The 50982-nt window shown below is 41.8% G+C and overlaps 4 protein-coding genes and 2 long non-coding RNA genes across 9 annotated transcripts; 2 read left to right on the top strand and 4 right to left on the bottom strand.

Moving 5' to 3' along the window:
• Window positions 1-9476: 9476 nt before the first annotated feature.
• LOC130540040 (uncharacterized) lies at window positions 9477-12165 on the bottom strand. Of its 2 annotated transcripts, XR_008954292.1 has the most exons (5): window positions 11829-12165; window positions 11033-11219; window positions 10622-10687; window positions 10078-10142; window positions 9477-9888 (listed from the first exon to the last, which is right to left on the bottom strand). It is a non-coding gene; the product is annotated as an uncharacterized LOC130540040 (long non-coding RNA). The 2 variants fall into 2 exon arrangements; XR_008954297.1 differs by lacking the exons at window positions 9477-9888; window positions 10078-10142; window positions 11033-11219 and adding an exon at window positions 10409-10543 and having other exon boundaries at window positions 10622-10691.
• Window positions 12166-15741: 3576 nt separating this feature from the next.
• gmppaa (GDP-mannose pyrophosphorylase Aa) lies at window positions 15742-22353 on the bottom strand. 2 transcript variants are annotated; one of them, XM_057040754.1, is made up of 13 exons: window positions 22194-22353; window positions 21558-21655; window positions 21176-21279; window positions 20837-21029; window positions 20659-20718; window positions 20452-20582; window positions 20287-20301; window positions 18440-18574; window positions 18054-18151; window positions 17942-17988; window positions 17764-17856; window positions 17154-17322; window positions 15742-16997 (listed from the first exon to the last, which is right to left on the bottom strand). In XM_057040754.1, the coding sequence occupies exons 1-13, from the start codon at window positions 22231-22233 to the stop codon at window positions 16897-16899; spliced, it is 1284 nt and encodes a 427-aa protein (XP_056896734.1). In that variant the 5' UTR covers window positions 22234-22353; the 3' UTR covers window positions 15742-16896. The 2 variants fall into 2 exon arrangements, with proteins under 2 accessions (XP_056896734.1, XP_056896744.1); XM_057040764.1 differs by lacking the exon at window positions 20287-20301.
• Window positions 22354-23469: 1116 nt separating this feature from the next.
• pnkd (PNKD metallo-beta-lactamase domain containing) lies at window positions 23470-28248 on the bottom strand. Its single transcript, XM_057044606.1, has 9 exons — window positions 28069-28248; window positions 27624-27739; window positions 27260-27372; window positions 27089-27147; window positions 26801-26893; window positions 26294-26457; window positions 25974-26060; window positions 25694-25809; window positions 23470-24809 (listed from the first exon to the last, which is right to left on the bottom strand). The coding sequence occupies exons 1-9, from the start codon at window positions 28221-28223 to the stop codon at window positions 24636-24638; spliced, it is 1077 nt and encodes a 358-aa protein (XP_056900586.1). The 5' UTR covers window positions 28224-28248; the 3' UTR covers window positions 23470-24635.
• Window positions 28249-28683: 435 nt separating this feature from the next.
• LOC130527046 (protein lifeguard 3-like) lies at window positions 28684-32067 on the top strand. 2 transcript variants are annotated; one of them, XM_057035119.1, is made up of 12 exons: window positions 28694-28832; window positions 29136-29455; window positions 29530-29597; window positions 29711-29775; window positions 29857-29910; window positions 29997-30047; window positions 30130-30169; window positions 30239-30276; window positions 30354-30441; window positions 30678-30773; window positions 30885-30938; window positions 31374-32067. In XM_057035119.1, exons 2-12 carry the CDS (start codon window positions 29185-29187, stop codon window positions 31521-31523), a joined length of 975 nt encoding a protein of 324 aa, XP_056891099.1. In that variant the 5' UTR covers window positions 28694-28832; window positions 29136-29184; the 3' UTR covers window positions 31524-32067. The 2 variants fall into 2 exon arrangements, with proteins under 2 accessions (XP_056891110.1, XP_056891099.1); XM_057035130.1 differs by lacking the exon at window positions 30239-30276 and having other exon boundaries at window positions 28684-28832.
• dars1 (aspartyl-tRNA synthetase 1) lies at window positions 31858-50346 on the bottom strand. Its single transcript, XM_057035090.1, has 18 exons — window positions 50186-50346; window positions 48203-48302; window positions 46422-46451; window positions 46074-46131; window positions 45032-45124; window positions 43957-44059; window positions 41051-41153; window positions 40550-40630; window positions 38894-38953; window positions 37135-37246; window positions 35861-35995; window positions 34788-34935; window positions 33768-33914; window positions 33500-33542; window positions 33137-33217; window positions 32744-32855; window positions 32524-32595; window positions 31858-32420 (listed from the first exon to the last, which is right to left on the bottom strand). The coding sequence occupies exons 1-18, from the start codon at window positions 50206-50208 to the stop codon at window positions 32329-32331; spliced, it is 1593 nt and encodes a 530-aa protein (XP_056891070.1). The 5' UTR covers window positions 50209-50346; the 3' UTR covers window positions 31858-32328.
• LOC130527051 (uncharacterized) lies at window positions 41115-46549 on the top strand. The gene is made up of 2 exons (XR_008950922.1): window positions 41115-41249; window positions 45382-46549. It is a non-coding gene; the product is annotated as an uncharacterized LOC130527051 (long non-coding RNA).
• Window positions 50347-50982: the final 636 nt, after the last annotated feature.

Below are 50982 nucleotides of genomic sequence, written 5' to 3'. Positions count from 1 at the left end.
TTGTATCACGTAACAGACAGGAGAAAACTGTTACTTTGAAACAAATGTAAAGATTTTGCGACTGTGCTCTTCAAAGGGAAAGTTAATCTATAGACAGTCGGTGAGCAAACTGGATTAAAAATGTGCTGCTTTGTTTTCATTCCTTCCGTACAAAATCATATTCTTTTTTGTCGTATTTTCTTCTACTTTTTGTGTTTAGAAACTGAATGAATGCAGAAGACGTCTGTTGTTAGCATATATGCTTCATACATGCAGGTATAGCCTTGTACGCTGCACGTTGTGTTTCTAGTTTTCTTCTAAAATCCCAAATGACTCAACCTTTATCATTCTCAGATGAAAAGTGAACCTAAATTGTCACAAGCTGAAGTGCCGGATCCTGTGTAAGAGAAAAATACTGCAAAGCCTTTATACTGATGTCCACTCTGATGGTACAATTTGTCTATTTCCAGTGACACGCAGGATGAAAAGGCACCATTCAGCTGAAAACCTGTTGTCTGGGGCCTCTCTGCAGACAGCCAAATCAATATGATCCCACATAGTCAGATCCCTGCCCAAACACAGACTAAATAGATGATTAATATGACTCCGGGTTTGGATAAAGGTCAATTTGGTCAAAGTATGCATCAGTTTGAAGCAATTACCACCAGTGATCTGAACCAACCTGCGGATCTGTGGTTGCTATGGAGACCCCCCCCGAAGTAGGAAATGATACATACCCTCCATGGCAGTATTTTAAAGGCATTCATTACTCTTCTGGGGGATTTCAAAAATAGTAAACAATTGCAGGATGTCACAGTAGCAATAAACTTTCAGAAAACACACTTCTGCAAGCTCCTTGCCTTAATAATTATCTGCTCAGTGATCAGGGCAACAGAATGCTGCCTCATTTGTTTTGGGGTTTTGGGCCATACAAGACAAACCCATTTGCTTCAACATTGGAACATGTTTTTAGTTTGAGCAGTGATGGTAAGGTTGCTAAAAAGCCCGTTGGTGGATTTCTTTCTTCACCAACACTGTAGTTCATGTCAAACATGATAACCACAGATCTTTTTTGGCGGGGAAGCATCTGCGCTGACAGCGGTGTCACAGTCTTAATTAAACTCCAAAGTTATCAGTAAAATCTTTACAACTTGATACTGAGTGACGCGTTGCCATGGATGTGAAGAGATAGGTGAAGTTATTTACATCTCTGGGGCAGAATTAATCTGTCCTGAAGCTCTAAGATCTCTAATCACACCTAATAATCCACCCAACTCCAGTAAAGATCAGGCTCTCCGACAGTTTGCAGACAGTCACTTTTTTAAATCTGTTGTCAAAATTCCAGAGAGATTCAAAGAAAAATATAGCAAATAAGCTCAAGTTATCTTTTATGTTGAGGGGGAAGCAAATTAAAATGCTGCTGAAAAAGTTTCGATCCACATACATTTGCAGAATACGAGGCTGCAACAACATGGCAGAGCTGAGAAGTAGTGAATCTTAAAACTTCACCTCCACTGTAGCAACACTGCTCTCGCTGCTTTCTGATGTTTATCTGTATTCAGTGGCTTAAAAGCCACAGTTGACTCTCCATGCTGCATGATTATCTGAGTACATTCACAGAAGACTTTTGTTGAAGAAACAGTTCTGCACAGCCCTGTTGAAAATGAAGCAACACACACTTATAGTTAACAACTGTCCAATGCCCAAGAAATGAATTACAGAAACTCTGAAACCAGGTAAAATAAGAAAAGAAAAAAAAACAGGGGGAACTCTTTGATTCTGCAATACAGAGTGGTTTATATGCATATTTCTTGGTTTAGTCATACCGGCCATACAACTGTGAGACCCTGAAGGCCAAAACCTCTTCTGAAAGGATTAAGTTCAAAGGCAGGAGACAAAATTACTCATAGACTAAGAGTCCTCAGCCGTGCAGGCCTTCTCACAGTAACGAGACTCCGCTGTGTCCCACAGGCGGTAAGCACGACACTCAAACTGTGTGATAGCTCTGCTCTGCAGTTCCCCTGTTCTAAACTTTCCCGTCTCTCATATATACGCTCATACACCTGTATGTGCATGTGAGGAGCTTTCAGATGAAGCAGGGAAGATTGCTAGAAGAAAGAGTTTTGCTATTCTACCTTTTTTTAAATGTGGTGAGGGAAATAATATTCCAAAGGCGCACCACAACAGCCTATAAAGAAGCCTGAGACGATATGAAATGTATTGTTTTGATGACCAGACCCAGGCCCTATCTCCCCCGTTTCTAGTGCTGCTCTGACAGCACGCACAAAGTTTTGTGACGAGACCTTTAATTTAATTTCTCTGCCACAGCAGCAATCAATTTGACAGGATTCAATACGCTGTTTTATCTTAAAAGCATGGCAACAAAAACAATTTGTACTGTAATCATTTTCTCTCCAAACAATGACAGAATAACACGGCCTTAATGGCACCAAGCACTGAAAGTGTAGCGACTGAAAAGCATCACATAAGACAAGGTGTTATTTCTTTACCAGCCCCTGAGTGGAACCAGTATGCTGCTCACAGCTGTTCTATTGCTGTCAAAGTGAGCATTTAACTGAACAAAAATACACAACACTGACAAGTGTACGGAGTCAATTTTTAAAAACATCCCAATATTAGGAACTCGATAGCTGCGGCTGTCTGAGGTCCTTAGTCAGTAGGTTTTCTGCAAGTTTCTGAAGTTAGCATTTCTGAAGTTAGCATTTCTGAAGTTAGTTAAAAACCTAACCTGAGCATATTTAATACTGACCTGTTATTTAATACTTAGTTGTAATGTATACTTACGACTGTATTTCAGACCTTATTTCTCCGCTGGTATGAACAAGCTTGTTCACCAACATAACTTTTTTTTTTTGCAAAGAATGTTGGTCAACCAACACAGCAAATCTCTGCAAAGAGGCTTTATGCTGCTTCATTTTCCCATTTGGTTGTGTAACGACGTCAGTAATGTGAGGCCATCAGCAGTGATGAGCAAACAATGCAACACTCGTTAGAGGGAAAAACAAAATGGAGAGAAAAGTCATCATCTGTAATTGTCTTAGTGTTTGCATATTATTGCTGCAACACATAAATACGAGAATCAGAGGCTGACAAAAGATGTTCATTAAACAACGATAATGATTTTCTTTTTTTTTATGCTTATTCGATTTGATTTCCTCCATAATGCTCCAAAATGGCACTGAAAAGCAGAAACAGGCAGGGTTTACCTCTTATCACCCCAAAGAGACCCAAACTATGTTATTTCTGTATAATTAGTTTCACACAATCAAAACACCAGCTAATTAATATTTTCATGTCTGTCTTGAGTAATGAAACGATGGAGTTTGTAGATTCATTTGCCTTCCTGCAGGATTCAGCCACCATTATTATAAATACTGAGCATAAGGACAGTTGGAACACATGTCTGGAGTCAGTAGGCTGTTAGTTATGCAGGTTCGTCCCAGTCTCACACGGATTCGTGCATGCTGGCAACACAGTACTGGACAACACAGCACTGTACCAGCCATCTCTTAGATCACATTTTAACAGGAATCATTTTTGCCCTTGAAAGTCTAGGCTAGATGAGGTTACCTTCCTTCTTTAGCTTAGGCTGCAAACTCTTGTCTTGAAATCTGCAAATTCCCAAGTTTTGCTGTTGAATTCCCATTAATGTTTGACTTTTCAATTTTTTTTGTGAATTTTATTTGAAAAATGTATTTAAGTAAGTCTGTTTTACATCCCTGGCTCTATTTTGTTAGCATCTAGCTTTAATTATCAATGTGAAAACATACTTCATTGTTCTTCTTTTGTTCTTTAGTTTTTATCTCATAAAGTAGATAAAGATGGTTATTTTCCCATAAAATTTAATTGCAGAAATTTGTTTCCAATGTGTGGCAAACATCACAAATACAACCGGAATTATAAGATCATATTGCAGGGCTGCATTGCGTTTTTTTCAGTAGAGCACAAATGGGGCAAACCTGTGTGACGCTAGCAAGCTATCCGATGTCATAGCTAAACGAATGACCACAGACTGCAGGTCTATCAACATAGCACAGGACCAGAGCCTGAAGGCATTATCCCGATCACATCGTGCAATCCATCACATACTGTACAAGCCGCCTTCGAGGGGAACTGTCATTACAAAAACTCATGAACTGTATCACACTGGAAATGCAATGTTAGCGAGGCAGGAGTCTAAATTATAACTTATAACAGAGCTGAGGAAGGCTTGCTGACGTCAGTATACATGAAATATACGTGCAGATGGTACCAAATTAATGATAAATCAAAGCATTTTCAAGTGATTAACTGGGAGATAAATGGATTTAACAATGAAATCAAATTAATCTTTTAAAAGGCTCTAACTGCTGTTGTTACATGTAATTATTCATCTATTATCTAATTTATTATTTACGTTACCCAACAAATATTTCTTCTGCTATAATGAAGTAAGCTGCTAGCTAGAGGGGAAGTAACCAGTCAGCAGAGGTTTCTAGGAACATGTTTACATATGTCTTCATTTCAGGGACAAATAGCATTAATAAACAGTTATTTAGTTACTAAAACTTCATTTGTGCTTATCCATTGATCAATTTGATCCCATTTGTAAAAAAGCTTGTTTGTTGTTCAGCTTTATAGTCACAGAAAAGAGAAAAAAATACTTTAAAAAGATGCTCATTAACAGTTATTATTGTTATGATGGTCTCACTGCGCAGCCATAGTTTTCAGATAAGATGCAAGACAAACTCCTAACATACCCACAACCAGACACACACACCTTTGTATTTCTGGCTTACATAGACATAATGGTTTCTCCAGCTCTCTACACTAACACTGACTCTAACCCTAACCCGAATCCAACACTAACCTCAGCCTTAAAACCTTGTGAGTGCCCAGCAAAATGGCCTCACTTTGCTTGCAAAATGAGTATTGTATGTTGCAAGTACAAGACCGAACACACACACACACACACACACACACACACACACACCACACACACACACACACACACACACACACACACACACACACTGTGTGTATATATATATATATATATATATATATATATAACTGATAGAGTCATACCGGCTCGGACGTCGCCCGGGTCAACAAGGTCCACGTCAGGGGTCGGGGAACCAGGGCAAAATTATGTCAAATTGGCTACTGGAACAAGGCATTCATGGAGCTGGGCATGAAGTCATGAAGTCCTGGAGGAACTCAACTACCTCCCTGCCAAGGCTAACACACAAAGTACCAGACGAATCTCTACTGGAGGACATGAACACGGCACTGTCAACCATCTCTACCACTACCATCACTGAGACCAATCAGCTGATGTATGCAGCGGCAACGGTAATCCTACAGATGCTTGTCTATAAGATGAAGAGCATGAATAGCCATAGGGAGCAAATGGCCCCATGGAGGAGAAGGCTGGAGGCAAAAATCATGGCAACACGGAGAGAAGTCAGCCTCCTAACAGAGCTGAGTAGAGGCGTGAATCCTAGGACAGAGCGGCCCAAGAATTACAACAAACTGTCCATACCTGAGGCACTGGAGACTGCTAAGCAAAGGCTCACAGCCCTGGCTACCTGACTAAAGAGGTACACAAGAGAAGTAGAGGAAAGGAGAATAAACAGGGTGTTCTCCACCAACCCGGCAAAGGTCTACTCTCAATGGCAGGGCAACAAGATGACAACAGACCCCCCCCCAGGGCTGAGACTGAACAATACTGGAAGAGTATCTGGGAGAAAGAGGCAACGCACAACACTACTGCCCAATGGCTGCAAGACCTACAGACTGAACACAGCCAACTCCCAGAACAAGACCCAGTAGTCATCACCTTAGCAGACATCCAAACAAGAGTGTCCAAAATGAAGAGCTGGACAGCACCAGGGCCCGATAAGATCCACGCCTACTGGCTTAAGAAGCTGACTGCACTCCATGAACGCCTGGCAGCACAGATGAACCAGCTGCTAACAACAGGGGACCACCCAGAGTGGCTAACCCAAGGCCGGACAGTCCTCATAATGAAGGACCCCCAGAAAGGGCAGAATACCGTCCAACTACCGGCCCATAACCTGCCTCAGCACCACATGGAAGCTCCTATCAGGCATCATAGCGGCTAAGATCAGCAGGCACATGGATCAACACATGAGCAGAGCACAGAAATGCATAGGGAACAACACCAGAGGTGCCAAGCACCAGCTACTGGTCGACAGGGCAATTGCCCAGAACTGTAGGTCGCGACACACCAACCTGTGCACCGCCTGGATTGATTACAAGAAAGCCTATGACTCAATGCTGCACACATGGATACTAGAGTGCCTGAAGCTGTATAACATCAACAGGACACTAAGAGAGTTCATCCAGAACTCCATGAAGCTGTGGAAGACGACTCTGGAGGCCAACTCAAAGCCAATTGCGCGGGTGAGCATCAGCTGTGGCATATTTCAAGGAGATGCCCTGTCCCCCCTGCTGTTCTGCATAGGCCTAAACCCCCTTAGCCAGATAGCAACATAAGGAAGAAGGAACACGAGAAGCTGGAGAAGTACCAAGGGCTGAAGGAGGAGATGGAGAGAATGTGAGGAATGAAGGCAACAGTGGTCCTAGTAGTGATTGGGACACTAGGGGCAGTAACACCCAAGCTGAGTAGATGGCTCCAACAGATACCAGGAACCACACCAGAGATCTCTGTCCAGAAGAGCGCAGTCCTAGGAACAGCTAAGAACCTGCGCAGAACCCTCAGACTCCCAGGCCTCTGGTAGAGGACCCGAGTCTGAAGGAAGGAGGCACCGCCCAGGAGGGCAAGGAAGAGATTTTATATATATATAATGAAAGGCTTTAAACAGTGATCAAAGCTAGAGAAACTGCTGCTTCAAGTTAAAATTTAGAAATTTTAAAAATACAGCTGCAGAGTAAATGTGTGTTACTTTCCTTTAAGCTGCAGCATCGTTTCACTGCTAAATATTTGATCTTCTTCATGATCTCTTTTACAACAACCTGTCCTCCTGACTGCTGTAGGCGTGATGTGATTGCTTTATTTTCTGTAGCAGAAGAGTCAAATAAGCACTAAACATCTTTTTCCATGGGAACTTTAACAGAGCCTGAAGCACAAGAGCAAATTCCCAGTTTTACAAAGATAGTAGATAACCAGCTTTTGTGGTACTTGTGCCATTCCCTACAATGAAAGTGAGTCTCTGTTGAACTCTCTCCATAGTCCTTCCCCCAGGAAAGGTTCAGGTCTTTATTGCATAACAGCATTGTTGTTGTTGGCATTGAAATGAATGCAGGTAGCTGAGAGGACTAAATACTGCATCCAGATATAAAGATGTGGCAGAATCCTGAGGGGAATGGTTGTTTAAACACAGTCTCTTTAGTATTTTCTTTAAATTTTCACATTCTTTTCACCCATCTAAACAATCAAAAATTGCTCTTTTTACTAAATAATTGTCTAGCGATGGAAAAGTGCAACTAATGAATCCTCCTCAGAGAGTTGTTTCCAATGGCGCTGAGATTTATTTAGTCTTCTGGGGCTGCTTTGTGCATTTCTTTATCTGGGAGATCTCTCAGTTTTAGGGATTAATAGCATGATGATTAATATGATGCACACTTAGAGATGCATTATTCATTATTTTTTAATTCGGCATTTGCAATTAGAGTCCAATCAAGCTCTGATAACTCCTTCATTACCCCCTCCTCCTGCGTGAAAAGGTTTTTTGCTGTCTTCATCTTACTTCATGCTTGAAGTCCTGCTCTTGGGCCCATTAACATGTCTGTTTATGGAGTGTGTGCATGTACGTGTGCATGTGTCTTTCTGTGTGTGTGCGTGTGCGTGCGTGCGTGTTCCTGTACAAGTGACACAGTGGGGACCAGGACATGCATTTCAGAAACAAAGTCAAGGTGAAGATTTGGATCTAAGGTTCAGATCAGGGTTGGGGTTAGGGTTAGGAGCTGGAGAATACATTACATCCTAATAGAGATAGAGCTATGGGGATGTGTGTGAGGGAGAGGGGCAGGAAATGTGAACAGCGAGCCACTTTTTATAAAAAAGCAACATAGTGTACAAAAACACAGTACTATACAAACACAATTACATGTTATGGTTCTAATATTAATGCTTATTTGTTTAACCAGTACTCCGTTTATAAAAGAACAGTGCTCAGTGGAGGAGTGGGATTGTGTGCCTGCATCAGTTATGCAGTTAGGGTGTTGGCTGTTGATTTAATACTCACCTAATTCATTATTCAGTGGGATTATTTTCTACAATGGATGTATTTCCTGCCTCAATAACACCAGTAATGGCTCCCAGATGACTCAAGAGTGCCACGCAGTTACCGTCTTCACATATTCATATATATATGTGTGTGTGTGTGTGTGTGTGTGTGTGTGTGTATATATATATGTATGTGTGTGAGTGTGAGTGTGTGTGTCATACATGTGAGACCTTATACATTTCAACAATAAAACTAAATAATTCTGGATTGACTTTAACTGTTTCTGACAGTGTTATTATAGAACCAGAGGCTCTTTTTTAGATTTAGCTTGAGATATTGGGACCTGATTTCGATGTTTTCTTCTTCCATCTTCATTGGGTATTTTAAGCGGCGGAGTAATTTGATTTTACATTTGGCCTACATAGTCCACATAACCCTCAAACGCCCTAAATCTAATCACAACAAATCAAATTTATGGCTTTCAAGGCTGTGTCTGAGAGTGAAAACAATGTCACGTAACAGAAGATGCCTTGAATATTAACAGTTCTTTATTATATCAAACAATAAAAGTTGTGCTATAAGCATTTTTTTCACCACATAAATAGCCCACACAGCGCTGGAACTACCGGTACTGAATATGGTCATGTTTATGTACAAAAGTGTTTATGAGAGTAACCTTGAGGTATCATAATCCTTCAGAAATGTTCTTGACTGTATCTTCTATTACACAAATTCCTGTGGTGTTTCATCCTGAACACAGTCCAGGCATTAATTGATGCCAATATCTTGGTAGGAAACATGATGTATCTATCTTTTTTTCATCAAGACAAGATGAGAGAAGCAATTATGATTGTTTTCAGCATCTTTGACTGTTGCCACCGCGACAACCACAGCAAAGAAGCAACAGGTGAGGAGTCGCAGACGTGACTGCTGGTAGCGCGTCTCCATCAACATTCAGATTCCAACAGAGCGACTTGATTTCATGAATTACTGAACATCAAAACTCACTTTTTAGAAAGCTGTAATTGCCACTGCAGCCTGTTTTCTATAGAAGGACTTGGGATAATGATGATGCTCATCTGCCCAGACACCAAAAACAAAAGCCTTTAAATCACATTGAAAATACAAGCACACCGTAAATTTGCAACATATTTTTGCCTTTTTTTCTGGAACGCGGGTTGTTTTTAAACATGTGCTCCACTTAACTAGAGTGGCTCCTGTTAGAAAAATGGGGAGTAGCCCTCGGCGGCCGCCCGGATTGTGGTTGAGAAAACCTGAAATGCATCCAAGACAATTTTGCAATGCTCCAGACAAAATGTCCTTTTCGGTCCCGCAGGCATACGTTATCCGCATGTGACAGCAGCGGTTATGTAAGTTTGCTCGCCGGCAGCAGGGGGAGACAAAAGATGAACCCCGCGGGTCCTGATCAAACTTTTTCTTTCCGAAACTTTGCTGCGCTAACTTGCAACAATTAATAGCAGTGTCAGTTTATCCATAAATAATGTCACACGCTGACAGAACCCATTTCATTTAAACAAATGTGCCAGTGTCTTATTAGTGACTGCAGATAATTCTGAGTGTTTTATTAATAATGTTTTCTAGAATACAGATTCTGTAGGTCCATCCTCATCAGAATGCCACTTATCAGCAGGCCTCAGCGGGGGAATTTAAATTAAAGGCCAAAACTCTGTTTCTGTAATCACAGCAGGATTACAGAAATTAAAAAAAACAACAAACTGCGACAAATATAATGTGGATGGGCGCACGTGGACGGATGCACGTGTGCACCAGTGCAATAGGAAAAGACTGCAGGGTGGTTGGGTGTGGGTAGAAGGAAGAAAGGCTGGAGAAAAAAAAAAGAGAAAGATAAATCAGAATTTACCTGACACAAAGGATCCATTAATACAGCTCTGGCCATTTCTCACGCAGTCTGACAGCATCACAGGCCTGGATGATGAAAGTAGTGGGGGAGAGTTACCTGCAGGTCTTCAAATGTTTTCCCTTTTTGTGTCTCAAGCACTGATTCCCATTTGCGTCACAGTAGGTATATGAGTCTTATTACCTGTTCGATCATAATCAAAACAGTTATGGGTCTATTATCTAGTGTTTGGACGCAGTTGTGGGTCAAATCAATGCAAACTTTGTGGTAACACTATCCTGTGTTGGACATCCCAGGTACAGTCATCTCAGGCACGGCAGTGTCCCGATTTTGTCTCCAGCTGCGAGATGGCAAACTTCCAATCTACAGGAAATGTTGACAGCAGCTGGAAATCTGACGCATTTTGACTGTGCGGTCCTCTCACAGGTGGAGGGAGAAGGCAGCATTCAGATGTGGCGCCGTCACGCAGCTACAAAGTCAATCAAACGCTGCAGCTTTTTTTAATCACAGTGAAGTGGCAGGTCACAGAGACATTCCAGACACGTACCTGACCTTCAGGAATGTCCACAGTGCCCTCTACTGGAGACAGGGAGACCCACAAGCACGCCTCAACCTGGCTGAAGACAAAAAAGACTCCAGCTCAGAACAGTTTTCATCATTAATAAATGAACAAAAGTATATTGCTGCCTGTAGTGTCACACGCCACTGGTGCAGGGTGGGCTGAAGGGGTGAATGTTGTGGAGAACTGTGAATATTTCAAGAGGAAAAAATGATTCATTCAATAGGGGATATTCCATCAAAAGGAAAATGTCTCAGCAGCCAATTCTGCTTGCTTATAGTGTCTGCAAAGATGCTAATGGGAAAGAATTGTTGGCAGGTATTGAATGTTTGAAGGTTGTTGAATGCTAAGCCTCAACTGCTTTAATGTGGTTAAAATCCACGTGTGGGTTTAATATACTCGCATGTGCTTTATCAAAGGTTTGGGCAGAATCTGTGATCGTTCCAGTTAAGTAACCAGCTGACTGATCAGAATGGAAGGTGATGTTTGCAGGAACATGTGATGAGACGTGATAAGTCCATTTTGATGCAGGAGGTGTCTGACACAGCATATAGCAGAATCTCACAGCTCCAGTTCGTGCTTTCATCTTAGATGTACAGGAAATGCTAAATTACAATTTTATGGTAATGATGCAGTCACACCGTGCTTCTTCATTATGGGTGTGAGAGCCCCGCCGTCCTCCATGCAACCACAGTCCTGCTGTGCCAGGCTGATGAATATGGCCGAGGAGTCATTTGGACCATCTAACCTGCTGCATAAATCAAGGAGCTCTTATGCCCCACATTTCCCAGGCTTCCCTCATCTCCTTGGCCATTTTGTTCTCCAGCAAATCATTACTGGTTACTCAAGAAAATGATCATATTCCCATATCAGCCTCATCAAATGGACATTCCCCCCACCTACAGAGTTCAGTAGAAGTCTTCTAGAACGTTTGTTATACACTTTCATGTTTGTTTGCTTTTCACACAAATTAAATGAAATTTAGACTCGATGAGAAAATTTGCAGTCAAAACGCACGATATTAACATATTTTGTTGTGCTACCATGTTAGCTACTGCTAGCCGCATGTATTCATGTTCAGCGCAGTACGAATGTTTTTTGTTACTCAGTTTCACTAAATTGTATCTTCAAACACACTGAAATGATTAGAAACGAACAACTGGGTTATTTACGAGGTCTCACGCTGTATATTTACCATTGTTCTGTTGACGTTTCTTGTTTCTGAACAAACAAACGAAGCCGGCTGGAACCTGCGACGTCACTGACCGACCATTCCCCTAATTATCAATTAAACATCCTAATAGCACGACACATTTTAACTTTACCTTCATCGACAGCAACAAAACTACATTTACATATTAGTAGAAAGGAAAGCGATAATGTATAGGAGATATCCTAGATGTCTTTGACTTTAATTGCATTGATATTGATTGCTAACAAATCAGTGACGCTTTCAAAATTGTTGAAATTATTTACCTAGATTTAAGCACCTTTTACCCTAATATTTGTGTTTTTGCTGCAAAAAAATCCTGTTACAAAACAAATTTTTAGTTTAAAAGTTTTTAGTTTTTTCCCTAAACCATTCATTCAGAAAATATACATCTTGCCAAACATCCAAGAAACAATGCTAGAGAAAATTTCCCTAAACTCACAAAAAAAAACTAATTGCATTTTCATTTTAAACCATCTTGCATTCGATGTATTAATTTATTCCGTGATTAACTAATTACTGGAGTATTTTTGGACCCCTAATCAAGATATGAATTGATCTTGAGGGGATTAAATACAGTGCGTTTAAAGTTCCATGCGATTTTTGGACTTATAGTACAATGAAAGAACATGTCCACAGCCTCTTTTTTGTTTATTTGTCTGGTAAGAAAAAATACAATGCCCAAGGACAGAGACAGGTTTTGTCTGACTGAGACTGAGACAACTGTAGCTGCTGGGGACAGCATAGATTTTAATATTACTGCCTCAGTCCCACTGTATTGCAGATGAATTCTGAATAAACTGACAGGTTCCTTTACAGTGTCTTTGTGATTAATGTTGTGCCGTTTTCAAATCTTTGACGCAGCTTCAAACACAAAGGGCTGATGTAATCAAGGGCCAGATCCAATGTTGAAACAGAAACCTTCCCACAATCCTGTGCGGACAGCACAAATCGGATCAGAACGGATCAGTCCATCTTCATTCCTGATGCGTTCCTGCAGTAAAGGAGGCGTAATAACGCAGATTTGGAGGCGATTATGTCTTCATCAGCCGCCAGATCTTTGTGATGTTCTTCTGGTTGCTGCAGTAACTGCAGCCTTGCGTCACTCGTGCTCCTGGGGTCACTGTGAGGTTCTGCTTGCTTTACGGGAAGCTCAGACTTTGTTGGCCGTGCTGCTGCGTCAGTTCCAGTTCACTCAAAGTCTTCTGTGTGTGATGGACGGGAAGTCTCTGTCGACTCGTTGAGATCCCCAAGGGGCCGATGGAGCCGGCGACACTCTGCACATGAACTGTAAAGTGTAACAGACACACTGCCCAGTTTCTAATAACAACTATGAAATGTCCTCTGTGATTAATTAGTGAAATGTGCAGTTTTTCCACTGGTTGACAGTCCCTGTGTTCTTTTTAACAACATTTTTTTCCCCGTTAAAGCAGAGAGAAACACCAGGAAACATCCATAACCTTTTTATTTCTCTCATTTTATTTTTTACCTTGGCTTCAATTAATGGTAAGCCCAGAGACACGTGCGCTAGAATGAAGCCTGACATCAATCCTGTTTGTTTAATTTCAGTCGAAGATAACCAGCGGCGGCTTTGATTTGTTTTGCTTTCCAATAAAGTCACGTCCATTTATAATCAAGATCACCAGCCGGCAAATTTGCACAAATTGAATTTTCACGTTGCATCAGGGTGAAGTTCAGACTTTGTCACAATCAGGGCAGAAAGTGGAGAGGGGAAGGATAAAATGCAAATCTCTCACACAAAACCGGTGAAACTCTGATATGGTGCTTTGAATAAATATCCCATTATTACAATAAACAATTAACTCGTTGACTAAACTCAGATCATTTGCCTGTTTTTCTGGGAACTTACACACTCCAGTGGGTCGTTCTCGCCAACTTGTTTTGTTGCTCGGCTCCAGTTCAGAGGTGATGTTACATGGACAACAACTTCTTGAGTGCTTTCAGACTTGAAGTCCCTCCGGACGGTCAGACACATGAACATGCTGCTGGTTTGGCTCTTCTGAGGAAAACAGTGAAACATCGGGTGCCACCGTTTAAAGAAGGGTCATTGTTTTTTAATGATGAAGGCATCAAAGAGGAGCCACCAGTGTTTTCTGTTGGCGACTGTGTCACAGAGGCAGCAGAATAAGATGGAATTTTAAAATCAAATAGACGCTTTGATCTAATCAGAAGATTTCCCCTCCCTTTTTTAAAATAAATAAATAAATAAATAAATAATTGGAGATTGAGGCTACTATAGATGTGCTGTGATGATCTTCCTGAATCTGACGCCTCCTGACAGCATATAAAGTAGTTTAAAGGAGCTCCTGCAGCCGCAATGCAGAAAGAACATTCATCCACAAGCAACATGCATTATACATTTTTTTTTTTTTTTTTTTCTTGTTTTAATTTTTTTTTTCGATTGCTTGATCCTGCAAAGCAAATTACACCAATTGTTTTTGCAATTGTGGTATTTTAACACATCGAATCACATTTAGTAACATACAAAACAAATAAATAAAACCTGCAGGAAATCTCTGGGTTTCAGCTATAGTTCTTGTTAAATCCTGGGAGTTGGAGCCGGAGGAGAGCAGCAGGTTCATGAACGTTCAAAGGTGGAACTAAAGCCTTGGCTCAGAGGCTCAACTGCGCTGAACCTTCATGACAGTCTCCAAGCACCGACACAGAGTCCACACTCAAAATCAGATGGAAGGTGCCACCATGTCAACCACTGTGTGTTTAATGATGCTGGGTGGGCTTTTCTACAGTGTCAGTCATAACTGTTGAGCTAATAAGTGCTATCTTTGTAGCTTACAAAACATTGAGTTTGGGCTCAGCAGAGGTTTTAGAAGCATTATTACTATATTTTGAGTCTAAAAATGTGCCATGATTTATTAAAACACTACAAGTGCAATAAAAACCTTCAGATTCATGCTTTAAGACACATTTGCCAGTGTGCTGGTGCTTTATCAAAGTCAGAGAAAGAAAAAAAAAACTTGACGGTACACTTCGGGAAGAATTCAGCTGAGTGAACAAAAACAGCACTTTTAACGCCTCACGGGGGAAGTTGGAGAGGCAGCTGATGCTATTTAATGTTTCAAAGCACAGTTTAGTAAAACATTAGCATTCACTAGCACTGCAGTGTGCTCCAATTTTCTTTTATCTGACGGATTTGAGCAGCGTGAGATGTCAGCTCCTGGTGTCAGGCTCAATGACCTCATTAGTCTGCCTGAACCTGAGTGACTGGACATCAAAATTGGACAATAGATAAGTGTGAACACACGAGGCCTCGCTAGTTAAACCTGTTAACAGCAGAACGCTGGAGAGATCCTAAACACTGGTGGAGAAACAGTTGTCCTCACGCTTCATGTCCAAAAAGCTGTCCTGACCACATTTGCCACAGAAAGTCTGTGTAAGCCCTGCAAACATTTGAACTGCTTCACATCGTGGGGACATGAGCACATTATTCTGAACTGGGATCAGTCTCTGCAAACATTTCTGCCCAGGCTTTTAATCCAGGCAATGTTAGCTTCCCAGTTAGACAGGCTGATCCACTGTGTGGTTTTAACTGCACGTGCGGCGCTGGTGAAAGACACAATCAATCTCTGATATTGACTAGATCTCCCTGAGGCGTCCTGCAGGACGGAGGGTGTGGAACACTTTCCAACAATAAAGCCTTTGTAATGTCAGAAGAGACGCAGCCAGTCTGAAAGTTTTAATGGTACGCTGGCTACAACCACTGCAGCCTTTTTCCTGCACAGAAGCTTAGCAGCCGGTTTAGCTTAAAAAAGAAAAAGAAAAAAGAAGGGTGCTAAGATCGGAGGCAGAGCCTGAAGGTCTCTCACACACATGCTCAGTACATTTCCCATCATGCTGCAGTGTGATTAACAACAAACGGTGTGATCAAAAACTCTTTTAATTCAAATTATGCTCATGACTATTATCCCAACCTAGAACAAAAAAAAACAACTCAGAAGTGTTGCAAATAAATATTTTTTTTAAAACAACAGAAAGCCAACACAGTAGCTAAAACTTTAAGTCGACGCACTCTTTTGATTTATTATTCTTTCTTCCAGCGACACACAAAGTGCTATTCTTCCTCCTCCAGCCCGCTAACTATACTACCCACAGAGAAGCAGAGGGGAGGGAACGACCAATCTTTTAGCGTGTGGTGTTTGCTAAATATTGGCATTTAGACAAGCTCCAACCCCACTGTGAGCACTTTCCTGAAAATATTTGCAAGTCTCGCCACTCTGCTGCGAGAGTCTATTTAATCTGGTGTATTTTAGCACCGACCTCCACGTGAATACTGTGGACTTGAGTATTCCCCTCAGAATCTGCGCCTTTTATTTGAGGGCCCTTTTGATTATAATGGAAAAATGACTGCAGTGATGAGCGTTCAAGGGCTTTAAAAATAAATGTTAATGTGATGTTTTCATTAAGGTGGAACTGTTCTTTCTGTGATTACAATGCACAAAGTATCTGCTGTTGCTCCTCACATTCCCTGCCCCCCCCACCACCTAAGTACACAATTTAATAACCCAACATTACTTGATTACGACGCGAGTCTCTTCGGGAGAGGGTTAATTTCTGAGGCCAGCTCTGGAGCTTAATCAGAGCACTCTGCAAATAATCTTGAGCTGGCGTCTGGTGATTTTTACTTCTCCTCCACCACAAAGTTTCAGCTCTAACAAAGGTGTCCTTGACAAACAGGTCGTCCTATTATTATTTCATACTATATTACATCCAGCCAATTATCAGACAGTGCTCTCCGCATTAATTTTACAGCTCAGTAACGTTAATACAAAACAATATAAACCTCTGGCACTTCTCAAGGTGAATCAACGTGTTATTAGCATCTCCCCGATGTTGCCGTCACCTGGTGATGGATGGAGGCTTGAGGGCAAACATAAAAATAAAAATCTCTCATTTAAATCACTCCATGAATGTCCCGTATCTTCACTTCTGACACCTTATATACAGTAACTCAGAGCCGGTGCTGGTGGCTCTCTTCGTTTGGCGATTGGTACGTGGACGGCGGCGCGGCGGCGAACTAGAGTATGATTTGGTTTTTGAAGCCTCGGTTGAGGTCTTTGTGTGGAAGGACGATTGAGTTGAGAATTACCACCTCGGACGGGATGTTGACGTTGCAACCTGGGGGAACACAAAAAAACACATGGCTGTGTTTGGCAGGTGATGTGCTGTACATTTCAATTACTTTAATCTGCCCGTTCCCTCCCTGACCCTTCACCAATCAATAAATCCTCATCAAAACAAGCAAAAATGAATGAGCGGTTGGCTCTCATATACCGAGGATGGTGATCGAGGGTGTGAGTTTTCCGTCTCTGAAGAGGGTCTCGCTGTTGATTTTTGCGTACGGGTCATTGGGGTTCGGGTCACTCGGGGTTCCCTCCACTCTGGCCCACTTTCCGATGGTGCTGTCCCAACCCACGATGCTGTTCAAAACACAGGAATGATCCTGGAAAAACATTGGCAGGGCAGATAAAGAGGCAGTAAACATAGTTATGGATTTATATACAGGTCTGATATGAAGTTTGGACAAATCAGATTAAAACGGGTCGGGTTTATTCAGAAGCGACGCTCGTCAAACAAATTGTCTTTGTAGGCCAAATGAAAATGAAAATCAATAAGTCATCCCAACCCAAACCCTGTTTGGAGACATCCAGTGGCCACAGAAGAAGTGTGATGAAATTATTTTGGCCTCCGAATCATTAAAAATAACATTTTCTGGGAGGCAATGAGATTCCTGGCCCAACAGAACCGATTCAAGATAACATCCATTGAGGTCTGATGAAGTGCGTGATAACACTACTAATGAATCCTTCATGTCACTGGCAGCAAATGACTGAACAGATACACTGAGACATGAGCTGGTCTGCCTGTTCCTGTCTGGTCTCACCTGTAGAGTAGCACCGTGGAGGATAATGGACTCTCGCACTCTGACCCCAGCACCAATGGTCACACCAGTCCCGATGGACACATTGGGACCCAACTGAAATAAGGCAGAGCAAATAGATACTTTCATTTTCCAGTAGAGGGAAGTCTATCATCTGTATCCATGAATCAATGATGCGTACCACAGCCGTGGGATCGATGTTGGCCGTAGGATGAATGTAGACGTTACCTAAAAATAAAAGAGTTTAGCATCTGGTAAAAAGAGCAAAGCTCCTTAAGCAAAACGACACTAACCACATATTTTTGGGCCTCCCTCCTCATTTGTGGCCAGTCTCTCTGCGTGACTTGTGTGGTACTGGTTGAGATACAGCCGACTGGCATAAATGGCAGAGCTGAGAAGAAGATAAAGTCGCACATTCACGTACGGATGAATGTCGGGTGGAGATTTACGTGGCTTCAACGCCACAGCTCATGTGTTCGGTGGGAAAACGAATTCTGGGTGGCTGTACATCGCAGGACTTTGTAATTTCACAGTTTGTTCCCCATGTCAGACCGGCATCAAATCCTGGTTTATATTTGTTTTTGGTTCCCAGGCTCTGGGTCACCCGTGTGCCGAAAAAACCCCCCCCAAATTTCCCATCCTGTGGGGTTTGACAGCATTTACGATGATGTGCACTCACCCCGCTGATTTAATCTGGCTCCAGAAGCTGAGGGTTTTATAGACATAGAGTTTCCCCTGTCCTGCCAGGGCAGTGAAAACGTCCTGCTCCAGCCTGATGGCCTCCGCTCGGTGCCAACCGTTGCTCGGCTCCTCCCTGCAAAAGACAAATCAGACGTTTATGACAAAGAATTATGAACCCAGACCGGGGTTCTCTCTTACTAAATTAAAATCTTGTGCAGAAAGTTTTAAAGAAAGCCAACAGAAGGTTAAACAGAACATAATTAAAGTTATTGCTGTCACTACCTCCACCCATATTTTAAAGAAGCTGTCAAAAAAAAAAATATATCAGGAAAATTCCCAGAAGAAGGTGCCTGAAAGTGCCTGAAGTGAATAGATGGATGGTTCCTGTGTACAGCGCTGAGTCTAAAGGGGCTTGAGGTTAGTAACAGACTCTTTTGAACGATTGGAGCCTTCACCTTGATGACCTGATAACCTGAAATATAGGTCTGCAGATGTTGTGTGATAGTTGGAACGTTTCTAAAATAATCACTATGAACCTTCCAAACTTGGTGGCATCAGCCCCTGAAACGCCTGTATAAAAGCCAAAAAAGGAAATGAAAAGGAATTATCACATGTATGCCTGATAATACTGGGAAAGTGATGTGAGTGAGGTCAATTAAAATTCATGGTTGATACTAACCAACTTTGACCAAAGCTGATTACCTACTTGTGATTGAAAACTTATGTGGAAGAGCCTACGTACTCCATACTAATCAGGGTTTCTGGCACGGTACATTGTGAGAGCCCTGAGATGAAACAGAGCGTTAAATATTGATTAAAAGAATATATTAAAGCACTGCGCCCATAATCAGAGCTTTACCAAAAGGAAGGTTGCAGTTTGAGGCGAGGGAGTCCCGCAGGGATTGTGCAAGAACCCCTCCCGCTGCCGGCTTTGATGAGCTCCACAATTCCGCTGATTCAGTAGCTTGCTAGATTTAAGCGCATCTGATGTTAGCAGGTGAATTGTTTGACCTTTCACAACAGTTTTCGAGTACCCCCTGGGTGCAGCCGTTGGATCCGTGAGTGAGACCGCAGCGATTGTTTGGAAGCACAAACAGCGAACTATTACAGAATTCTAAAAAAGTGAGCGCGGTGCGGAGTAGCATCCTAACCGACACGGGGAGGTCAGTGAAGCTCTGCTTCAGAGACCACTGTGAACTCCAGGAACTATCCGACACTCACACAGACAAGAGAACAACTGAACTACCTTTCTAGAACACTGAACCCATCCTCACACTCTTCAGTTTTCACTTATTGACGTAAGCGTACCGATAGTCCCAAGCAAATTTCTGACTGTTTCCTTCTCATTTTTGTATTTTACTCATGTACGTGTTCGTGGGGGTCCATTACCTGGTACCTAAAATGTGTCACACCGTGTAAAACAGAAAAGGAGTGGAAAAAGGATCCTTTAAAACTGAGCCAGAACTCTTATCCGCTGAGTTAAAAAGCTTCTGGAGCGGGGGTTCTCTACCTGTGCACAGGTTTACAGTCTTTCTACAACTACATGTTTGCAAGCAATTGCACAAGGTGTATCTACTCATCCAACATCCCAATCAGTAAACAAGCTTTGTCTCAAGGTTAATTAAGAATGTTTGCCATTTCTTTCACCAGCAAAGGCTCACGGATTGCTCCAGCATCTTTTTAAAAGCCAAATTTAAAAAAAAAAAAAAGCATCAGTAGAGAAAGAAATTGTGCTGTTTGCAGAACCTGTGGATGCACAATGTGGCAAAAACTGACAGGCAACACATCACACCATACACTGAGTGCTCTAGAACTACACCGTGCAGCTCAAATGCACTAACTTACCCATCGAATGGATAACTGATGATTGTGTAAGGAAACAGAAATCATGGAGTAGAGGGGGGGGGGGGGGAACAAATGAAGACAGCCAAATCAAATTAAAACATGGTATTTACATGCATTTCCAAGCACAGATCCCAACCCACAAAACAAAAAAAAGCTGTAACTCACAGCAACATGTCCTGCTGGTTCTTCTGGAAAACAGCGCCGATGTGCTGAAAGATGTCCGGGGTGAAGAGGTAGATGCCGCAGTTGATGATGTCACTCACAAACGTGCTCGGCTTTTCCACATAATGCAGGACCTTAAAAAAGACAGGAAGTTAAACGGATCATGAGTTTGAGTGAAAACAAGCAGTTTTTCCATCGGCCTTTCAATACCTCGTGTGTTTCCTCGTTTTCAACGATACAGCCATAATTCATGGATTGTTTTCTGTTGGACTGAAAAGACAAAATAGTTAACTGTAAGCTGGGCTACCAACACTCTGGCATAAAACAAAACCTATTTTGCTACGTTTGAGGATCCAGTAGACCACAAGAATAAATAATAAACTCTCACTGTTGTCCCAAGGATGACAAAACTGTTTGGTTCTCCGTGGTCTTTCTGGAATCTGAGCATATCTGTGAGCGGGAATGCTGAGCAGACATCAGCATTCATAATGAAGAATGCCTCGGGACCCCCAGCCACAATCTGGTCCCTGAAGTGATAAATGCCCCCTGCGGTGCCCAGAGCCGAATACTCCTGCAGGTATCTGCAGAAGAACGCACACAACTAAGGTTTGGGAATCAAAAGTGAGGATCAAAACGCCAGAATATATTGATGGAGGTGTCATTTAAATAAATCATGATTACAATATCAACATTAAATGGTGCTTAGGTGGAAAACACTACAGTTTACCTGATGGAAATTTTAAACTCTTGCTGCACATTTAGGAGGAATTTGTTCAGTTCTTCATTTGGTTGGTAAAAGCCAACGAGCAAAATCTCCTTCATATTTGGTACCTTGTAAAACAAAGGTTTAGATTCATCTGTGTAAGTTTTTTATTTAATATTATTTAATTAACGGAAGAACCAGATTCAGACAATTTTACAAGGCAGGCAAAGCAAGGCCAAAACTAACAGAAAACCCAGGGGAACAAGGAACTCGTTCTAGGAATAAAATGACCATCTTACAAGTCACATAATCAAAGTCTTGTAAAGCAAATAAATTATAAAGCATTTTTATGATCGGGCTAGATTAGTTGCTCGTGCAGTGCAGAAATACAGATGCAGTAAATCACCTTGACACACGCTTCGATGTGGTGCTGCAGCATTGGCACCCCGGCTACAGGAAACAAGGGTTTGGGAACTTCGAACGAGAGCGGCCTGAATCTTGTTCCTGCACAACAATATGAGGATTAGGAGTATTACTTATATTCCCTAAAATGTATGCTCTTGACTTTAGTAAAAGCAGCAGGTGATTTTTTCCCCCAACAGAACCCATCTAAGCAAGCAAAACCCACAGTAAAGCTTCCTTGTTTTTAGTTTAATCTGATCATATGGATGGTTTTAATAGTCACCACACGACCCACGAATTGTCCCATGAAACGTTTATTTGGTTTTAAATTGTAATCTCATTCAATTGAAAGCACTTGTTTCAATGAAAGGAGAAAATAATCCAGTGACTGCAAATTAGTCTAAAACTATTACAGGACTCCACGATCTAGTTATCGCTTAAATAATGTCATTTAGTTCGCAAGAATATAAGCCTGCACATTCTAAAAGCGGCGCATCGCCTGTGTCGGCGCGGCTTCGTTAGGGCCACGTCAGTAGATGACCAGGCTCAGCTGTTCTCCTGCTAGCTTTAGCAGCCTAGCTTCGGTCTGACCAAACACAGCCTGGTGAGAAAACACAAAAAAGAAGCGTGCATTTCTTACCCTTCTGTGGGCCTCCGATTAAAATAACTGCCTTCAACATCTTGAGTAAGTTGCGAGTTGTCTACAATCTGGAAACAGTTTTCAGAATGCTGTTTACTCAACTCTTCCACAAACACTTCCGTGATTCACGTCCTGTTGACGTCATCGTCACACGCATAGCGTCATGACGTAGAACGATGAGTCCCTGCTGGACTCAAGGAATTATCTCGTTATTTAATATTTCTGGAAGTCTGCTTCCACTACAGACCATGTGCTATACATTCCATATACTCTATCTGCTATTCAAGTCCATAAATAGTGCTACTTATTTAAATTAGCACTTTTTTGGAACATTTGTATATAAGCACAGAACACTTGAAGAATTACAACAAAGTATCATTTCTTTCTCTTATTTTGGGGGTTATATTTGCATAAAAAACCTATTCTGGGCGACTATCTAGTTATTATTCATATTTACTGTAGCGGCACAGGGCAAAGCCTGAGTATGCTTTTACCTGCTTTTTCTGAGTATATTTTTTCCATTTATGGCTAAATTTTACAATAATTACATATTTAATAGTGCAAGGCTGCAGCTTAAAGGAGAATCACATTAGCTGCACAATAAGTGAGAAAATCTTTTAAACCAGCCAACTGTAATAAAAACTCATTTTATTAACTGTACTACGACGGGTCATGATGTCGACAGCAAATAAAGGAGTGGTGCACCTTTGATAAAACAGAATGGGACTATTATTCGCATTAACCTAGTGGATATGGCGAGGAAGTTAGTCTAGAGTTGCTCATTTCTACAATAAATGAACGTTTGACCCGCCATTTATTTGAAATTGTGTTTGAAGGTACATTTAAACGATTTAGTGACAGGTATTTAACTCACAAACCGGTGATAATCCAACAGGTTGCTTGTGCGCTGCTTTCTTATTTTCTTCTCAGTAAGTAGGTTATGCTCATATCTCTATGCAGCAATGGGGAAAAATAACCCAGCCATTTTAAACATTCAACAAGACAACAAATAAAACACAGTTCTAATGAAGCTCTTTACTTTTATTTTCACCTCATTAAAACATAACCTGAAGTAAAACCGTCTCCCACGTGAAACTCATGCAAATCAAATGCGAGACTGCATCAAATGAGGCAGGTTTTAGTGAGAGAATCCCCAGGAGAGGAGGTGTTGTGGTTGGAAGGGATCTGAAGAGCGCTCCCTTGTTTTCTAAAGAGATAAACTGTTCATCCTCAGCGCCACCTTCTCAAAGACATGACAAAAACAAGCCAGAGGACGTTTCACATGTGCACAGGCAGAAAAATGTTTATTATAGTATAGAATATATAGTACATAAATCCTTTCATCTCCTGGTATAAATAGCCCTGCAATGCATTAAAAAAAATCTGTTGGTGCACTTTTCTTATAAACACTCTCGGGTTTGTACCACAGCATCTCTATTTCCACAAGAGAAGGAAAAGTGAGTGATGATTCTTTAAACCGTATCTCCGTCTCTGTCCAATCTGTATGGCTGCTCAGTATGGCTATTCAACAACTGCCTTTGCATTCATCCATCACCTTGTTTCATATCTTTTGATGATTTTCTTTGGTTCTTCATTGATCAAATCAAAGTGCACATTGATTCCTATGCACAGTAAATGTATTGATGCCTTTAGCGGGTCAAAATGGGCAATTCTGCAAATGAATACAGAAATAATTCCATTTCTAATACAATGGGAGAACCCCGATGCAGATCCATTCATTACAGTTCACAGTAAGGGGGATTTGAGATATTGGAATTCGATTCTAGAGGAAAGAAATTAACCCATCCCATCCATCTTCCGCCGCTTATCCGGGGTTGGGTCGTGAGGGCAGCAGCCTAAGCAGAGAGGCCCAGACTTCCCTCTCCCCAGCTACTTCTTCCAGCTTGTCCGGGATGATCTCCAGGCGTTCCCAGACCAGTCAAGAGACATAGTCTCTCCAACGTGTCCTGGGTCTCCCCGGGGGGCCTCCTACTGGAGGGAAATGCCCTGAACACCTCACCTCAAAATGAACCAAACAATCAAAAAATAATACTTATATCAAAAATGTGTGGGTTTTTTTGGAAAGAAAAACAACACACTAAACAACCTGCATAACAATCCATTGGTTTTAAAGGCATGTGCCTTGAAAATGTACCTTTCAAAATAAAAGGGCTCCATAATGTTCAGAGTCGCAGTTTTCAATACAAGAATCTAAAGTACCGGTAGCACTACAAAAATCTACAATAAAGGTTATCTACTCTCTGTCACAGAAATTGGTTTTTCATAGCAAAGTTAGCACAGCACGTTGCAGAGGAGAGCGGGGCTCAAATATCCAGCAACACCTAATGCCACTGTGCAGAAACAGATGTAGGAGGTTCCCAGCTCTTCACATTGCGCTGATATTGCACCACAGTCCTCTAGAGCCGTCTCTTTCCAGCTGCACTATCTCCTTTTATAGTTGTCTTTCCGTTTCCGGACCTCTTCCAACACCCTCGCCCTGAACTGGGTCCAATCCTCGTCCTGGAACTGCTGGAGGCCCAGGGCCAGATGGAGCTCTGCAGAGTGGATGCGCAGGAAAGGATTGTACTGCTTCTCTTCCCCAATGGTGGAAGGACTCTGAAAACAGACCCACTGTCAAAACCACGGCTGAACTGAAATAAAGATGCGCACATCTTTCACTGGGCCTGTTTGGAGGTCTGGATAACAAACGATTCTTGTCAACTTCTGCAGCGTTTGTGCATCCCTGCGCTTATCAAACTTCATCTCAACGTCATCACTCACAGCTCTCAGAGGGAACCATTCATTCCCTCCACTAAGCCAATTTAAATAGTTGATGGATGTTCAGGTGGATGCATGTTGTTGTGTATGAATGTCCCACATCCAAACATGGAAACAGAATGAGAGACTGCTGACAACTGATGTGGCGCTGTAGACAAATCCATGTTACTATGAAATGAATGATGACATCCATTTATCTATTTCTGTTTCAGAATTCTGCTATTGTGTACGCTTGATCATTGTCATGGCTCAGCTAAGCACTGAAATTAAAAAGCTATTTCTTATTACAATGGTATCTAAACCACCAGAACTGATGTGATTTACAGATAATGTGCTCAAGGAAAATATGTTAACAATCCCTCCGTTCTGGTTCTGAGGTTTTATAGGAAAAACTTTTTGCATTATAAATAATTTCATATGATTACTTACAAAACTTTAATTACTGTACAGTAAACGATGCATAGGGCTCACTTTTATCACCAGTGGCCCCATTGGCTCAAACATAAAAACAGGATTGTTGCTGCTCACTTGGTTTAGTTCATTATTGAATGGACCTTATTCAGGACAGGTTCAGGAAAACCATGACACACACAAAACAGAAAATAAATAAACAAAAAAGGACACACTAATCACTGCCCACCCGCACTGTAGGCAGGTTCTGGACAACTGCTACCCAGCTTGACATTGTGAACAAAAGAAGCGGAACAAAGTGTCATTCTCACTGTGCACAACTTCTGGCCTCGCTGCAGCAGCACCCACTGATACTTGTTTTCCCTGACAGTGTTGTGGGGCTCGACCTCAGCAGCAAAGAGAAGGTTGTCCTCTGCATACTCGTGACCTGAGGGACAGCCAGCCAACAGACAGAAAACAATTACACCCATACCCATAGCAGCATTGGAAACATCCCCATTCACTCCTGAAAAACACCTTTATGTGTGTTCTTGCATAACTGTGGCTACAACACTACACACCAAATTACAAAGACCGAGCAGAGTTTCCTACCAGGCCACATGAGAGTGTCCTCGCTGAGGGAGGAGACTGTGTCTAGCGACGACAGCATGGTCGTGGCACTGCCTTCAAACATCCTCCCTGACAACAAAAGGAGCTTAGCATTACTGAAGCAAGTCTGACATGTCAAAACATTTCAGAAAGTACTGTAGGTACCCTCTGTAGAAAAACAACTCCGTATTTCAGAGTGTGAAAGCCATTTACTGCTGAAATAAAAGGCAAAGTTCATGACGGCACAGATCGGATGCACAAAGGAGCAACAGTTCAGAGCAACATCACTCCTATATGAATGTTTTTATTGTTTCGTAACCTACCACATCCTGAAAGGAACACCAGGTCACCAGAGAAGAGGCTGGAGGGGGATCCTATCGTGCTCCCATCCAGGAGGTAGATCATGTGACCCACCGTGTGTCCAGGAGTGAACAGAGACTTAAAGTGCATGCGGCCAAATATTATCGAGTCCCCGTGGGAGAGAGGGCTGGGAACAGAGAGGATATAAACTGTCAGAAGGACAAAGTGTGAGTTATTGAGTGTGTCGCATGGTACAATCATACATAAAGACCCTTTCAAATGAACTTGTCAGAATTATTAGTTTTATGGCATCAAACACACAGTGAGGGACAGGATTCAGTAGTTAAAGTGCATTTCTCTTTTGTAAAACACAGGTTTTGTCAAGCTGTGCTTCCTGCCAAGTGATCTAGGTGCACCACAAAATAAATTTGCGTTCAACTCTGCAGATGTGGTCTCACTGTGAGGGGCCGACAGCGGTGAGCAGAAAGTCTCCTCACTCTGCTCTTTGTACTGTGTGGGGCAGCACTTACTGTGTGAGGCCAGGAATGTTATCAGTTGCACTTCCATAAACTCTGCACGAGCTGTGAAGCCTTTTCAGCTCTTTATTTCCACCACTGTGATCCCTTCGGAAAACCACAATGACAGAAAAATGGTATTTGTTTTTGGTCTTTATCATGCAGGATTTTCAGTCCTTTTTACATATACAGTACAGAAGAACATTTTGTTTAATCAGACTTTTGTTGTCTATTACAAATTCTGGAATGGGAACCAAATAAAGCCTCATATTAAAATATAAATGTTTAAGGAGTACAACTTACCAGTGCTTGTGTGTACATAGTATAGCTTCTAAAACCACCCCCTCCTCCGTAATCACTGCCTAAATAACAAAAAGTGAAGATATCACATGAGCTGCAAGACAACCCAATTCAAAGCCATTGGCATTAGGTAGCTTTTTCGATTTTTGAAAGATCTAATTAAGAGACATTCACCTGAACTCTCTCAGGGTCTGCAGGGTCTACAACAACAGCTACACTTGAGGCTGTATCAATTACTAGATAGCTGTAGTTGTCAGACAGCACTGAGATGGGAATTATTTTAATACCTGGGAAGAGACAAACAAAACCATATAAAGTAGATGAAGATAATAGTGCCATTGTTATGTAATGATAAATATTTAAATTTTCTGGTTTGACAATACAATACCATCTACTGTCACTTTGATAGCAGTGATAATGCAGTTATGATTTAAGAAAAAACTAGTAGAAGCAGCAAATATCCAAAAACTAAAATGGTTTCAGCAGTAAGTCCAAAAAATTCACTAAGTAAATAAAAAAATAAATAAAAGCTGCAGACCATTCAACTTCAAGGGTTGAGCTGTGGAATGTCCAGCAGGGTAAAGTTCTCTGGCCTTTTTCATTTGTCTTTTGTAGTACATATAGCCCAGTCTCGTTTTGGTGTAGAGTGCATACCTAGAACACAGTTGAGACATTTAATCATCATTATAACTCATTATTAATAACACGAGCATCGTGTTTAGGTCTTGTTTACTACCGCCTATAATGGTTGTCACAATGCAAACTAGTAGCTCATAATTATGCTACATTTAATACAATGCATATTAGTGGTTTAATGTTAAAAAGAAAAACGTGTTTATCCTACTTGAAGGATAAAAGGAATAACTTTTCCACCTTGCATTTGAAACGTACAATTTCGGTAGGACTGTTGTGATAGCCTGCAGCAAGCTCTGCTAACAACAGTCACAACAAAGGTTTTGTTTAAAGAAAAGCCAAAAACTTACGCGATTCGAAACAATGGCTTCTCACTGCGTGCCATTATTTTACTCAATAATCTGCCGAACACTTGCCCCGAACGTCTGTACCGAACACATAAATATACGATGGATAAGAAGGATGCAGAGGCAGCTAATGTCACCATCCAGTCAGGAAGCGCCATAGCCGCTGGACGTAATGACGTCAGAGGACTTCGACATCCGGACGTCCCTTGAAAACGGAAGTGAAAAGAAAAAAGCTTCCTGGAAAAATCAATTTAATAAAAGTTCATTTACTACACAAGCGAAGCAGGTGCCTCTTATAGGGGACAACAAATAATTAATTAATTAATTAATTAACTAATTTATTTCGTTTGTTTCAACTACCGTCTTATCCCGTTCAATCCCTGACACTTGCTATCCTGAACAACAGTTGGCATTAATTGTAAAACAAGAATAATTTTTAAACTTTATCTCTAATTTTATAATTTTCTTAAACCATACAGCAATGCCCGACTTCATGAATAGGGTACTTACTAGTTTTGTAGCAAAAGTGAGAAGTATTTACCTATAATTATCATTAAATAAAATGTACATTGCAATACAATCCAATGCCTAATTGGATGAGAAGACTATTGAAATATGGCCTCTAAGCTCTCAGAGACAGGAGTGTAAGTTTCAGGCAGCATATCCCATTACAGAGATGATATCCTCCAGTGGCGCAGGTCTGCAGCCCCCTGAGAGGAGAACTGGAGGACACAGCGCTCTTATGTTGGGACAACACCACAAGGCAGGTAAAATTGATTTAGTTAGCATTAGTTGTCATTGTAATTCTCCTTGGTTTATTCACATGAGACTGCTCCTGTCTAATTTCTCTATTTTTTGTATGTCTCATCTACTGGCTTTCCTTTCATATTAATATTAAAAGCAGATTTAAGTAAGTGAAAGTAGATTTTTCCTATTTGTTACTAAATTATTTGTTTAGTAGTAAAAAAAAAATAGAAGGAGAAGAAAAAGAGCTTTAAGTCACACCAAACTGCAGTGAAAATACTAACTATAATAAAAAAAAAAGATAAATACAGGTATGTACTTTTCAGGTATGAACTATTGATGCAGTTTTCCTAGTGAAGGCGGTCAAGCAAGAACATGACCTCTAAAACCGATAGTCCTCCACCTTATGAGGATGCTCTGCACCCTCCAAAGTATGGAAGCTACCCTCTCCAGCCACAGCAAGGCTCCCATATTCCACCGCCATCTTACAGCCCGAGCCCTGGAGTGTGCCCCAGCCTGCCTGGCTACTGGGGCCAGGAGGGGGTCTACCCACCAGCTGGGATGTGGGCAGCTCCTGGCTTCCCTCCATCTGGGGTGCCCATAACAGTACCGGCTCTGTCTGCCGGGGCGCCGGCATCAAACATAGGTCGGCTTGGATCATCTACTCCTGCGTTGTTTTGTTGACATTATTTATTAAGTATTTCATCTGATTCCTTGCAGGAGAAATGGATGATTTTCTAAGGACTCAGTGGGAGAGCACATCCATCCGACACGGCTTCATTAGAAAGGTAAAGACCTAACCTCTTCATTTTTCCTGCCAGAATGGTTTGCAAGGGTTTTTTTTGTTCCTGTTGTGTTATTTAAACACCATATTTGGGTTTTCTCCCGCACGTTTGGGCAGGTATACCTCATTCTGACAGCACAGCTTGCAGTCACCATTTCAGTTGTTGCCGTCTTCACATTTGTGTGAGTGGCCTGGTGAAGCATTCCAACTGTTCTCGTGTCTGTTTTCACCCGAGTGATCCTCTCCTGTCTGCATGTGTGCAGAGACCCAGTGAGGCTGTTTGTCATCAGATATCCTGGCATCTACTGGGCATCTTTGTAAGTTAATCAGATCCACAGAATTGTCATTACTGGTTATAAAACAATGATTTACAGGTATAATCGCAGTGTTCTTGTCTCTGTAGTGTGGTGTACTTCATTGTTTACTGCATACTTATCTGCTGCAAAGAGCCACGGTAGGCAAACCGAGAGCAAAGGTTAAAACATTGTTTTGATATTATTAATTGATGTTCGCACATTCCACTTTTTTGTGTTCAGGAGGCGTTTTCCATGGAATCTTGTGCTTCTGGGCGTATTTGTAAGTGGGAAGGAAATATGTAATGTGTAAAATACAGAAAAGATGTGAAAAACATGCTTCATCTCCCAGACTCTTGCCCTGTCCTACATGTGCGGGACGATATCGAGGTTTGTTCTTGAACACGCCTGGTCGTTTTACATTAGTTGCCCGTGTGATTTGTCATCACTTGTGTTTCCTTTTGCAGTTATTACGACACGAAGGCGGTGTTCCTGGCCATGGGGATAACGGCTTTAGTGTGCGTCGCTGTCACCGTCTTCTGCTTCCAAACCAAAGTGAGGGAATGAAACGGCTGCTCTGTCTGTAGCTTGTCAGGGGACGTCTGTTGTCAGTGGAAAAGAACCTCTTTGTCTCGTGTTGCAGGGCGGTACACAGTTGAAATATTCATGGCACTTGTGATCAGCAGCAAATGCAACGTTTTTGGTGCCTCGACGGATGGAGGTCATGTTTTAGGGCCTCTCCGAATCTTAACTTCATTTTGATCCTGCGAATGACCTTTTCCCCGACACAGGTGGACTTCACCTCCTGTGGGGGCTTTCTGTGTATTGCCGCCGTGGTGCTGATGGTCATCGGGGTTGTCACTGCCATCGTCCTCTCCTTCCAATATGTAAGGACTTGCTGACCTGAGACTTTATCCTCCCCACTTGTTTCTCGGTGGGGGGTGGTGTATCTGTGTCACTGGGTTGTCATTAAAGGGCCTTTCTTATGTCACTGACAGGTGCCCTGGCTACATATGCTCTATGCTGCAATCGGAGCCGTCGTCTATACTCTGGTGAGGCCACACAGGCATGACTACGAGGGCAGATTTTGAACACCAGGCAGTCAAACGCGAGTCATTAATGATCGTTTGCAGTGGAAACATGAAGTTTCGCCCACCCTAATCCTGTGTTGACAGCTTGCTCTTTGCAAAGCTCGGGAGCTTTAAATGAAAGTCGTGGAGCCGTGCAAAACAAAGGATCACGGACAGCTGCGTAAAGAACTCGTTAATCCTCTGAAGATCCTGAACAGGGTCGAAACACGATGTTCATTTCAATTAAAACATTGATCTTTCGTGGCATGCTTCAACTTTTGGAGTACGCCGACCCGTTGCCATGGATTTTTAAACACTTCAATTTGAGTTACGCCCTGATGTTTCCTTTTTATTCAAAATGGGGAGAAGAAAATAAACTTTTTTGCTTAACAGAGATCTGTTCTCTCCCCTTGTTAGTTTTTAGTCTACAACACCCAGCTTCTTATTGGAAACCGGGAACTGGCCATCAGTCCTGAGGAGTACGTCTACGGGGCGCTCTCCCTCTACATCGACATCGTTCACATCTTCCTCTTCATCCTTCAAGTCAGCGGAGCTGCAACAGATTGAACTGCGGTCTGAACACACAGCGTTCCATTACACAAAGAACACAGCACTTTTGAATGTGCACTGAGGACCAGATGTAATCTATTAAATCAACTATAACTTTATATATGACTTTTATATCAGCATAACATTCGCACTTGGATTTCTTTTGCAGCGGGGCAGTGATCCGCGCTCATCCCGACTCTATTGTGAGAACACTACAGCATTTTATTTCTGTATAGTTTATAGTTACTCAACATATTTTTTCAACTACCTTTTTTTCTTTAGTGAGATGTGCAAATCCAATTTCAGTGTGACTTCAGTCAACACACAAACAAATTAACAAATAGAAACGCTGTTAACAATTGTGTACGTTTAATTTTCTCTGTCATACAAAATACACAGAGTTACATCAGAAGAAGATAACCGTTAGTCCCCAGGCTCTGCTGGTGGTAAGTGGGACTCAGATCTGTATTAAGGTATTATTGTTAAAATAATACCATCTTCTTAAAAAGACCACAGTCAAACACTGGCTTGTTCATTAAAAACTAGTTTGTTGTGCACAGTTCCTACAGCAATATCTGTCAACCACTGAGGAACTCCTCCTTTTTATAGCTCTGGTAATTGTTATTGTGTTTACTAGGATAATTAAGTAGATCAGTGAGTAAAGGACACCCTACCCATTACAACAGCTGCATTCTGAGGTCATGGTTGCTAATTCGCTGTGGCACTCTTATGCTCTTGAGCATGGATTAATATTGTTCCCATCACCAAAATCCATTCCATAACCAATTCCCGGATTAGCCGTTTAGTTTTCATAGTTGAAGGTTCAAGGAGTCAGTCGCTTGGGATCACGTGGGAACATGGAGGTCTGGCGGACATTGTGAAGGCCCAGGTACAGCATGCAGACTCTCTCCAGGCCTGGGTGGGACAACAATATTTTTAGAAAAACCTGACGCTTCACTCAAGTACAGACTATTGAGCAAATGAGTTTTTTATGCTCGACATAATAGAAATTGCTCACCAATGCCTCCACCGCCATGAGGGGGCGCTCCAAACCTGAAAGAGTCGATGTACGACTTGATCTTCTCGAGATCTGTGGGTTCAGAAAAATAATACATTACATTTAGAAAACCTTTTAAGAGTACAATTAGCTTCTCGTGGTTGTAATTCACAACAAATACCGGCAGAGGGAGACAACACAAATAAAAATCATCCATTGTGCCAAATCAGACCCCTCTTACCGATCTGGTGATGCATGGCCCTTTCAGTCAGCAGCTGGGGGTCGTGAACTCGCTGAGCTCCAGAGAGGATCTCCTCTCCCCTCATGAACATGTCATAAGAGTTGGAGTATTTCTGGTAGAAAAAGGGCATGTTACAAACCACAAAACCTCAAATTTAGAAACAAAGCTTTGAACAGATCCTCACAAACTTGTGATAGTAGCAATAGGGACGTATAAATAATGCGCCGGTTATTGATGCATTATTAATGGAAGTTACATTCAGTATAATTCTTGATGAGCACTCTGCTGCAGTCTTTTCTGTTCCCTATAGAAGTTCATCCTCATGGCCACAACCAGAACTATTAGCAAAGCTCTTTCTTATGTTACATCTATGTGTGATTGAAAAGAATTTACCATGTTGTTTGGATCAGGCATTGTGTAGAAAGGTCGAACAGCCAGCGGATATTTATCCAGAACATAGAAGTCGGTATCGTACTGCAAAAACAAAGACAAAAATGTCAGAGACATCCAGACAGTCAATAATCTCAGCAGTAATGAAAATAGTTTTTTATTTGAGTTGTTTCGCTATTTTCCACAAGTACACATCTAGATGCTTCTGTGTAAATAAAGACGGCAAAACAGAAAAAAAGCATCTTAGACTGTGACCTTGATGGAGTAGACAGTGCATCGTGTATTGTTTATGAAGACTTTAAATCTTTATATGTGACTTCTTTATAACCCCGACATGCTCGCTAAACAAATATGACAGAACTCTACCTTCTCCTTGACCAGGCGGCCGAGCAGCTTTTCATTTGGTGTACTGTTGGAGTAGAACAAAGAAGTTTGTGTTTGTTTTAGTTACCGTAAATCATCTCATTTTATTCTCATGGTTCCTAAAACAGATCAGTAATGCTCTTTAAATACTTTTCAGAAAGAAAAGGAAAAAAAAAAAAAAAATCACACAAATTCAAGTTTCACTTCCTGTATTTCCTAAATGAAAGCTCTGACAGCATGAGTGGGATTTGAAACATGGCCTGATCCCGACCTGAGATCCTCTTCGTCACCCATTTCCACTCCGGCCTCGCGCAGCATAGCAACGCCCTCGGTGTACTCCAGCCTCAGCGTGGGCTCCAGAAATTTGAAAGGCTCGCTGGGGAACTGCTTGTTGACAGTCTGGATCTCTGTCTGGAAGCTGATGCAGACAAACACACAGTAAGAAAGTCTCAGGGTCCAGGTTAAAAGGTCAACCCTGCAATTCCTATACTCAGTTAATTTGTGAGGAATACTTTGGTTTGTTAACGCTTTCCTATGGATTCAAGCAACATTTAATTTAAAAAGTTGACCTTATGGCCAATAAACCAACTGTGAACAGTCCAAAGGCGCATTAATGAAGGCAGTTTCTACTGTAGTTAAAGAAATCCCAAACAAAGCCTCAAAACCACAGAGTCTCAGAATTTGCTGAGACAAAAGGAGCGCAGTGTATGCAAATGATTTACGTTAAGAAAAAAAGTTCAAAATGTCATGAGGATCAAATCTCTTGGTGCTGGAAGTAAAGAGGAACAAAGTCACAATCTGAAACCTACCAACAAAAGTTCCACTTAAAGACATGCAAGCAACCGCTGCCTCCCACACAGCCCTGAACACATGATACTACCTTGGGAAAAAACAGCCTTGTTTTCTTAACACCCTGTACCCTCTGCCTCCATGAATATAGCAGCAAACTGTTGATACCTTAAAGAGTTGAAAACAGAGGCTGAATCTTAATACACATATGCTAAAAGTTGGCCCTTTAAAATTGATAATATAAGCATTCTCATCCAGGATTTACCCTCCACCAGGACCAGGCTTTAACAGCATCTCGTGTGAAATGACTCAACTTGGGCCTTTTTAACAGAAGTTGCACCACTAGGAGGCAATAAAGACACATCTTTGCCAGCAGCTGATGTCAGTATTTTTTAAGAATTATACTGTCAAAATCAAACTTTTGCATTTTGAAAGACCACAATAAGGTGAAAGACTGGCCGTGTATTCTGAGTCAGATCCACTGTCTAATCCATCATCTTACTTGTCTCTCAGCCCCTTGAAGATCTGCACCATGGTGTCGGTGATGGAGTCGATCACCTCGTGGTAGTGGTAGTTGAAGGCCATCTCAATATCCAGACCCACAAACTCAGTCAAGTGGCGGTGGGTGTTGGAGTCTTCTGCCCTGAAAACTAAATGATGCAGGTTCCATATTAAAAGGAGCAGAAAATGCACAAAAACAAAAGGACGGAACACAATCTTTAGAGAAATTACCATCAATATGCACGCAACCGTGTTCCTACATCGTTTTGTTAAAACTGAGAAAAGCTGTTAGCCGAGTATTGATTCTCTGACACGCCAAATCAGAGGTGGTTGTATGAAGACCTAACAATATAATAAAGGTTCATATCACTTGGCTAAGAATCAATTGTGGCCAAACTGATGAATTATTGCTCCGTTCTTCAAACCGACAGCTTAAGTATGCGCCACAAATGCACACAAATAGGTGATTGAGGATGTGTAGAGCTGAATTTAGTGGAAATTAGGCCCCGCAACTACACAATAACAGTTATTTTTGCTTTGCAGCCACATACAGATTTACTCTGCTGTTGGACTCCAAAACTGACATCTGCTCCTCTGAGCTGCCTTGTTCTGACGTTTGGTTGTTTCCCGGTGGAACTCTGACAGGTTTCGAATGGTTGCACTCCATCTGTGGGCAAATTTGCTTCAGGCACTGGGATTTTGTCTCCACAGCTAAACCTTCCCTTTGGCTGAAATGGCCCAAGTGTGAGAGTAAACACCGCAGTGCTTCGGCAATGGTCTGGACAGGGAAAGCACTTACTCGGGTCTCATTTGTACCGATGGTGGCAGTGTTTGATCACTTAGATGAGCTGCAGGTTTTCTTAAATCGTTCACGATGCCATAAAGCCTATAAAAAGTCCCACTGTGCTCCAACAGACTACACTCTATGGCTTTTCTGAAAATAGGGTCTCCTTAATCTAACTGCAACTGGGGCCTGTTTAAAACCGGTCGCCTCATTAATCAGCGTGTTTAAACTTTACCACACTCTTGACAGTCATTTCTATTACACCAAGCTGAATATGTGGAGGAACTCACCTGGTCCCACACAGAAGACCTTCTCAAAGTCAGCACAAATGCACATCTGCTTGTACAGCTGTGGAGACTGGGCCAGGTAGGCGCTGGTTTTGAAGTAAGACACAGTGAAGACATTCGCTCCACCTTCACTGGCAGCTGTGATTGGACACAAACAACTGTCAGACAAATGTAGTTCTCTCCGATGTTGAATGCCTAAAATGACCATTATTTGCACCATAAATTATCTGTTCATTTTGGAGGGAACAACAAATCACTCGTGACATTTAGCAGCTTGACTGCTGATGCTGTGTTTTTTCCTGGTATGATGTTCCTAATCTAACTGACACAACAAGCGTTACATAAGACATCTGTAGTTCCTCATTTAATAGACGTCATGGGACATGTCTCACTTGGTGTCACAGTAAAGTGGTTCACACTGTATACAGTGCGTGTACTACTATGGGTGTTATCAAACAGGAAGCTGTGGTTTCTGCATAAAGACCAAGAATTGATTCGCGATTGCCGCCAAAATAAAAGCGCGGCACTTTTGAATTCTTTGTGGTGAGCTGGGGCCCGTGTGATTGGCTGGATTAAAGGTGGAAGGAAAAGGAGATGGGAAGGGACATTTGTGTTTAAGACAACAAAGCCTGTCATCATGGCAACCTGAACTCGGGTAGTATGATGCAAATGCCTTAAAATAGAGGGTTTCACGATTCAGAATTATGTCTGGTCCATCTTTTATTTAAATCTTGTCAGCAGGTGTTTATCTCACACAAAACACACTAATCCAAAATGCACCAGATCAAAATAATCTCCATCATGAGCCACCTTTGCATCGTTAAAATAGCAGATTAAGAGCAGCTTGCTTTGTTGACTACAGTGACAAATCTTTCACTTCAAATCCACAACCACGTCTTTCTTCTTGTGTGAGATAAGGTATTTCCTGTCAGGGATTAAAGGGCCAGGATCCAACACTGCTGCTGCGAGATAAAATTGATTTTCCAGGATTGTTTCTACAAGTCCACGGGTTCGTTTGTCGCGGTAAGTCGTGTTTAGCTGCTAAAGAAGTTAGCAAATGAAAACATTCCAGTGGCCTTAGAGGAGGACAAGCATCAATACTTCAACTGAACTACCTCTTAATTTGAACTGTAGTCTAGCGAAAAACCTGACCAAGCATGTAACTGTGAGGTGACAAAGGGAGATCTAATAGCATTACTGATACATGAATTGGAAAATGATTCCTCGTGTGTTCATGGAAGGACAGCTTCGGTGTCGCTGTGTGTTTACATCTGCACCTGATATGATTTTAGGTGTCTGGATTTCCACAAAGCCCTTGTTGGTGAGGGTGTCCCTGAAGAGCTGGCACACGCCCGACTGCAATCGGAAGACAGCCTGGCTGGTGGTCGTCTTCAAGAGGACACAAACGCACGCACAAAAATGGCACAATTACCACATTTGGCCTCCTCTATAGAATTTGTTACACAACAAAAATGAGGTGATAAAGCAAAAGGCAGATTCCTGTCCTGAGAGAGTGTGTGCATTCAAAATCAACAACAGCCCAGATCATGTAAAGAACCCACTCATTAGAAATGCATGGAGGGAGAAAAAACTGGTCAAATGAATGTAGATATTAGTGTAAAGTCCCAAACTCCCCATGAGTGTAACAGTCGGGTTGTTTCAGGGAGTGTCTTCCTCTTTAGCTTTGACGTGACTCATCTGAAATCACCGCCGGATTTCTACAACTGAGCCTCAGTGTTGTCCAACCCAGGTTATTATACGTCACAAAGACAGATTTTACTAAAAGCAGGTTTCAGTTCTCTCTTTCACCCTCATCTTGAGGTTTGGTTCTGGAATGATTGGACCTTGTCTGGGAAACACCACCACTGGCGCGTTGGAACACGTCAAGCAAAGCAAAACTTGTGCAGAAATCATTGCAAACCAGTGAGAGGCTGATCTGAGCCTCACACCAACCAAAGAAACCAGTTAAGACTGTGAGTAGGTGGTAACAGTCAGCGCAGAGCTACGCCCCGCTTCCTCTAATGATGGAGGCTCAGGGTGGGGCCTCCAGACAGGCGGGTGCAAGTCTGAGGGAAACGTTAAGAAGAGAAGAAGCTGTTGTGGTGCATCCAAGTTTCAAACCGGGTTTTTGAATGAGTTCCTCCCTCAGCTTCAGTATGCTTTTTAGTAACTTATTGGGTTCTGTAAACAACACCCAACTGAAATGGATATGAAATAGATTGAACTACCACTAACTATATCAAGTACATGTCAAGCTATTCTGCACAGACCTTTTGTCTGTCTGTGTGTGTGTGTTTGGGAGGGGGGTTGAGGAATTGTACTTCTTATTACATGGAACAAACAGTAGTCATTGTTGGACATCTCTCTAGTGTGGTAGATCGGGTCTGTGGATGTTACAGGTGCAGGTTCCACAAGTGCCAAATTATTATATGTGACATTTTATGGTTTCCTTTAGGAGCACCTGTGTGCTAGTGTGGGAACCATTTTATGGCTTCACTGGTCTCTAAAGTGCAGAGCTGATGACAGACCCCTGTACATGAGCTCAAAGGGCACTGCCTCACAAGAACAGGTGTTCTGAGGTTTGTGAGTGGGGTCTGTGCGTGTTGCTGTTGGTACTTTCCTGCCTGCTACCTCACACAAACACACAGGAGACATACATCAAAACAATGTGACGCTCTGCGGTTCGGTCTCGACTGCTGCCTGTGTCGCAGAAGAGAAGGGGCTGGCACTGCATTTAAAAAGCTAATGCATAAAAGCTGTCGCTGTCAAAATGCTGAGGTTTTAGGTAAATGCGCTACACTGCTGATATAAATATGTCACTGGTTCCTTTCAGACATCTGAAAGGGTCTTTTTTTAATAGTTCCAGACAGTTACAAAAGCCTCAGGTGACAAATATTTTATTCAGGCAACGTCTCAGAATCCTACACCAGAAGGAACGGAATCGAGCCGTTAATATAGACCAACATCCAACTGTTGGTGAACTTTCGGTTACATCAGACGCTCTGCAGAATGTGTTGAACTATGTGAGCAACCTACCCTGAGATCGATCACCCTGTTGTCCAGCCTGGTGTCCTGGTTGACAGTAGCTCTGCCTTCCTGAGGACAAACAAAAACACATCAGCCCCAAACCCTCCACTTGTGAAATATTCATCAGCCTAACCACTTTGCACACATGTCCACAGAGAATTTGCACTTTTTAAAATGACTTTTTCAAGTCCGCTATCAGCATGGATAATTCTCCTTACAGGTAGGAAAAACATTTCTACTTCTACAAAGGATACCCGCTTCATCATCCCCCATGACCAACTAAGGTGTCCCTACATGAGGAGTCAACCTCTGTCTGTGCAATTTACCTCAGTGTTCTGTATAAAAAGTGGAATGTGGACTGTCCTGTGATGCCAACTTTATATGTGTGTGTGAGACCCACAACTGGGAGCAGCTCACAGCAAGTGTATACAAATTAATTCACTTTGGAAGGTCTTATCCCACACGCCTTTGTAGCAGCTGCTACCTGCTATTATGCAGGTAATGGGGGGGGGGTCCAACAATGAGAAAAATGTTGCATTGAAAAAGGAACTGTTGGTTCCAAGGTCACACGTGTCGGGCTTCCTCAGAGGACTCACTGGGCTTTGAGCTAATGGTCTGCGTATCAACATCCTGCTCCAAACAGCCCCACACACAGGTACAAAAGGTTAGACAGGCAGACAGTGAGATAGATGGGGCTGTTAAGGCCTGTTTCTCTCAGGAGAGCAGGTACCTCTACAAGTGTGTGTGACTGACATGTTAAATCCCCACAGAAAACAGCGAGGATGCCGCTGCAGCTGCACAGCCTGATTTTCTGGACAAACATCTGCCAACAGATATTATTTTCCGATGAAATCTATACCTTTGCTTGTAAATGTTTAAACGATAACAAATAAAAAAGAGCTTGTAAGAGGAGTAATTCGTTTGCCACGTTCGTAAAGTAGGCCGATGCAACAGGTTAACTGCTTAGCCATTACTAGAATCCTCCATGATTAATAACTGTTAATGATCAGCTAAATGGTGAGTGGGGGGGAGGGAATAATGATTTCCTAAATGAGCCCGATTCAACCTTGATGCACAAATCTTCTTAATTGGAATTCAGGGAGCTCCATAAACCCTGGCTGCCGGCCCTTACAAGCAGCACGTCGGAAATGCGGCTTGCATGGAAATGGTGGAGTCAAATGAGGTGACGTTCCTCCCTGAATGCCTGACGAGTCACTGAGCTCTTGTGCTTGTTTGTATCAGCCCGGTCTCATTATCTGATCCGAGTGTGTCGAAAAACACTAGTGTTTGTTGTCCTTGTTGACAATGTCATTACCAGAGCAAACAACAACGGCGGTTCATGGCAGGACTCGCTAGAACTGAAAAAATCCAACAAGCTGATGAATTGAAGAATAATTATCCATCAGGTTGTCACCGCGTATTTGAACTCATTTAGGCGTGTCACAAGTCTTCACTGTCATCAGCTCATTTTCAGCCATAACAAAACCCCCATTAATCATGTACCTACTGGAACTAATGTGGGTTTAATGTGATCTTTGGAGCTGTGTGGAACTGAAAACAATGAGATTAGTCTTGGATGTCAGTCAATAATAGGAGTAACCCAAAATGTGGGTGAGGATCATTAAAAAATAAAATAAAAAAAGGTTGCCACCCATAACCTCTCACCTCTTCCCCCTCCGTCTCAGGCCTGACGGCATCGTCCAACTGCAGGGGGAGACGAGGCTCTGCCTGACTGACAACAAAAATCTGAAAGGAAAAACAAAACAGGGCATTAACATTCAGATGGTGGAAACGCACTAATAGCTGTCTTAGATCTTCGGGCACGTTGACCACATGCAGATTTGAGATGTGCAAAGAAAGAACGCTGCATGTTCATTAACATTGTCAAACATCACACCATCAACACAGTTATGGCTCTCCCAGTAGCTAATGATCATGTGCTGATAAGGGCAGAGCCAAACTCTGTGTGGGTATTTACATATTTTCCTGGCATTTCTGGTGTGTCCTCACCTGCTTCACTGATATGAATCAGATTTAGCAGACGCCATGTACCATTTGAGCTCCCAGGCATCACTTTGTAGATTTTTTATTTATTAAAAAAATGTATTTATGTTCCTGCTGGTCTTGCTGTGTGTTTAATAACTGCAGAGAAAAAGGAATCCTCACCCTCTCAATGTGGAGCTCCACGTCCTGCTGGGAGCAGCTCTCGATCTTCTGTTCTACTTTCCTCACCGACGCCTCCACGTCGACGATGCTCTCCTTGGTGATGCTGCGAGAGACAGTTGGCAGGGTAGTGAGTAAACAGATCTCACTTGGATAACGCAATCATCTGCGTGGGAGGGCCAGAAAAAGATTCCATTAAACAGTGAGTGACATTTGCAGACGGACGGTTTGACTTTGATTGCCGTGGTTTAGTGGGCGCAGCATGGAAATGGGTAGCCGTTTAGTTCAAGTTGTGGGTGGACTGCATTTATTTTCCAAATTTGAAGAGATCTTTAAAGTAAAACAGACACTAATGCAGTTTTTCCACCAAAGGGGCCCTCAGCTGTGATTAAACTCTTTTGGCATTAGGAGGTTGCCTTACACAACCGCAACCTCTGCAGCGAAGTTGGTGTTAAATTGTGTGATGTAAAAACAACATCATTAGCATATCCAGTCAAAAGTTATGGCCTGTTTAATTTAGCCACATTGTTATATGATTAATCTGTGCTGTGTAAAAATTACATACAGGATTTGGTGGGATTTCAGGGCCCTGTTTTCAATCCCATTTTGGCATGTTTAGCATGTTTAGAGCCATCTTAGTGTGCAGAGCCAAGTCTAAGCAGGAAGACATCACTCAGTGTCAAATAGTGATTTGACAATGCCAATAAGTCTCATTAATTGTAGCTTCAGGGCAGAAAAACACATGTATATACACATAATGGAGAGGATTAGTTTTGTTTAAAGCTGCTCTGTGGAAACTTAGCTATTATCTACTTCCGATTCTTCCCTTTTTGTTTTTAAACCATGGGACATCATGGTGTACCCCAGACTGATGCTAAGCACTGTTGCCATGTTGCCTTTTAAGAAAACCAGTGGCAGTCCTTCACGCTGCTGATTAAAAGGCAGTAATGGTTGAAAGGTTGGTCATCACAGCCATGTGAAAACTACAGCTAAGGTCATTTCTTCCTACTGGAGATCAGTTAGATAAATAAATCCCAGCTTTAATAGAGTCTGCTGGACAAGTTGGAGCTCTGTGGTGACAAACACCACAGGAAACAGACCAACAACCCAGCTCAGGGGTTGACATGTCACGTAGGGATGAAAAACACACTTTAGAGGACAAGGAGGATAAAAACCGTTGCCTTACAACATTGATTACATGTAAAAATAGAGTCTGATTCTTGTATTTTATGGTCCCAACAAGTAGGTGACACCTAAGGCTGGCAGCTGATTTTAAAAAATAAACAAAAAATAAAAAATCTAATCTTTCAGTCAGCATCAAATCTGAGACACAGTTAACGTTTTGCTTTTCACATCACGTTCTGGAATCCTTTATTGAGCAAAATGACTTTTTTCCTAAACCTGTAATGTGTTCATGAAATGGCTATGCAGTCAGACAAACATCAGGATACATACTATGATTATTTTCAAGGGTCTTAATCAGCAATTCTTTAAGGAACACTGACTCAGTGTGGTGATGAAGTGCTGAATAAAACCAACAGACTTTACAGTACACAACAATCAGACATGATTATTACAGGATTGGAGGCCAAAAGCTTTACACTATGCACTTCAGAGTGATGCAGCTACGTCAGCTAAATAAAAGCTGAAGCGTCTCAAGAACACTTAATTAAATCGTGAGGTGGAGAAGAGGATGGTTTGGGTATAGAACGTGCGGGACGATGATACACCGGCAGTCTAATCAGCGCCTCAGCATGATTACGAGGGGATTTACTTGTAATCCTGGCTCTTGCTCACGCCTGTCAATCATCACGCCAGAGTATGCGAGGTCAGCCACAGAAGGGAGTAAAGCCACTTGTAACAGGCTTTTGTGAAACTATGCTGCTGTAGGCCTCTTGGTGAGATATGCTTATCCGTCTAGCCTTGCTTCTCAACACTTTCACTCGCTGTGATGTCAGGTGGAGACACGTTGCACAACAATCCAACTGCCCGACCACAGCATTGCGGCACCATCCACAAGTTTCAAAAATATATTGAAATGTGAGCGAAACACAATATCCTGTGATATTTCTTCAATCATTTGAAAAACACTGGAGCTGCGCTTTGGGCAGACTGTGTCAGGATCAGTATGTGTGTGTGTGTGTGTGTGTGTGTGAGTGTGTGTGTGTGTGTGTGCGTGTGTGTGTGAGTGTGTGCGTATCATCATTCTGCAGGGGTCTGAACAGTGACCCTGGCCTCATTACAAACGGGTTTTCTCTGAACAGTTCAGCAGACAACAGCGTGGTGCTGAGAGGATCGGATGATCTTATTTATTAATAAACAGATAATTGAAACTGATGTGGCTTCAGCATGAAACTGGTGCAGTTTCCTGTGAGCTTGTTACAGCCACTTAGTGGGAGGCCTGATTTAAATGCCGATGAAACCTCTTCCTTGCTGAACTGCATTTTAAAACATTAACTGCCATTTCAATGGGGCAAATGCCTGATATCTCTGAGGTCTTCTCATCTTATGTACTGTCAAGTGAAGTCATAAATCAATATCAATATAGGAAATGAAATGTCAATAACTCTTCTGTGTATCACAGCTACAAACTGAGGATTAGATGTCAGTCATCATTCCAGTTTCCATCTCACAGACCTCCAGTTGGTCTGCTGATGCTCTTAACTAATGCCACTAACTGCCCCCCCTCCCCACTGATATGATCTACTGTATCTACCATCTCGACAGGAACTGCTCCATTAAACCACTGGCGTATCCAACCCCATTAACTGCCAGCTTTTGTTGTCAAATGAAAGACGACTGATTCCCTCCACCTCCACTCTGCCTCAGAATGTGTGACTATTAGGGCCCAGGATTTTCCCACCATTGTTCGCGCCCTCTCCAACAGGAAGAGCAGTCTCGGCACTCACTTCGCGGCAAACTTGACCATCTGCTTGCTGGCACGATCTCCCACTGCGACCAGAGCTTGCACGTTGAACTGCTGTTGACGCAGGACCAAGAAACACTGCTTCCCTGAAAACACAAACAACAGATTGAGGCAGGCTGTTAAGAGTGCTGCAATTACTCCTCAGCAGGGATGCCGCAGCAGAAACGGCGCTTTCTTTGCAGAAACGTATGCTGCCTCAGTAAAAGCTCTGTGTCTTCCACAGGTACAGGTGAAGCATCGAACAACAGTGAATGGAGCGTTCTCTTTGAAGCACACTGTGTGAAGATTGCTACCTTCCTAACAAACACGCACCTACGAAGAGTGTCAACGTTAAACTAAATAAACAGCAGGACTGTAGACAGTCAGACCACCCAGGGATCTTTGATGTTTGCTGGCTGTGAGAAAAAAAAAAGGGGGGGTGCAATGATTTCAAAATCCCACCAGCAGATGCATCGCCTTCCAAAGCAAATCAGGATGTTATTCTGCTCACACGGACATCCTTACAGCGATCAGAGAGAATGAAGACATGTCTAGTAGGGAAGTAACTATAAAGGTTATCGCCAAAGGAAATTGCTATGAAAATACACATGAGTTATTTTACACCCCCTCAAAATGTACAATTTAAACCGAGGCTGAAAACAGACCTTATCCTAATGCATAACAAACAAATATACTTAGTTTATTTTTTGTAGTTTATAGCTATTCTAGGTCACACTCACAGTATATTAATAAGTGTTATTACATATATATTTGTAAGTTATTGGACCTCATAGTGTAGCAGAGTAGAGGTTCAACAGAAAACATCCGTAAACATGTTTTAAGCTGTCTGATCAGCCTGTAGAGTGATGTCATGACATAAAGGTCATGGGAAAAGCGAGTCAAAGACTCAGGCTAAAGCTTTGTCTCAGTCAGAGAATAGCAGCGATGCCCAGGGCAGATGTGTCAGATGTGTCACAAATACACTGAGGATTAGCACTGGGGTCATCTCATCTCTGTCGCTTCCACTAAAAAAAGCTGCTCAAAGCTGGAATCTGAATTGATGTGAGGTGTGGACTCACCTTTTGCTCTGCTGGTGTGGACTCGGGCACGCAGCCAGATCAGCTGGTCAGCTTTCTCAGGAGTCAGGTCTTGGACGCGCACCAACACCCTTTCTGCCTCACACACAAAGAGAGTAAAACTTCAAAACGGCTTCCCCAACCCTTACATACCCCCATGGGCAAAATGTGAATGCATGTGCGGCCATACAATAACCTACTCAGATTACAGACAAGCCTAATAAATAAGACACATTAGAGTCCTGCCAAAGAGCTGTCCAGCTCGCCCATGCTCTGAAAACTGTATGACAAATTGACTCTAGTTTCACCACTGTCACTCACACAGACACTTTTTCTTTACTATCAATGTGCAGAAGACAGCCATGCAAGGCAGAAGGACAGAGGCCTTCAGGCGGAGGGCCCCACATGAAAGCCCTAACCCGGCCACCCCCCCCATCCCATCCCAACGGCTGAGGCTGGAACACAGATGAGGGAGGCGCCACTTTGTTGGAGCTAAAAGACCGATCAGACAGAGAGATGACCTCAACAGGTCTGAGGGCCATCTCAGATGTCCTTTGCCCCGTAATAAGTTTTTATCTGTTTAATGCCTGCAAATGTGCCAAGAGTAGCGCGACAGAGAGAAAATGAGGCAGACAATCTGAAGTCTGTTTTACTGTTGTGGTAACTTCTCAATAACAGGAAGCCAGAAGAACAGTGTGGCTTGAGTAACCTCAGTATCAACGCTGATCGTGCCGACATTAAAATCACTGTTTGTTTGATTGTGGAACAGGTGCATAAGCAAAATAGAAAGAATTTTAAATAAGTACTGCCAGAAAGCTCTTAGTTTATATACATATAATTCAATCGTTCACATTTTTATAACAGATATTCTATCTCTGATATTTGGATTTGAAATCTAGACTGTGTGCCTCATGTATTTGTTTTCCACACCTCTTTGACACTGAATGGATGAATGCCTCAATTTGATAAATGAGGACATTTGTTAGAATAATTCCTCTAAATTTCTATTCCAACTATCACTCTTACCACATTTACTCATACCCACCTAATTTTTCTTGTGACTGGAACATGGGTAACATGCCATATCGGTCCTTGGCAAAGTCCTGAAAGAATTAAAGAGTGACATGTAATTTCACCAGACTGCTAAATAACTACAAAAGAACTTCCTGTTTTTATCCTAGCCGGCGCTTCTGATTAGCTTCAAAGTAATGAGACTACCACAGACAGCATGGCTTATCGTGATGTCAGAAGGAAGTTGCTGAACATCAGAGAAAGATCTCAGCGTGCATGTAGTTAGCATGCAAACTGTAGCAAAGGTGTGATAACACAGTGAGAATCAAGGAAAGTTAAAAAAAGAAGAGTGAAGAAGATGTGTGATCTGGGAGGTACTTACATCTTCTTCTGTGCCCTGCTGCTCTGTGGCCTGAAAAAAAAAAGCCAGCTGAGTTTTAAAATGCAATATTAGGAAATAACGAGTGTTATGTTAAATTCAAAACATTAAAAATATTTAAAACAGAACAACTGCAAATCGTTGCCTCATCAATCATGTCGATTGTGTTTTCAGCTGGAGCCATCGCAATAGAATCTTAACACTGAATGAAATTAATAAATCATATCTCAGATGCTGCCTTGGATTCCTAGAAAGCACGCACGGCTCTGACGGATCACAGACAATGAGTAATGACAGGAGAAGATATTGCTTTGAAACAGACAGAGTAAGTGGGCAGATTCTTTATCTCTGCACTAACTTCTAGGCAAATGACTCCCACAATGCAATGAGGTTTGGTCTTGGCAAAGTGACTCTTCCATTTTCCCTGTAAATTGATAGCGGAGCGTAGAAAGGTTGGTGCCAGTGAACTGAATTGAAATCAGCCAGCCTTGGTATAAGACAGCCAGATAATAGACGACATCAAACAAAACTGAAGCTTCCAAACAACAGCAGAGCCACAATTACACACAAAGAACAGAGTAGATGTAGCTTGTATAGCAATCCAAATATGCACGAAAAGCCTTCAACAGAGATTCACCTACTTCTTCCATGAACCACGTTTCCAATACGATGAAAATTAAATTAAAACAAATCTTCCAAGGATTTCATGTAAAGACCTATTTAAATGGGATATTTTTGTATTCACAAAGCGTTTAAAAAAAATCTCTTCCCTTTTTTGCATTAAAGGAGATCCGACGAAGCGGTTGTGGAGGAAAACCCAATAAATCACATTAGGCTCTCTCACAACTCCAGCCGGGTCAAAAGGATTTTCCTAAGCGACGTCTGCTGCTCCACAAAGCAGTGATTCCCATGGCTCCACGCTAGGTTTGGCAAAGATGCTCCCAAGTGCAATAAATAGCACACGGAGTAGTCAGGAAAGCTTGAGGAAAACATGCTACTGAACTATGATGCTAAACTGATATCAGGCATTATCTCCATTAATATGTCAGATTAATACAAATATTTAGTTTATCTCTTAAAACATGTGTGTTCGTACAACGATGTAGAACTGAGACAAACCTCAGGGGCCTTGCTGACAATGCTGGATCGTATAAAAACCTTCAAAGGTAGAAGTGAAGCCCGGTTGGTATTTTTAAGACCCACAGCTGACGACACAGATACTGATAAAGACCTAATGTGATACAATGAATTAAACCTGCCGGTATCAGAAGGAAAATATGCTTTCACAAACTAGTCAAAACCTTTGGTGTGTCTGGCATTGGAATGCAGATGCCACCAATTCCATCACTGAAATATGCCTTAAAGGGACACAGGAACGTGGCAATTTGAGAAGAAATACTTTAACACCAAAACCCTGAAGGAGAAGAACACAGTGGGAATATTTTGTTGTTATGTGAAGATGGTTGGGAAGGAAAAAAGGTAATTTGTCTGACAATTGGGTAAAAAAAGAGCCATTATTATTTAAGACCATAGGCGAGTGTGGCCACACGTACTCTGGTCTCAAGCAACATGTTATGCAGTCGGTGTAAAGGAAAACAGAGCTTTGTTTGGTGGATGTAAACAAAACCAAAATGACAGGAATACTTGAACAATGGATAGTCTCCTGCACTGTGGGTAAGTGCCCTCCTAGACTCACAATGCCCAACAGCTCTGCACAGTGAAGCCCTAACAGCTGTTACGAGGGGTCGACGGATGTGAATCAAAAAGAAGAAAAGCCCACTGACCAATTTGGCCTGTTTCTCAGCCTTCTTTGCAGCTTTCTCCGCTTCCTTCTGCTGTTTCTTCAGACCTTTCTTTGACTGAGCCTGCTCTGCCTCCGCTGCGCTGAAACAGGAAGAGGCACATAACATAAACATCTCAGTCAACTTCCACCTTCTATTTCTCCCGCATCCCATGAGGAAGTTGTTGACCGCCTGGGAAAATTAATTTGGAGCTGCCATGACCTCCAGCTTTTAAGTCTACACTTTTAATTTCATTGTTATTTTAGACAAAACACTGGTGGCCGGTGTGAACAGTTTGCTTCGTGCAGGAGTGCACCTGCATGCGAGACCAGTTAAACACACACTGGCATTAAGACCACTGTCTCTCTACACTTTTAAATCCAGTATTGAACTTGTGTTCAGAGATAAGGTGATTAAGATAACATTTTCCATTGTGTGTGTTTGCCGAATAAGGCTGCCACTTAACACAACACGAATGCTGATCCTCCTGTGGCATCTGCCTATAGAGGAGAAAAACGGCACACAGATCAGATATGTGTATACTTCATTGCTAATGTCATGTGTTGGTCATCAAGGAGAACTTTAGATTTTTAAATACTGCAAAATTCAACACGCATGTTACAAAAATATGTTATGAAAAAAGAACATAGATCATACAGGTAATGATGAAAAGGAATGGAAACAAGGGCTTACACACAAGAGTTCTGTTCTATTTATGACAACAGTTCTCAATATCTTGAGAAAATGGAGCAATAAAGGCCGAGATATAGCTTGGATGAGATTAGATGAAGTGTTTAATTGAGCAGGTCAAAGCTGTCTCAAGCTGACGGAAGTCGCTGCGCAACATGTCAGCTGTTTGAGTTTAGTCACAGGAAATAACAAAGACCAAAGGCCGACTTTAAATAGCAATAACAGCTATCTTTGTGTCGCTTAATGTTTTGCTTTATTTAATTATTTATACATTAAAAAATAAATGTGGCACTGAATCATTTTGAGCGCTTGAGCACTTTGAGCGTTCTCTGAGTCTGTTTAACCTGATTTCACGATCCGACGGTAATAGAAGCCGATTTTCTGTGTTTGAAGCAAACATGCAAAATACTGTAACTCGCATTTCATGAGATCACATGCTTAAATTCATAACCAACAGATCATTAAACATTCACAGTTAATCAGAAAACTCTTATCAGTGAATCATACATACTATAATAAAAAAAGTCCAAAAAGTGAACTCATAAAAAAGCATCCATTTTAGATCAGATGTAAGAATAAGTATAGATGCGTTAATGGCGCTTTTGAGGCGTATTAATATAAGGCATACCAAGAAAACCAAAATTGATGGTCTCTCTTTTATGAATGAGATAACTATTGGAGAAGTAACATTTATCATGAGCTACAAAATGCGTAAGACTATAATCGACACATCTAACATGTGGGAATTATAATAAAGCTTAAAGCAGTGCAACCTCTCAATGTTGGCTTGAACATGAGGAGCTGCACTATAACCCCACTCATTCCTTGTGTGCTGGAGTTACAGAATTTAAAAGTACATTTCCAGTGGGGGGAAAGTGAAAGCAAGATTTGACAGGTTTGGGACAAGGGGCAACTTCTGTTCATCTTATATATACATATACACACATTTCTATTTTCGTGGACGTATGACACAAAAAATGAGGGACATAAACCAGGAACCTACCATAGTACTCCATCAAGCACCTTATGCTATGATAATAATACAGCACTACTAATTACAAGTTATACTATAATGTTCATTGCAATCAAAAGTGCAGATATCGCAGCAGTTTGTGGTGTGTTATTACTAAATATACTTTTTTGACATGTACAAAACTTTGTGTTGTCATTTTTTCAGATGATGCAATCTGCTGAACGTTGGGGTAATGCAAGCTAATTGCTACAGACAAAACGGCAAACATGCAAGAAAAATGTAAGAGAGAAGCATGCAACACGTATTTCCTCCATTATTCTTACCCTTTAACTTCGTCTTTAGTCATGTTGGGCTGTATTTTTAATGAAGGAAAAAGAATTAAATGACTGAGTGACAGAGAGAAGAACTACACCAGCTGTTCACGTCGTGGGCAAGAACAGGAAGGAAGGACCGATTTTGACGGGGCATAAAATACCGCAGTGTAGTTCATCCGGCAAGAAACAAACTGACAATTTAGAGTTCCTACTTTGAAAAGAGTCCGTGTACATTCAACCTACATGTTTATGCCAGATTAGAGTAGAACAGGCTTTTTTGTTTACAATCATAGTAATAGTCTTGGAAACTGAGCGTATACCCTGTATGGTACAGTATTGATTAATGGTAAAATTTAAGATACCACACATTGCTTTTAATGTTTGGCTTTTCCAGTCTCCACAACACTGCCTCGACTATTTTGCTTAAAATGCATTGTTAATTCTTCATTTGTGTGTTGTGTATATACTATGTTTTCTAGTTTATGTCTAGTCTGTATTCCTAACTCTTGAGCTGTTGCAATGCATTAAACTGTGTCTATGGTGCTGGTGCTCTATTTGACATTTCTGACTTTCCTTTTGTTTGAAATATATAAAAAAAAAATGCTAAAAGATTTTAATGCTACTTGATACTAATGTGTTGTTTGAGTATGTAAAATGCTTTTAATGAAAAGTTCTGTTCACAGCTACACGCAACATGTATGGGTTTTTTGATCACATGCCCAAAAGCGCTGAAGTGACAAACCATAAAATAGTTTTCACACCTTTTGGTTGGTCGCACAAAGTGCATCCAGGTATCCACTGACCTT

The sequence above is a fragment of the Takifugu flavidus genome, chromosome 1, assembly GCF_003711565.1.
Source record: "Takifugu flavidus isolate HTHZ2018 chromosome 1, ASM371156v2, whole genome shotgun sequence".
NCBI lineage: Eukaryota > Metazoa > Chordata > Actinopteri > Tetraodontiformes > Tetraodontidae > Takifugu > Takifugu flavidus.
Note: the sequence above shows the minus strand (reverse complement) of the source record. Positions and strands in the feature narration are given on the sequence as shown.

What these genes read in the sequence shown, in the direction of transcription:
- gmppaa (XM_057040754.1), bottom strand. Translation starts at nt 22,233, where the DNA reads ATGTTGAAGGCAGTTATTTTAATCGGAGGCCCACAGAAGG. An exon ending in GAGTTTAAAATTTCCATCAG is followed by an intron (nt 21,030 to 21,175) that starts GTAAACTGTAGT and finishes GTTCTTCTGCAG; the next exon opens with ATACCTGCAGGAGTATTCGG. An exon ending in ACCCTCGATCACCATCCTCG is followed by an intron (nt 16,998 to 17,153) that starts GTATATGAGAGC and finishes GTGTTCCCCCAG; the next exon opens with GTTGCAACGTCAACATCCCG.
- pnkd (XM_057044606.1), bottom strand. Translation starts at nt 28,223, where the DNA reads ATGGCGCTTCCTGACTGGATGGTGACATTAGCTGCCTCTGCATCCTTC. An exon ending in CAGACCCTGAGAGAGTTCAG is followed by an intron (nt 27,148 to 27,259) that starts GTGAATGTCTCT and finishes TTTGTTATTTAG; the next exon opens with GCAGTGATTACGGAGGAGGG. An exon ending in CTATGTACACACAAGCACTG is followed by an intron (nt 26,894 to 27,088) that starts GTAAGTTGTACT and finishes GGTTTTCCGAAG; the next exon opens with GGATCACAGTGGTGGAAATA.
- LOC130527046 (XM_057035119.1), top strand. Translation starts at nt 29,185, where the DNA reads ATGACCTCTAAAACCGATAGTCCTCCACCTTATGAGGATGCTCTGCAC. An exon ending in TTGTGCTTCTGGGCGTATTT is followed by an intron (nt 30,170 to 30,238) that starts GTAAGTGGGAAG and finishes TTCATCTCCCAG; the next exon opens with ACTCTTGCCCTGTCCTACAT. An exon ending in TCGTCCTCTCCTTCCAATAT is followed by an intron (nt 30,774 to 30,884) that starts GTAAGGACTTGC and finishes TGTCACTGACAG; the next exon opens with GTGCCCTGGCTACATATGCT.
- dars1 (XM_057035090.1), bottom strand. Translation starts at nt 50,208, where the DNA reads ATGACTAAAGACGAAGTTAAAGG. An exon ending in ATGGTCAAGTTTGCCGCGAA is followed by an intron (nt 41,154 to 43,956) that starts GTGAGTGCCGAG and finishes TGTCTCTCGCAG; the next exon opens with CATCACCAAGGAGAGCATCG. An exon ending in ACAGGGTGATCGATCTCAGG is followed by an intron (nt 37,247 to 38,893) that starts GTAGGTTGCTCA and finishes GTCCTCTTGAAG; the next exon opens with ACGACCACCAGCCAGGCTGT.